At 42.0% G+C, this 72089-nt stretch overlaps 2 protein-coding genes and 1 pseudogene across 3 annotated transcripts in view; 2 read left to right on the forward strand and 1 right to left on the reverse strand.

Annotated features, from left to right (window-relative positions):
* The first annotated feature begins 21739 nt into the window (after positions 1-21739).
* On the forward strand, positions 21740-27433 carry LOC148094572 (protein NLRC3-like; annotated as a pseudogene). The gene is made up of 4 exons (XR_015718467.1): positions 21740-21788; positions 23111-23189; positions 25249-25450; positions 25602-27433. The product of XR_015718467.1 is annotated as a protein NLRC3-like (transcript).
* Positions 27434-32545: 5112 nt separating this feature from the next.
* Positions 32546-41785, forward strand: LOC148094573 (stonustoxin subunit alpha-like). The gene is made up of 4 exons (XM_087837541.1): positions 32546-32607; positions 33471-33644; positions 40696-40742; positions 40891-41785. The coding sequence occupies exons 1-4, from the start codon at positions 32546-32548 to the stop codon at positions 41418-41420; spliced, it is 813 nt and encodes a 270-aa protein (XP_087693667.1). The 3' UTR covers positions 41421-41785.
* Positions 41786-69134: 27349 nt separating this feature from the next.
* The window catches only part of LOC148094574 (uncharacterized), a 3627-nt gene continuing 672 nt past the window's right edge, over positions 69135-72089 (reverse strand). The window contains exons 2-4 of the mRNA XM_087837563.1: positions 71480-71999; positions 70781-70839; positions 69135-69766 (exon numbers count right to left, since the gene is read on the reverse strand). Of these exons, the coding sequence (XP_087693689.1) occupies positions 69135-69766; positions 70781-70839; positions 71480-71999 (1211 nt within the window). The remainder of the gene's footprint in view (positions 69767-70780; positions 70840-71479; positions 72000-72089) is intronic.

Genomic DNA, 72089 nt, shown 5'->3' on the forward strand with positions numbered 1-72089 from the left:
AGCTGCATTTAAAGAGAAAAGACAGCGTGATGTCCTGTATGGACAGGTGGAAGGAACCAAGTCCTCAGCTGAAACACTCGTGTTTGTCCACAGACAGGAAACACAGCAGGAAACTTTCTCACAGAAGTGCAGCTCATCGATAACACACTTCCTGTCAGTCAGAATGAGGCTGGAGCCAAACACAGAAAGGTGTTTTTGTCCAGATGAGCCCAGAGAAGAAACACGAGTGTTCACAGACATCAGAAGCTCAGAGAGGTGAAACATGAGGTTGGAGTCCTCGTCAGCATTCAGAAGAGCTGCTGTGAAACCCTGAGTACTCATGACAGACTCTGATGGCACAAACACATCATGATTCAAACAGAAAGACAAACATGGAGCTCCTGATCCTCCTGCATGAGAACAAGCTGACATGAGCGCTGTGTCTGAGAGTGTCTCCCTGTCACAGTGACAATAACACAGCTGCTGCTCACAGTCATTAAACTGACCTGAGGTCAGCTGCTAGGATGTCTCTGTGCTCCTTACATATGAACCATGTGACCTCACATCAGTGCTGTGGATGACTGTAGTCATAGAAAAGTAGAGCTGTAGCAGGTGGTGTGAGGAGGAGGAGGAGGTGGTGTATTCTAGTTAACGCAGTACTGAAACACTCCAGCAGAGGGCGCTGTTAAGTCCTTATTGTAATACAGTTACTGTGTGCAGTTATACTTCATACATAATCTGCACTTATTTCCATCAGACATGCTGTCAGTAAATGATTGGTTTCTATTGATTCTACTTCCTGTTGACTAGTTTGATGACAGTGAAACAATCACAGCTGATTGTGTGATGATGTAAACTGTCACTGTTACATTCAGTGTGTGTGACATAATGTTAGTGCAGGGCTGATAACAGCCTGGTTCTGTTAGAAACACATGAACGTGTCCATAGATCAGTGTGTGTTTAACATGAGAGCTTCAGCCCTGCTGATGTGTTCAATAAAGACATGTAGGAAAACTGATGAGACTCTGAAATAACTCTTTATATTTATAATGTAACTCTGCATCAAAAGAACAACAAAGGATCCCAGACAGGTTTATGTGAACAAAGACGATTCTGATGTTTCTGTGTTTCTAACAGTTTGACATTATTAGTAAACAGACTGCAGTGAACAGGATTTATAAAGAGCTTCTATATAAAGATATGACAGCTGTTTGACAAGTTTATCACTGTGTGTTTGGACCTGATCAGTCCAGCTGTTTACTTGAAATATGTTCATTTACCTGTTCTGTTATATTTATGTTCTTGTCTCTGTTGAAAAACACATTTTAACGTCCCTCAGATTTTTCTCCCAGATGAATAAATATAAAAATGACACAAACTGACTGCAGCTACTTTTTGTCCTTTCTGTCAAAAACCTTCATGTGACTCATGAGAGACACGTTTCAGCTGTTTGTGACAGATCAGAGGCCAACAAGTCATTTATAACACTTTCCATCATTGTTTAGCACAAACACATGTTGACACAGCAGCGGGGCCGCAGTGAGAGTCAGAGCGAGGAGATAAAAACTCCTGTTTGACCACAGCCTCAGTTTGTTCCTGCACTTCAAACACTTCCTGTTGTTGACTGGGTGGAGTCAGGAAGCCAGCGAGGCCCTGCAGGACTGAGACTGCAGACTGGGACGTGCTCTGTGATGGAGATCAACAGCATCACTGACTGTTTCTGTGAGGACACCATCATCCCAGCAGGGCTGTTTCCCAACAACAAGCCCTGGACCATCAGAGACCTGAAGCTGCTGCTGAATGAAAGAAGAGGATCTTCAGGTCTGGAACAAGGACGAGCTGAGAGTGTTAATAACGTTACTAATGTTCAGCTACACTTTACTAGGTCACATCTGTGACACACGTCACTTAAATAAAGAAGGAAATATTGGCTCTGTTTTATCTGCTGGGCCCAAAAGTGACTCCCCGTATTTAAACTGCTATGAATAACTTGTTGGTCTATAATATGTGAAACATGTGTCAAATGTGTCCATCATGAAAGATATCAGGTCATCTTGAGCCACAAAAACATTCCTATCATGAGGTAGAAGCTGGAATCAGTTTGTTGCAGACGTTTATATATCCGATATTTATCCAGTTAAAAGTTGAAATTCAAAAACGTCTTTTCAAGAGTCGTCTGTCCAAGAGGAGCAGAAACTGCAACAAATATAACAACAGTTATTTAAGGCTGTTTTAAATGGCCACAAAGGAGCAGATTGGTTATAATGCAGCTGCTTCAGAGGAATAAAGATGAAACACTGTTTTTATTTCATGTGTAACACCTTTCAATGATGTGTTGACTAAAGTCTATTGACCAGTATAAGTAAAAGACATCACACACACACATGGAAACACTAAAACCTGTTTTTGGTGCAGCAGCGGTCCCAGCTGCTCGCCTTTATCTAGACTGGGTCGGCTGCTTATCTCAATATAATCAATGTTTAAAGTTTTGTTCTCAGTGTTTCTGTGTTGCTTCGTATAGGATCTCCCAGCATCATCACTGTGCTGTCCAATCATTGTGTTCTAGGTTACCCTTACAGTGCAATGTGTGTTTGCACAAAGAGAAGCATGTGTGTCAAATATAAATAAGCACAGAACAGAAAAAACTGCTCGTTTCTTCTATTTAGAGTCAAGTTAGTGTTTTGTGTCTTTGTTTGAGGCCTAATGTCAAGCAGAGGTGTGTGTAACTGGACTGGTCTGTTATATGTGTGAAATGTGTGCTTCTCTTCAGCATCATCTTTGTCACTGCTGATTCTTTTGTGTCATCATTTGTTGAGAAGAGAGAACAGTTATAACGGAGGAGCAAAAGGAAGCCCTGAAATCTGCATCCAACAAGGAAGTGTTGGCTCACCAGTGATCCCAGCAGAGGCCACTGGTTTGGCTCCAGTTGTTATAGATTCAATGATGTTGTTGCTACAGATACATGTTAGCATCTTTATTGTAGTAAAGTCTTGTAATGTGAAGATAGAAACAAGGCAGGAAACAGCTCCATGATCTGATCTTAATGATGTTGTTTTTATTTCTGTCTTTCAGAACTGGATTGGAAACTATCAAAGGTCTAAAAACAGCCTCAACCCTCCCAAAGAGCAAACTTTACACACGTCATCTTTCAGGTACAATCTTTGTTGCAGGGATCTTCTGCCAAACAAGGCTGAGAGAAGATTTCTTACAGCTGTCATGTTGATGCTGTTTCAATCTTTGGGCAAACACACTCATATATTAGGGCTGATATCAGGGCTGCACAAGTTCTTTGTATTTGTGATCATGAATAATAGAAGTGTGCCTGTTGAAGATCATGTTTGCTACATTATTATATGTCCTGTTATTGTTCTGTATTATATTCAGCTTTCAACATCCTTTCCCAGCCCCCTGTTACACCATCCATACAAAGCCAATCTGACTGTGAGCCAATGTGTTTGATAGTTTGTGTTGGATCAATAGATTTGACAGACTTGGTTCATCCAGAGGGAAACAGTCCAAATTCAGATCTAATGAAATGATGGAGGCTGTTTCCTACCACGGTGCTAATGTGTGACTAACAAGGCTCATGGTCTCCAGCAGACAAGCGCCTGGAATGAGGTGAGCTGAGTGTTGCTTTGGTGGGTCTATGCCCATGTCATGCCATCAGGATTCATATTGGCAATATTTCATATCTCTGTTCTTTAGCCTTCATCACAAAGCTGTGAAGGAAAAACAATCCAAACATCTAACAGGATTTGATGGATGCAAAGTCCACTGAGCTCTTTGTCATTTACAAACTTGTCCAACCAACAAGAGCACAGATGAAAAACACAGTGACAGTTAAAGGATTTTGCCATATATGAGCATAGATTACTTTCATATAGATTTTCAATGCAGGCTTTTGGTGAGCCGCTGGGTTCTGTCTAATAATCATCTCAGCATTTTACAATAGAATAGCTCTTTATTAGCTCTTCAATTATTGTTATTGGACATGAAACAAGGAAGCTGTGTTTCTCATTTGATGTTAGTTTCATGTTCATCAGGATGATTTTCTAAAGAGCTGATATTTAGACCATTTACTGCACTGGCTGCACATCCTCTCTACATTTCTCTGTATGTGCTGTGTTTGTCTGTTCATATTTCTCCATATTGACACAAACAGTGAACAGCAGTAGATCTACTCTTCATCTGTTTGTAGGCCCAGTGAAAGATATGAAGCAGAAATGGTGTCATTAGGAGAAGAAGAGAAGAACAAGTCCGGCGAGGAGGCAGCAGCTCTTAAAGATGAAACACAGCAACTTAGCCCTGAGCTCAGAGAGCTTCACATGAAAAAGCTCCTCAAGCAGATCATGTCAGAGGTTTGTCATCAACAGGAGGAACTGTTAATATCATAGGATGAAGGATGCTTGTCAGCTGGATGAAGAAGGTTATTTAATGGCAAACGTTCACATTGAAGTCAAATTGTTGTCGTGTTGAACAGATTCATGTACTGATGTTCTCCAGAATGTTAGAAGAGCTTCAATGAATCATTAGAAACAACTTACAGCTGCACAGTTGTGTCAAACCAATCTTTGTGTCATTGTGGGATTGTTGTGTTTCTACATGTGACACACGTCTAAAACATGCACACAATCTGAACACAAACAGGGACTCATTTGTTACCACAGCCAGATGCTGAGAGCCATTTCCTTGTAGTGCTGTGTCTATATATATGTACCATTAGATGTTATTGGAATGATTTTCAGCTTTGATAGTTTCATGTATGTTTAGCTGGACGGCTGTTTGATCCTCAACATGTTTAAAGGTGTCCAGTCCTGAGACACTGGGGGTGGAAACAGCTGTGATGTCATTGGACTGTCACAAAGACAGAAGTGCATGAAGTGAGCAGCCGAGGAGCCGCTGATGTTTTGGATTCAACAGCATTTAAAAGGTTGACACAGACACATTTGCACATAGAAAGCTGAATTTGTCATATGCCACAGTGAACTCACTGTTCAGTGTTTTTCAGGAAGCTTCTTAACTGCCTCTGCTGCCAAACAAGCAGCTGATGTCCTTGAGAAGAAGCTGAAGAAGTCTTCAACAACAAATACAGGAAGTGGACTTTCAAATACTAGATTCACTTTAGACTCACAGAGAAATGACTCAACTAGCTGTGTTTGAGTCTGTGCACAGACTGTTGTGTTGGACTATTATTCATTTGTGTGCTGAATGTTTTCAAATGTCTGCATCTCAGTGTAGATGAGGCTGGGGGTCATGGGAGGCCACCATAGCAGTCTCTTCAAAATCATGACATCATCATAAATGCTGCTGGACTGTCTGATGGGCTGATGGTGAAAAAGGCCTCTGCAAGGAAACAGAAGACATTTCAGTGGCTGCAGGCAGATTTCTTTGATTTGGGGCCTTTTTCAGCTTTATTGGACAGAGCAGTGAAGATAAGTGACAGCAAAGCAGAGGGAGAGAGAAAGGGGGCGTGGTCAGCTGCTCTCCACCTCGTGGCACATGGTCACCTGCTCATCCTAGTGAGCTCCACCAGCAGCCCTTTCACACAGTTTACACTGTCAAACACTGTGTGTGGACCTCAGCTAACAATAGGCTACATTTAAGTCTGGACTACATGCTTTTATATTGAGGAGATTTTCACTGTTTTTATTCCATCAGCAGCTCAACATCATGAGCAGCTTTGACATAAAGACATCAAACTCAAGCTGACTTTAAACTGGATCTACTTTTAATACAGGGGCTCAAAAACAACTAACATCTTTATTATATATCAGGACAGAAAGTATTTTCATCTCAAATGAAAATAGCTTTATTTGGAATAACCAGCACTATCAACTGGTTTGGGATCTCCACCAGTTTCATGTCTTTACAGCTTCTCCAACAAAGTTCCTGTAAAATCAGCATTTATGTCTTTATTGGTTTGATAGTGATTGATTATTCAGTCCCAATCTGCTGTCATCTAAAGAACAAAATGATGTTTCTATGAGTCAAAAAGCTCCAGATGTTGTTCACAAAGAAAACAAAGATTAGGAACTTAAACACAAAGTGTTTGGAGCCAAAATGTTAGCAAGCTGCTCTTTTTGAAATGGCAGAGGTACAGTGGTGTCTAACAGCACACTGTGGAAGGCAAACATGTTATTGTTGGATGAAACTTCATGAATCCTTTGTAGATTTGAGCTTTTGGAGCCTTTCTTTTCTCTTCAGGTGTACAGATGCTGAGGAGGCAGGTGAAGCAGGTGGAGCTGTTGTAATGCTGGCAGAGGGTGTGTCTTAGTAACTCTGTGAGGTAGAACTGGATCCAACATTGTGGATGTGTTGATGTTGGAGCCATTAAGATTCTCTGGCCACACTGTAGGATTTCCCTTTGATTCACTGCGGGGGCATTTTGGAGTCTGTCAATGAAACTCTTCATATTTGTGTTTGACTCCAGTTTATAGAAACACAGAAATGTGTCATGCTTTTGTTCGGCCTCCACAAATACACACATTTGTTCATTGGTTGGACTTTTTGGAAGGAGACACATTGAAAACCATGTTAATAAGATCTTGTTGTTTCCTGTGGATCCGACACAGAGAGTGGACTTCAGACAGAAACCGTGGAAGAGATTTTAGAGGCCGTGTGAGGCAACAGGAAGTTTCTGTATGTTTGCTGATCTTACATGTGGAAAACAACACGTGATGTTTGTGAAGTTCTACAATGATCATTGTTCTCACAGCATTTTGAGTGGGAACAGTTCAAACTGACAGTAGTGGGAGTTATTTACTGATTGAAACAAGCTGAATGTTTCTGTGCACGATGAAGATCAGCAGCAGCAGCTCAGCTGATCAATGAATTGACATCTATCAGTCGTTTCATGAGATGAAGTCATTAGCAGACATTTGTTCTAACTGTGTGATAAATGTCAGAACGTCAGGGCTCTGCTTTAGTTACTACTTGATGATCATTGGCTCATTGTTGAATCCAGTGGCCCAGTCTGACCTCTGACCCTTTGCTGCAGGTCTTCTGTGTTATCTCCACTTTCATGTCTGATCTTCTGCTGTATCGTCCAAAATAAACATCTGAATCATTTCCAACACTTCAGCAGATCTTTAGTTTGGGCAGTACAGTACAAAATAACACATATTGTACTATACTGCCCACTTCCTGATCCTTTTGGATCTGTGTGTGAGGTTGGTGAAGGAAACACATGTTTACTGAGTGAATCGCTGCCATTAGGAACTAGTTGTTATATCACAGCCTTGAAATCACACAGGACCATTTCTGCAAGTGAAAAGTCGTCATTGGAGGAAAATAATTGTATAGTTTGTGCGACTGTTGTTTGTAAATGAAGAATTGTCCCAACTACATGTGCTGCTGACCTTTGACCTTTTCTTTAGGTGCACAGAGGAGTCTGTGGAAACATCCAGAACTGAGGCAGTACTACAGATGTCTTCTAATAAAGTGGTGTATTATCCATGTTTTCTATGGATCACATCCAATATCCTGATCTAACAAGCCCCCTTTTTGTGGATTTTAGAGCCTCTTACTTTTGCTGCGTCTGCGTCTCATTTCAAGCACAAGAGCAAGAAGTGGATGAAGAAATGGGGCGAGTGGGGTCAGTGTAGTGCATGTCAGCTGTGCTCACACATGCTTTCACAAAGAACATGTGTATTCATTGGCAGCATTAAGGTGCACTTTAGTCTTCATAATAATAAAGTATTCTGACTTTATTCTTCTGAATCCTCACAGTCATGTTGCAGCTCTGCTTTGCTTTAAGAAAATGTTCTACCAGGATGTTACTTTCCTAAACGTGTTCTCCAAATGTTCCCAAAGACTTTGTTCTAAGTAGTTCTACATGATGAAACATTCACACTAAGTTTAAGAAGGACACACAAACACCATCTGTCCTTTCATCATGTGTACAAACGTGTTCAGATGTCAAATGTACCGTGAATGGATGCAAATGTGGATCGTTCCAATAAAATGAGACAGTTTTGTAAGTGGATCACAGTTTGAAGTTCATTGAAACCTATAAGAACATGTTGTTCAAACCAACTTTATCCAACAGGAAGAAGCATCAGGGGAACAGGAAACATTCAAACATGTTTACTGTAAGAACTGCACAAAGGAAGGAAACACAATCCTACACACGACCACTTTAAAATGGACATTTAGCTTTTCAAACATCAGGGAGTGCTGCAATAACAACACTGTGCCCATTCTGATCAGACTGAAAGATTTATAGAGATTTATCCATGTGCTGGAAAAGGATTTGATATCAACATATATGCAGATTAGTAGGAGCATTTTCTTCATATTGATTTAGAGTTCATTACTAGGAATATGTAGAATTAACATCTGTGTGCATGACGAGTGATGAAAATCAAAGTCAGGCTTTCAAAGGACGTCAGAATTGGAGTTTCTATCTGTGACTGTCCCAGAGGAACCTACCTGAGGGATTATTAAAGATCTGTCTATCTAGAAAGACTTGCATTGATTCACAGTGTACAATTCTTTCTAATCTGTTAACATCTTCCTCCAAATCCTGTTTCTGCTGCATCAGAAGGGCTCAAACCTCCTGCTGTTTCTACTGGACCATCAATTATACTTTATGATGATCTTCAAAGATAAAAACGTGAGTTTATTTTTGAACTCTGTGAAATGCGTCTGATGTTTAGTTTGAACCAATCCTGTGTCAGCTGCAGCCACATCATTGCCACGCATACAAATGGGTGCGTTCCTGTTCAGACCTGCTGGCTGTCAATGGGCTTCATTCCATGTCAGACTGCCGGTGGTCGGCTGTAAACTCAACATGGCTCCTGTGTTAGAAGAGACGATGATTTTAAAGTTTGCACATTGAATAGTTTCTTTCCAACACTGTGGAGCTACCAGCCCAGTATATGTAGCCCACAGTAGATGGAGTTATCAAGCTGCACTGACAAACATCAGGACTCATGTAATCCCTACATGTGGACCTTTCACAGATGATCCAAGTGCAGATTCAACTCTGCATTACATTTGACTTCAGCTGTTACACACTTTCATTTTCTAGCTGTGTCACTTCCTGCTTTTTGGATCAGATAGTTTATCCAAGTCCACAAATGTTTGGCTGCATATTTGTATCATCTATATTTCCAGTCTTCATACAGCCGATATTTCATGTGAACTCCAATCTGCCAGCTTCGTTCAGTGTTGAAATGTAGGACAAGCAGCAGCACATGTTCTCTAAATGTTTGCAGTCATTTTAAATGAAGCTGATACTACATGAGACATTTTCCACATTTATTGTCTTTGAACAGAGAATAATAAAGCCATCAAACATATACAGGCTGTGCAAATACAAACTTCTGTGGTGCATTTGATGACCTGCAGAGGAGAACAAGTCGGGGTTTTCAGCCCTAACACAACCTCTATGTTCTCAATACTACAAAACTTTCAAAGGCTGATATGCAAGTTTGCATGAATCACCAACACAGTTGTGTTTGTTTCTAGTATAGTTATAAATAAGCTGATCAAATATCTGCTGACTGATTAGATCCAGTATCTATTACAGATGAACTGGATATCACAGCATGTTGTTAATCCGTCATATCAAACTAAACCGTGTTGCTGGTGTAAATATCCTCCAATAAAGTCAGATGAGGGCTTCTGTTGCCAGGTAACGATGATGTCACACTGGATCTTCTGATCTTTAGCATCGTAGCGCTCGGAGTCTGATGTTGGCTCATGTGTTGTCACCAACATGACGTTCTACTAGTCAAGGCCTCACCTTAACCCACTGATACTGATCACACAGACCCACTAATAGAACTGTTTTATCAGGTTTATGCAGCGTCATCATTAATGTCACATTTAATCAGACCACATTTACATTACAAGCCCACTACAACCATTATAAACATTTTACATTACATTATACATCTGCACTGATTTAAAGTATTTTAACCTGATTCATTTTTCCACCTTAACAGTTCATTCCTCAAATCAAACAAAATATTTTACCCTCAAAAAATGTACCAACAAATAATTTTGCAATAAAATATTTATTTTTCAACTTTTACACATGAAATCAAACAAGTGTATTTAACAGTGAAACCAGAGTGGAAGCTGCTCATATAGAGTCCAACACAGGCTAAAGTAAGTTGAGTAGAGCAGCATCATCAAAGTGTCGGCTCTCTGAACACGGTGCAAGATCGCCATCTGCAGGACTAAACTAGTTTTTCTCGCCCTCCTCGTAAACGTCAAGATGACGTCATCGTACAGCAAAACATGCAGATCAGGTGACATGACTGTCTGAGAGGCGGAGTTAAACTGTGGCAGGTAAGCATGTGGAGGAGGAGCAACAACATGACGCTGGAACATCATCATTGCATTATACAGTTTCCCCTCTAACTGGATGCTGCTGTGAACAAGAACAGCTGTGGAACCAGGGTCCTGAGTGTCATCTATGGATGAATGCAGGTCAGTGTGTTGCTGGTGATGAATCACAGCGTCCATCTCACGTTGGAGTCACAGCTTTTCTTCAGCTGCTCTGTTCTTCAAATGTAAGGCATCCACGGCTCTCCTTTTCAGCTCTGTTTTTCAGTTTTTAGTTTTATTTGTCATATGCAAGTTATCACAGGGTCAACATTGCAATGAAATGTATTTGACAAGCAGAAGACAGTCACTCAGCAGAATGGTACAGTAGAAAAAAAAGAAATGATAAAAAAAAACTAAAAATAAAGTAAAGAGCGAAATATTAGTAAGATGTAGTAAAAGAAAAAAAGATTTTCAGTTAACTGACTAAATATATATATTTATATATAAATACACACTAGTGATTAAATAAAGAGAATTTTAAATAGGAATGTGACAGGGGGCAAATCTAAAACATCCTCAAAGTTAGACTCTTTTTCTCCAATCGATCTTTCTGAGTTAACTTCAATAATTACTTCCTCCAAACCATCAACGTGTCTTTTAGACCCCATTCCTACAAAACTGCTCAAAGAAGTCCTGCCATTGATTAATTCTTCGATCTTATATATGATCAACCTATCTCTAATAATCGGCTATGTACCACAGGCCTTCAAGGTGGCTGCAGTTAAACCTTTACTCAAAAAGCCATCTCTAGACCCAGCAGTCTTAGCTAATTATAGGCCAATATCCAACCTTCCTTTCATATCAAAAATCCTTGAAAGAGTAGTTGTCAAACAGCTAACAGATAATCTGCAGAGGGATGGTTTATTTGAAGAGTTTCAGTCAGGTTTCAGAGCTCATCACAGCACAGAAACAGCTTTAGTGAAGGTTACAAATAATCTTCTTATGGCCTCTGACAGTGGACTCATCTCTGTGCTTGTCCTTCTTGACCTTAGTGCAGCATTCGATACTGTTGACCATAATATCCTATTAGAGCGATTAGAACATGCTGTAGGTATTACAGGTATTGCACTGCAGTGGTTTGTATCATATCTATCTAATAGACTCCAATTTGTGCATGTAAATTGAGAGTCCTCTTCACACACTGAGGTTAATTATGGAGTTCCACAGGGTTCCGTGCTAGGACCAATTCTGTTTACATTATACATGCTTCCCCTAGGCAGCATCATTAGAAGACATAGCATACATTTTCACTGCTATGCAGATGACACCCAGCTCTATCTGTCCATGAAGCCAGATAACACACACCAATGAGTTAAACTGCAGGAATGTCTTAAAGACATAAAGACTTGGATGGCCGCTAACTTTCTGCTTCTTAACTCAGATAAAACTGAGGTCATTGTACTCGGCGCTGAAAAGCTTAGAAATATGGTATCTAACCAGATTCTTACTCTGGATGGCATTACCTTGGCCTCCAGTAACACTGTGAGGAACCTTGGAGTCATTTTTGACCAGGATATGTCCTTCAACGCACATATTAAACAAATATGTAAGACTGCGTTCTTCCATTTGTGCAACATCTCTAAAATTAGAAATATCCTGTCTCAGAGTGATGCTGAAAAACTAGTTCATGCATTTATTACTTCCAGGCTGGACTACTGCAATTCATTATTATCAGGATGTCCAAAAAACTCACTGAAAAGCCTTCAGTTAATCCAAAATGCTGCAGCAAGAGTACTGACAGGGACTAGAAAGAGAGAGCAGATTTCTCCTGTTTTGGCTTCCCTTCATTGGCTTCCTGTTAAATCCAGAATTGAATTCAAAATCCTGCTCCTCACATACAAGGTCTTAAATAATCAGGCCCCATCTTATCTTAATGACCATGTAGTACCATATTACCCTATTAGAGCACTTCGCTCCCACTCTGCAGGCCTACTTGTTGTTCCTAGAGTATTTAAAAGTAGAATGGGAGGGAGAGCCTTCAGTTTTCAGGCCCCTCTTCTGTGGAACCAGCTTCCAGTTTGGATTCGGGACACAGACACTATCTCTACTTTTAAGATTAGGCTTAAAACTTTCCTTTTTGCTAAAGCATATAGTTAGGGCTGGACCAGGTGACCCTGAATCCTCCCTTAGTTATGCTGCAATAGATGTAGGCTGCCGGGGGATTCCCATGATGCATTGAGTTTTTCCTTTCCAGTCACCTTTCTCACTCACTATGTATTAACAGACCTCTCTGTATTGAATCATATCTGTTATTAATCTCTGTCTCTTTTCCACAGCATGTCTTTTATCCTGTCTTCCTTCTCTCACCCCAACCGGTCGCAGCAGATGGCCCCGCCCCTCCCTGAGCCTGGTTCTGCCGGAGGTTTCTTCCTGTTAAAAGGGAGTTTTTCCTTCCCACTGTCGCCAAAGTGCTTGCTCATAGGGGGTCATATGATTGTTGGGCTTTTCTCTGTATCTATGAAGCGCCTTGAGGCGACATTTGTTGTGATTTGGCGCTATATAAATAAAATTGAATTGAATTGAATTGAAAACATCCTCACCCTCCTCCTGCTCCACACCACACATCCATGGTCCTGGGCTGAAGTGGTCGTCCCCAGTCAGAAGAAGGACTCAGAGCTGTTTCTGAAACACAGCACATGTTTGCAGTCTCCTTAGCCTCAGCACCTGGCTCCAGATACAGAGCTGCTAACACAGGTTTTATTGACACTTTTAATCTGTTTGTGAAATCATTCCTCTCTTTTGGAAACCAACAGAGTGCACCCCAACTGCTTAAGAAGCCAAATCCTAACAGCTTTTGTGTGTTGACTTGTTTTTGCATTAGATAATATGCAATGCAAAGATATTAGTGTGACTGAGCACTGTTTTATGTCTGTCTGTTGTCCCAGACAACAAGGAATGAGCCCAAACCTACATACACATGTACTTTTAACTACTCCAGTGCAGCTGAACTCACAGTGAGTATCCAGAACCACCGTCACTTGGACTCCTTCAACACAATGGGAGCCATGTTCGCTCTAAGCTGCACGCGTGTGTAATCGCACAACACTGGCACGGTCTCTGCACACAGAAAATCTGTGTTACGCACAAAAAAAAAATCTAACCTGAATTGAAATTAAAATAAATACGTTAACAATTGAATCTGTTTTGCAGTGTGAGTCAGTAAGTGAGCGGTGACTGGCTGCTCCAGCCAATGATGCGATTCACATTCGTGTATACGCAGCTAATCAACGTGGCTGACAGGCTATGACAGCGTCCTTATGTGCTGACACCGGTGTTTTAGCAAAGCAGCTGATGTGGTGTGAAGCCACGTTAATGACAACGTGTACAACCATTGGAGATGTGAGCAGGACAGACGGAACAACTGACGGACAAAGTGTGGACTTTATACCAGTTTTTAAATTGTGTTGATCGGCCACGTAAAACCAGAGTTATGATAAAATATCTGCAATGTTTGTTTTTCTTCCTGAATACTGTCGTTGTTTATATTTACTGCGGGAAGAAACGGTAAAAACAGCGTTTTATAAGGAAAACGCTCGAAAGCCTGTGAGCAAAAACAACACCAAAACACCCCCCACCCTTTCCTATTGGTGGAAAAATGCACCATGTCGACCAATCAAAAAATGATATGGCAACATTGCATTTAGTTGTTTAGGAAGGGGGAAGTTTTAGGAGGGGTGGTCCCTGGGGGGGCAGTGGCGTGTCTAGAAAATTTTTGTTGGGCGGGCCAGATAGGGGCACAGATTTGGAGAAGGGTGGCAGATGTAATTGAAAAATAATGTTAAAAAAAAATTCTACCAACCGTTAACCATAATTCAATAACCCTATAAACCTAACAACCGAATGCACTTTTAACTCTTATTAGAATGAGATTTTAACCACTACACAGCAACGTTTCTAGATACGGTGTTGATAAAGTACAAGAGATACAGTGGGGCAAAAAAGTATTTAGTCAGCCACCGATTGTGCAAGTTCCCCCACTTAAAATGATGACAGAGGTCAGTAATTTGCACCAGAGGTACACTTCAACTGTGAGAGACAGAATGTGAAAAAAAAATCCATGAATTCACATGGTAGGATTTGTAAAGAATTTATTCGTAAATCAGGGTGGAAAATAAGTATTTGGTCACCTCAAACAAGGAAAATCCCTGGCTCTCGCAGACCTGTAACGTCTTCTGTAAGAAGCTTTTCTGTCCCCCACTCGTTACCTGTATGAATGGCACCTGTTTGACCTCATCATCTGTATAAAAGACACCTGTCCACAGCCTCAACCAGTCAGACTCCAAACTCCGCCATGGCCAAGACCAAAGAGCTTTCGAAGGACACCAGGAAAAGAATTGTAGACCTGCACCAGAATGGGAAGAGTGAATCTACAATAGGCAAGCAGCTTGGTGTGAAAAAATCAACTGTGGGAGCAATCATCAGAAAATGGAAGACATACAAGACCACTGATAATCTCCCTCGATCTGGGGCTCCACGCAAGATCTCATCCCGTGGGGTCAAAATGATCATGAGAACGGTGAGCAAAGATCCCAGAACCACACGGGGGGACCTGGTGAATGACCTGCAGAGAGCTGGGACCAAAGTAACAAAGGTCACCATCAGTAACACACTACAACGGCAGGGAATCAAATCCCGCAGTGCCAGACGTGTTCCGCTGCTGAAGCCAGTGCATGTCCAGGCCCGTCTGAAGTTTGCCAGAGAGCACATGGATGATACAGCAGAGGATTGGGAGAATGTCATGTGGTCAGATGAAACCAAAGTAGAACTTTTTGGTATAAACTCAATTCGTCGTGTTTGGAGGAAGAAGAATACTGAGTTGCATCCCAAGAACACCATACCTACTGTGAAGCATGGGGGTGGAAACATCATGCTATGGGGCTGTTTTTCTGCCAAGGGGACAGGACGACTGATCCGTATTAAGGACAGAATGAATGGGGCCAAGTATCGTGAGATTTTGAGCCAAAACCTCCTTCCATCAGTGAGAACTTTGAAGATGAAACGAGGCTGGGTCTTCCAACATGACAATGATCCAAAACACACCGCCCGGGCAACAAAGGAGTGGCTCCGTAAGAAGCATTTGAAAGTCCTGGAGTGGCCTAGCCAGTCTCCAGACCTCAACCCCATAGAAAATCTGTGGCGGGAGTTGAAAGTCCGTGTTGCTCGGCGACAGCCCCAAAACATCACTGCTCTTGAGAAGATCTGCATGGAGGAATGGGCCAAAATACCAGCTACTGTGTGTGCAAACCTGGTAAAGACCTATAGTAAACGTTTGACCTCTGTTATTGCCAACAAAGGTTATGTTACAAAGTATTGAGTTGTATTTTTGTTATTGACCAAATACTTAGTTTCCACCCTGATTTACGAATAAATTCGTTACAAATCCTACCATGTGAATTCATGGATTTTTTTTTTTCACATTCTGTCTCTCACAGTTGAAGTGTACCTCTGGTGCAAATTACTGACCTCTGTCATCATTTTAAGTGGGGGAACTTGCACAATCGGTGGCTGACTAAATACTTTTTTGCCCCACTGTACAATCAGTCAGTGTTTATTCAGCATTCAAGGACAGCAATATTTGCATAGTATTTTTACTGACATATAGTGCACATATGTTTTGGGCAAAAACATTTTTGAATATTAATTTGAATATGAACATTTTTAACATACAGTTGGAAAATTAGCCAATGCCAATGCAAAACTTTATCTGCCTATTAAAAAAAGAAGATAATCTTCTCACAAGCTGGTGTTTGATTTTGAAACAGGAAAAAAGTGGGGAAACAAAGAAAAGACTAACATTTGAATGAAACCTGAAAGCAAGTAAATACTTTCTATGCTGCCTTATACATCTTACATCAGATAAAAACTTTGTTTGCAAGATTCAGATAATTATTTATTAAAAGCGAGACATTTTAAATGAGAATAAGAAAGAAAAGTCTTTTTTGTGCCCCCCTTTTGCTGTTAATGCCCTACCTGGCCCCCCTGGCAAAACTTTGCTAGACCCGCCCTGCACAGTTACCAGCTGTCAGCTACTTAGAAAAGGATCCTGGTGTTATTTGTGTCTCAGAAACAGTTCATAACTTCCCTTCAAGATAAACAAACAAGAGAGACGATCAGCTGATCATTGATCAGTTTCATGATTGAAGTAGCAGCAGGAGAGGGAGAGAATGAGAGAAGAAACAGCTGTGCAGCAAAGACAGAATAAATCCAGCTTTGTGTCTTTTTCCATTCTAGCTAAACTCCGGGACAAACTGCGTCCCTTCTCAGCTCAATACAAAACACCTAATATTTTCTCTGAATTAGGGACCATTCCATTTTTTAAGGAGCCGTTGGCACCTCTACTAACTAACCTTATGAATAAAATAAAGTTCACTATCAGTAACATCATAGCACCCACTCAGCTGTATATAAACTCCGTCATGCTAGCTAGTACGCAGTAACTTACTGTCAGATTGTAACTGACGGTAAAAAGTCAGCACAACGAAAAATAAACTCCACCTAAACTTGGTTTATATCTGACCCAGGTAGACTGCAGGTAGGCTCATAGTGCAGAAGCCAATGCTGCATTCACTTACACTCGGATATCTGAGCTGCACTGTGAAAACATAATCGTACATTTGATATTTGATTGAATTTTATTGTTTTAGCTTCGGGTTTGCACTATGGGCAGAAATCTGTGCCATCAGAAACTGAATTTGAATAACTTAAATTTGAATTTGAATTGCTCAGATTGAATCTGAATTGTAACCTGAATAAATGCTTTTAAAAACTGAATTTGAATTAGCCTAATTTGAAATTTAATTTATGGTTTGAAAATGATGAGGGCCTCCAGCTCGCACTGGAGCGGTTCGCAGCCGAGTGTGACGCAGCGGGAATGAGGATCAGCACCTCCAAATCTGAGGCCATGGTTCTCAGCCGGAAAAGGGTGGAGTGCCCACTCCGGGTCGGGGATGAGGTCCTGCCCCAAGTGGAGGAGTTCAAGTATCTCGGGGTCTTGTTCGCGAGTGATGGGAGAAGGGAGCCGGAGATCGACAGACGGATTGGGGCTGCAGCTGCAGTAATGCAGACGCTGCACCGGTCCGTCGTGGTGAAGAGGGAGCTGAGTGTAAAAGCGAAGCTCTCAATTTACCGGTCGATCTACGTCCCTACCCTCACCTATGGCCACGAGCTGTGGGTAGTGACCGAAAGGACGAGATCGCGGATACAAGCGGCGGAAATGAGCTTCCTCCGAAGGGTGGCTGGCATCTCCCTTAGAGATAGGGTGAGAAGTTCGGCCATCCGGGAGGGGCTCAGAGTAGAGCCGCTGCTGCTCCACATCGAAAGGAGCCAGCTGAGGTGGTTTGGGCATCTGGTAAGGATGCCCCCTGGGCGCCTCCTGGGTGAGGTGTTCCAGGCATGTCCCACCGGGAGGAGGCCCCGAGGCAGACCCAGGACACGCTGGAGAGATTATATCTCTCGGCTGGCCTGGGAACGCCTTGGTGTTCCCCCGGATGACCTGGAGGAGGTGGCTGGGGAGAGGGAGGTCTGGGCCTCTTTGCTTAGGCTGCTGCCCCCGCGACCCGGCCCTGGATAAAGCGGATGAAGATGGATGGATGGATGGATGGTTTGAAAATGATCATCACTAAATTGAAATTGAATTTTATATTTTGAAAATGTATTGATTTGCTTTGAAACTGCATTTTATCCTTTAAAAATTCAGCTCTCGAATAATTTCAGTTTCACTTCTCACCTTTCAGTTTCAGTTCCAAAATTCAGTTTTTTGGAACTTACATCCAGTTCCGGTTCAAGAGCAGATTAATAGAACTATGTTTTACTAGCGGACCGAAAGTGTTACTGACGGGAATCTACAGCATCTTGAGCTGAATTAAGACTTCAGAAGTCATTCGTCATGTCGAATGAGCAGCGGATAAACTCTCAGGTTGGTGATAAATGTATTACATGTATAAGAACAAGCGCCATGTTAACAAATGATAGCCATACAGTAACTTTTATGCTTATTGTAGCTGCTAGCTAAAAATGCTAATTTGCCATCACCAGTGTGGATTCAGCTTTGACAAACAAATATGATCGACTGTTTCTAGTAGAATTGCAAAGTTGTCATCTTGGACCCTGTCAGAGTACCCCCTCTGTATGCTTGCAGAGACCCCTACAGTAGGGAAACATGCAAAACGGTGTCCAAACCTTTGTATTTTAGCTTTATTTATGTCTTACACAGCATCCCAACTCTTTAGCTAACTTAATAACTTTAGCTAAACTGAATAGTTAGTCTCATTCATTAGTGCAGCATTACTGGATCACCTCTGTTTGAAGTGATATAATATGATATACAACTATCACTGTGTTTAACTACCATAATAATTCTTAGGGTACTGAGTGCATGCTTAATTCGATTTTTTTTTTTTTAAAACATACTGCTCCATTGCTATGTTTGACAGGCTGAAGTTGTCGGGTCACCTCCTAAATCGACCATCTCTTACAGGTGTTTTGTGCCAGAAATGGAGCGTCCACTGAAGACTGAAGATACTGAATCTCTACACCTTGCCATTGACCCCTCTTGTGCCTTCATCTAGACAAGAGACATTAACTTAACCACTCTCACATGCTCTGTACCTGCATCACCTTCCCTGACAATCGTAGCTTGGCTCATCTGAGGGTGAAATTATAAGAATGTGTTATTTTGCAAAGTGCTCTCTAGGGTTCTTAAATAAAATATGGCATTGAGGTCATTTCTTTTGAATTAATCCCTTCTTCTGAAATATAAGAGCCTCTCCTGGTTTTAATGGCACTTTGGATTTCCTTACTTTCTGTTCCACTCCCAACCCCAAATAGATGCTGACAAGCTGACACAGTAACATGGAAGAGGGAAAGAAGCTGGAAAGGACTACTGCAAATAAACCTAATACCTAACAATGAAAAATGTAAAATAAGAACAATAATAATAATAAAGATAAAAGATGAAGTAACAAGTTTTTTGTTTTTTGTTTATTCCAAATGATCATCCGGATGTCTGTGACATGTGATGACAAACACCATAATGGAAGACCTTAGTCATCACATGCTTAAACTCATTTTATATTTTTGCATATGCTGAACAGGCAGTCAGACATGCTGTAACTGTGGGGTAGAAAACAGCATGAACACCATACGGCAGGGGTCTCAAACTACAGTCCTCGAGGGCATGGAAAAGTTGCATGACATTGGCCCTTGAGGACTGGAGTTTGAGACCCCTGTCATACGGAATATGACAGGTGTGGTTGAACTGCATGAAGAAGTTTCTCTTCTCTTCTGGCAGGACAGGAATGTGGCCTTGTGCTGTGAGCCACTGTAAGGATGTACTTAGAGTAGAACTGGACCGTCACCGGCCTCAGGCTCTTCACCTTTTCAAAGACAAAGCAGTCATTTAGATAAAATATTAGATATTGTTGACCTGTAAATGCACAAAGTAAATTTATAAATGTAATTACTGTCAAGAGTGAACAAGCACTGATAGTGTAATCTACAGCTGTGGCCAAACGTTTAGAGAATGAGAAGTGTTGTTTGTTTATTTACAAAGTTTGCTGTTTCAGTGATAGTTGTATATCACATTATATCACTTCAAACAGAGGTGATCCAGTAATGCTGCACTAATGAATTAGACTAACTATTCAGTTTAGCTAAAGTTATTAAGTTAGCTAAAGAGTTGGGATGCTGTGTAAGACATAAATAAAGCTAAAATACAAAGGTTTGGACACCGTTTTGCATGTTTCCCTACTGTAGGGGTCTCTACAAGCATTCTGAGAGGGTACAAGATGACAACTTTGGAATTCTACTAGAAGTAGAACTAGTCAAGCGCTGGACACGCCACTGCTCCCGAGTGTCCTCAAACGCCTCTCTGGGTGTTTTCTACGTGCTCAGTTTACTTTCACTTCCTGAGCTCCGTGGAGTGGAGCTTGTTGTTGGTTTGTGAAGAAACTGTAAGTTTGCTTTGTTTCCTCCTTTAACAGTTTGTCTTTAGGAACTTTACTGTTTGTTCAGCTCATGTTTGATTTCTTCACACAACAAACTGTGTGTGTTTGTATTTCCGGTCTCTCCATTAAAGTCAGTGTGTAATGTTTCCTGGCTAACATCAGCTGTGTGCAGCTTAGTTCCAGCACAAATCTGCCGCTCCATAGTTCACGGTAACGGACTCACAGCTGGACCAACGAGGCCGAGTGTGTCCGCCACTCTGAGCTACGTTCGTGTTTGTGTACTTGTAGTTTGTACTTTGTGAGTTCACTCAGAGCCCACAGAGGACGCAGTGTACGTGATGACGTCACAGCTCAGCTGCAGTGTTTTTCTCACCTTTACCTCCTTCATTGTCACTGTGATTAATATTTACACACGACACACCTGCAGAGCTCTGACGCTAAGCTAGTCAGACAGCATGCTAACGCTAAGCTAACGCTAAGAGCTCTTAAAGACACGAGTTAAATTGAGCACTTTGTGAATGAGAGCAGCAGCAGCAGCACAGAGTTAGTTGATGGTCAGATGGTTACAGAAAGAGCAGCAGACTTTGCAAATGATCATTTATTCCAGATGTAACTCAGACATGATGTGTAAACAGACTGTTGGCTCTCCTCAAACAGGAAGTGATGCTTCACTTTCAGCCTTCTGTGGATTTTCTTCAGTAAAAGCTGAAGTCAAACTGTCAACATGTCAGCACACAAGCTCACACATGACTGCTTCATCAACATGGAGCTCTGAGTGTTTATTAAAGGATCATTGTGTGAAAGAGGCTCTAACACAGCTGACTGCAGCCTTTAGCTGTGAGCACACAGTGTCTCACATTTACATTCACTTTACTGTCAAACACACTCAGTAACTTTAAACAGCTGCTGTTATCAAGTGAAAACAGCAAAGATTTCAGGGCTGAGCTCCAGTGTTTCTACATCCTAGTAACACCTCAGAGAGTCACAACTCATCAGAGCTTCTCATCATCATCAGGACAGATTTAGGTCAATATCATTTCACATTTCTGTGTCATCATCCATCAAATGTTGACACGTAGTGGGTTTGTCATTCTCTCAGCTGACACTGAGATAAAGCAGGAAAGAAGCAGCTGATATTTGGACAGCACACATGATGGAAAGGAGGATTTCAGTTGATGTACACATGAATGATTTGTGTTTCCTCTGCAGGTGAAGGTAGAAAGTGTGTGTGAGCTGATGTGAATTGAGCAGCATGGATCAGTGTGAGGACAGAGAGGAGGGAGTCCCTCCCTCTAAAACCACTCTGTGTGGGGAACATGAGAGCCAGACCAAAGCTCAGAGGTGAGATGACCATCTCTAACTGTCCATGACTCTTCTCCATGTCACAGCTCAGCACTCACATCACTGCTCCATCATTATTCACAGGAACCCACCTGGACCTCCACCCAGCTCTGTGTCCTTACAGAGTGACGGGTCTAAAGAGGCTATCATTTACTTTAAATCAGGCGTGTGTCGTCCTGCAGAGAGGTAATGTGTGTGTAAATGTTGTTGTGTGTTTGTGAATAAATCCTCCATCATGTTTAATGTCAGCTCTGTTTCACACACATGTTCATATGTGCAGCGCTGTGTGTTGTTTCCACAAACACAGCAGATACTCAGAGATTATTTTTAGGAAGGGGAGATGTTCTCAAACTGTCTGTCCTGAAACTCTTCACTCAGTCTGATCCCCACTTCCTGCTCCTCAGCAGTGCTGCCATCTTCATCAACCAGGACAGAAATGAACTGAACTGTTGTTTCCTCATCAGCTTCTTTCTGTCTGCTGAATCTGTAGTGAATCAAAGTGAAACGTGTGTGAAAATGCAGCTGTTAATGATCCAGTTTGTTAGATGAACGTGTGAATGTTGCAGTGTGCTGTTAAACAGTAACATAGTAACTGTGACGTGTCCTGATCTGGCAGTAGATCATGTTTGTGTTCTTGGTCACATGACACAGGTCAGCTGTTCACACAGAGTTCATCTTTATAGGCTGGACCAGTTTGGAATAATAATGGGAGTAATGGTTCTTATATGGAGCTTTTCTCCTCTGAGCACTTTGATACTCATTCACACATGGAAAGCAGTGCAAATAAATGCAAACACGGTTTTCCTGCACTCATCTTTTATCAGGATGGATGTCAGTGTGAGCTGTTTCTATCACATTTAACCTGACACTGAATTTTGCATCATTTCTATACAAAACTGAACACAAGTATGAAAAAAGTGTTTCACAGTTTTACTTTGAAAAACAAACAAACTGTGCTGCAGGTAAACAGTTTGATGGTTGGAATGAACAAACAAACAGACTCAGCAGCGCACAGACGTCCGAGCTTCATATATCGTTGTTAAACTTAACGTTGGAATCACAAACATTCAGAGATGAACTTACACACTTGGCTTTATACGTACTTTGAGTTGAAACGTACTTGATCTGTGAATGATAACGTTTCACAAGTACATTTACTGAGAAACTGCCTTTAACTTTAGAATCAAAGTTCAGTTAGAAAAACATTGAAGTCATTCAGGGAATTATGATCTTTGTGTTTTTACAGAGTTTAAAACACAACAAAGAAGTGTCAGTGATCAGGATAACAGTGGAAGGACTCTGGAGTATCATTTGTATTATTGATCATTTTGATCTCTGACAGAGAAACTACAAATACAGATGCAACAAGGGAAGCAGCAAAAGTGACTGAACACAGCTTTTAGAGGCTAAATTCACATTTCAATAATCAAAGTGGCCTCGTGTGTGTGTGTGTGTGTGTGTGTGTGTGTGTGTGTGTGTGTGTGTGTGTGTCCATGGTTCCTCCACAGAGTGGAGCAGCAGAGCTCAGAGGTTCCCAGTGGTCAGTCTGCCCAGCAGCATCAAACACAGCTGGACTCCATATTTATGGTCTGTACATGTACAACAACTACTTTATTATTATTAATAATACATTTATTTATAGGTCCCTTTCAGAACACCAAGGACTCTGTGGACTAAATGTCCAAAAGAAACAAACTTTGACTGCTGGCTCGGTCTCTGTGCACAGAAAATCTGCATTGCACACAAAAAAAATCCACCTGAATTGAAATTAAAGTAAATAGGTTAACAATTCAGTTTTGCAGTGTTAGTCAGTGACTGGCTGCTCCCGTATGGGATCAGAACGATTCCACCTTATCCCATAGTCCAGCCAATGATGCGATTCACATTCGTATATACGCAGCGAATCAACGTCGCTGACAGGCTATGACAGCGTCCTTATGTGCCGACACCGGTGTTTCAGCAAAGCGGCTGATGTGGAGTGAAGCCACGTTAATGACAACGTGTACAACCTTTGGAGTTGGTTTGGTTGTTTGGTTTTCTTCCTGAATACTGTCGTTGTTTATATTTACTGCGGGAAGAAACGGTAAAAACAGCATTTCATAACGAAAACGCTCGAAAGCCTATGAGCAAAGATGAAACCAAAACACCCACCCTTTCCTATTGGTCGAAAAAAGTACCATGCCGACCAATCAAAAAATGATATGGCAACATGGTATTTAGTTGTTTAGGGAGGGGGAAGTTTTAGGAGTGACGGCGTGTTTGAGATGTGAGAGATTTGTGACGTTTAGCACAAATCTTGTGTAGTTAGTGTGGAGTTAGTGTGGAGTTAGTGTGTAGTTAGTGTGTAGTGTAGTCAATAGTGTTGTTGTGTGTGTCAGAACAATGAGGCGACTGCTGAATGTTACAGGTGTTACAGCAGTGACACATCTGCTGCTGTCAGGCCTGCAGGTATCAGGCTGTTGTTCTCCTTCATCTCATAGTGGACAGAAATTATTTTCGGAGTGGCACAAATAATTTGTGTGGCATCAGATTTGATGCAGAACAGCTGATTGTTCTGTAAATAGTTTGAAATGTTTATTTAAAAAAAAACGCCTTGGCTGCATTTTTAGGTAAACAGCTGCAAAAAACTTTGTTTTACCTTTTTGAAGAAGTAACTATATAATTAATTGCCCAACATTGGTCATTATTTACTGTATTTTGCATCCAGAGTTACAGACTCTCTCCCAGACCACAGACTCAGACTCATCATACAGTCAGAGCTTAATAATAAATAAAAAATTAAATGAAGTTGTGTTTTCAAAATTGGAGTTCAAGTTATTTTTTACTTCCAATAGTGTTAACATACTACACAGGTCATGAACAAGGTTGTTTTTAATTTTCATTGTAAGTGGGCTAAAGCAGTTAATTAAAAGTCGTCTAACATAAATGCTGTAATTAGATTATTTTAATAAACATGTAACTTGGATGGATTCGATGCTGGCGTGACCACAGTGCACACGTCTGCAGTTGCTCACAGTGGTCCAAGGGACACTCAGGGAGTTTGTGTGTTCAGTCACATGAAAAATTAGAGGCAACACTGATCACAGGGAAACATTTTAAACATCGAGGCTTTAAACAGAAACCAAAGTGAAACAGTTTGTAGTCGAGATCAGTGGGAATGAAGCTGAATAACTGTTTCTTCAATAACTTTGAGCAATAAATGACAAATATGATGGAAATTAGGAGCATTAACACTTACTAATGATGTGAGTTGACACTCGGCTATATTGAGACGACCACATTAGGTGGTCCTCAACTGTAATGGAAACCAGTGGATCCAGTCCAGTCGTGGCGACCTGTGGTGAGTCGATCTGAGCAGCTACTAATGGAAACGGAGCCATAGATTTTTTTTGTGCTTAATAACAATGAATCACAGGATTTTTACATTACTGTTAAAATCTCATGTTGTTTGTTAAAGTGTTGTTAAAGATGATGACAGATGTACCCTTAGGCCCCTCCTCCATTCAGAGATGGTCTTTCCCTTTTCACATAAATGGCCTCCTTGACTCCGCCCACAAACCAGCGTTCACATTTTCTCAGGACCTTCTTGATGTTGTGTAGACTGAAGTTCAGAGTGGTGGCTCATTCATAAAATATCCTGTTCCAGCTGCTGGAGGACAACATCATCACTTTTGTGAAGAACGAGCTGAAGAAGATCCAGAAGGCTCTGAATCCAAATAAGCCCCAGTGCTTGGAGTTTCAGAGGGAGGATGATGAGCAGAGGAGCAGCAGAGAGGCATTTGTGAAGATCGCAGTGGACTTCCTGAGGAGAATGAAGCAGGAGGAGCTGGCTGACCGTCTGCAGAGACGTAAGAGGATTTCTATAAAGATTTAAGCTGCTGGATAAATGAGAGACTTGTGACACCAGTGTGTTCGGTCATTTCTCAGTGGGTCAGAAATTGTCATCAGCATTTTGTAAAATAGGATTGTTAAAGTTGTATTTTTATTATTATTATTCAGAACTTCCAGCTGCTGTTTGTCATCGTAACCTTAAATCTGCACTGAAGAAGAAGTTCCAGTATGTGTTTGAGGGCATCGCTAAAGCAGGAAACCCAACCCTCCTGAATCAGATCTACACAGAGCTCTACATCACAGAGGGAGGGACTGCAGAGGTCAATGATGAACATGAGGTCAGACAGATTGAAACAGCATCCAGGAAACCAGACAGACCAGAAACAAGAATCAGACAAGAAGACATCTTTAAAGCCTCACCTGGAAGAGATGAACCAATCCGAACAATGCTGACAAAGGGAGTGGCTGGCATTGGGAAAACAGTCTTAACACAGAAATACACCCTGGACTGGGCTGAAGACAAAGCCAACCAGGACATCCAGTTCATGTTTCCATTTACTTTCAGAGAGCTGAATGTGCTGAAAGAGGAAGAGTTCAGCTTGGTGGGACTTGTTCATCACTTCTTTACTGAAACCAAAGAAGCAGGAATCTGCAGCTTTGAAGACTTCCAGGTTGTGTTCATCTTTGATGGTCTGGATGAGTGTCGACTTCCTCTGGACTTCCACAAAACTACAATCCTGACTGACCCTAGAAAGTCCACCTCAGTGGATGTGCTGCTGATAAACCTCATCAGGGGGAAACTGCTTCCCTCTGCTCGCCTCTGGATAACCACACGACCGGCAGCAGCCAATCTGATCCCTCCTGACTGTGTTGGCATGGTGACAGAGGTCAGAGGGTTCACTGACCCACAGAAGGAGGAGTACTTCACGAAGAGATTCAGAGATGAGGAGCAGGCCAGAAGGATCATCTCCCACATCAAGACATCACGAAGCCTCCACATCATGTGCCACATCCCAGTCTTCTGCTGGATCACTGCTACAGTTCTGGAAGATGTGCTGGAAACCAGAGAGGGAGGACAGCTGCCCAAGACCCTGACTGAGATGTACATCCACTTCCTGGTGGTTCAGGCCAAAGTGAAGAAGGTCAAGTATGATAGAGGAGCTGAGACAGATGCACACTGGAGTCCAGAGAGCAGGAAGATGATGGAGTCTCTGGGAAAACTGGCTTTTGATCAGCTGCAGAAAGGAAACCTGATCTTCTATGAATCAGACCTGTCAGAGTGTGGCATCGATATCAGAGCAGCCTCAGTGTACTCAGGAGTGTTCACACAGATCTTTAAAGAGGAGAAACAACTGTACCAGGACAAGGTGTTCTGCTTCATCCATCTGAGTGTTCAGGAGTTTCTGGCTGCTCTTCATGTCCATCTGACCTTCATCAACTCTGGAAAAAATCTGCTTGAACAGAAACAAATAACCTCCAAGAGTTTTAGCTTTTTAAACCAAAAAGAATCTTTTCACCAGAGTGCTGTGGACAAGGCCTTACAGAGTCCAAATGGAAACCTGGACTTGTTCCTCCGCTTTCTCCTGGGTCTTTCACTGCAGACCAATCAGACTCTCCTACGAGGTCTGCTGACACAGACAGGAAGTAACTCACAGACCAATCAGGAAACAGTCCAGTACATTAAGAAGAAGCTCAGTGAGAATCTCTCTGCAGAGAAAAGCATCAATCTGATCCACTGTCTGATTGAACTGAATGATTGTTCTCTAGTGGAGGAGATCCAACAATACAGGACTTCAGGAAGTCTCTCCACAGGTAAACTGTCTCCTGCTCAGTGCTCAGCTCTGACCTAAATGTTACTGTCATCAGAAGAAGATCTGGATGAGTTTGACTTTAAAAAATACTCTACTTCAGAGGAGGCTCTTCTGAGAATGCTGCCAGTGGTCAAAGCCTCCAACAAAGCTCTGTATGTAAACATGAACTCATTGCTTAAAATCTTATAATCTTATAATCTTATTAATCTTATAATCTTATAAATCTTATAATCGATACAAATCTTAAAACCATGGGAAATAAATCAATAATGCTGAGTTCAAAGAACAGTTAAAAAACATAAAAATAGTGACTTAAATGATCATCAGTCACTCAGTAAATATTTTTTCAGTCCAGCAGGACGTGTCAGTATTTCTGACACATTTTTGTCTGTAACTCTTATCAAAGTACAATCCAGGCCCAGCCAATAAGAACCTGAGCTCTGATCCTTCAGCCCCTCTGAGAGGTTTATTATCCTCAGCTTGTTCATGTCTCCAACTCCAGCAGTTTGTTTTCTAACTCACTTTCAGTGCACACTCTCCCTTTCATATTATAAATCTGTGCTGTGACTGTCCTGTTTTCATCCAGGATGGAGGGAGAACTTGGGCTTAATCATTGAAATTGCCACTCAGGTCCTGTTTCTTGACAGTATTCATATCTAACTGTAAGGCTTTCATAACCAGTGTTCCCAAAGAATTACAGTGGGTTCACTCTGGGTCCTCTACAGTTTCATCCCACTGTCCACAGACATGCAGTTAGCTTACCTGGTGATCTAAACTTCATGCAGGTGTGAGTGAGAGTGGTTGTCTCTACATCTGTGGGCTTAGTGGAAGAGACTGGATGGATCTCTGCTTTGTCTTTGATATATCCTGACAGCAAATATTCTCCATGAAGTCTGCATTTCAGCTCATCTCCTTTATACACACCTTTAACAGGAAGAATTTTATACAGCTAGTGTTTAAAATCCAGTGTTACTCACAGTTAATTAGCATAACAATTACTGAATTAGTAAAATTTTCTAAAATAATTGTTGTAGTTAATATTGTATGATAGTATACACAGAATTATTAGCTCAGTAGGTAGAGTGGTCGCCCCATGATCGTAAGGTCGGGGGTCGAATCCACCGAACAGCTACCCTGAGGTTCCCCTGAGCAAGGTACCATCAAGGAATCAATTGTGGGCACTGGACTGGTAGCACTCCTAGTCTCATAGGTTTAAAAAAAAAAAAAAAAAAAAGGTTCAACATATAAACAAATTTCATTTGATCACATATGTTGTTTTGTTTTGTTTTTTCATTCTCTCTCAGACTGAGCAGCTGTAACGTCTCAGAGGAAGGCTGTGAAGTTTTTTTGTCAGTGGTCAGCTCCCAGTCCTGTAGTCTGAGAGAACTGGACCTGAGTACCAACAGCCTGACAGCTTCAGCAGTAAAGCTTCTGTCCACTGCAGTGGAAAGTCCACACACCAAACTAAATATTCTGAGGTCAGATCAATTTGTATTCTGTTTAGTTCTGTTTGTTTATGTGTTTGATGTTTGTTTTTGTTTATATCTTTATCCAGTTATCCTTGTTTCATAGCATTTATATTCATTTCTAAGTTAAAGTACTTATACTAACCTGCTCAGCACAAGAAAATAAGCTATTGCACCCTGGTTACACTTTAACAACAATCTTTATTCATGTTTTTATCTTCAGACTTAACATCTGTGAACTCTCAAAGGAAAGCTGTGAAGCTCTGTCCTCAGTTCTCAGCTCACAGTCCTCTAGTCTGACAGAGCTGTACCTGAGTATCAGAAAGCTGCAGGATTCAGGAGTGAAGCTTCTGTCTACTGGACTACAACGTTTAAACTGTAAACTGAATACTCTGAGGTTAGATCAGAAAACATTTTGTTTTTAGAATTATTAATTAAAGTTCATACATATGATGTGTTTCTTAGTATGTTAATGTTTCCTTTAAAAATAGAAAGTCAAGATTTAATGTTGTGAAATGTATTAACAAACTCTACATGAGTATTTGTTGTATAGACTGTCTTTTATTTTTCAGACTGAGTGGCTGTAACCTGTCAGAGAGAAGCTGTGAAGCTCTTTCCTCAGTCCTCAGCTCCCAGTCCTCCAGTCTGAGAGAGCTGGACCTGAGTAACTCTGACCTGCAAGATTCAGGAGTGAAGCTTCTGTCTGCTGGACTAAAGAGTTCAAAGTGTGCAGTGGAAACTCTCAGGTCAGGATTCAAACTTTTCCACAGATAATCATTTGAAATGTGATTTATATTATTGTATAAACAGGTAACTTTTATACAGCTGTCAAGTAAACTTTTATTCACATTTGAGTGGATAATTGGACTCTGAATTACTAAAAGTTGTTATAGTCATGTCTTTGTTTATTTAAAAAAAATACTTCATGTACTGCCTAATTTAAAGATTTAGGCTCCTTTGGGCCAATAATATATATATTTGATTTCTTTAGGAATAAAATTAGGAGGATATTGGCGACTACTGATTGGTTCGCTGTTTGTTTTTATTCACAGTACTTACTTAATTTCAAAGGCTGATTTCTCAAAATGAGATGTTTATCTTTTCTTCTACAACACTTGGAGCCACCAAATCTTCTTGCTTGATTTATTCATTACAGTTTGATTTAAAGAATATTAGACTCGTAACATAATAAATATATTTATTTCACTTCTTCTTGAGAGAAAGAAAGGGACGACTGAGTGAGCTCCAGTGGTTCATCCCAGCAGAGAGAGCGGCACACTGGGCTGCAAATGATCACAGTAGTAATGGCCATAGTTTGATAAAACAGGCAGTCTTACCCTGTAGATAATACAGGGTTCTGGTGCCGATGTCGGGGAGGGGACTCGCCTGGTACTAACTACATACTACTAACTACCTCATCCAGATGTCTTCCCTACTAACCCTGATAAGAAGTAACTGCAGTAGCCTTATAGGTCAAATCAGTTTCACCTGTTAAAGGTAGCTCCACTATTAATGGTCTCACTTTTTTCTCACAATTTCTGGGATGAGTTTAGTAGCCTGAACAGTTGCTTAAAGGAAACGTTATTTTTATTATTATTATTTAATTATTAAGTCCGGGGTAACCTGCAAGAGCTGTTTGCACAAAGAATAATACTCAGACTTTTAGGTTTTATCATTTTACACAAGGTTTAAAAATGAATGTCCACAATTGAATTGCAGAAATTGTTATTGAGCTAATACTGATGTAGTTGTTATCTTTGGTAAGGAGAGGTTGGAGGAAGAATGAGCACAGTCAGGCCTAAAGATACTCTTAATAATAATAATGGATTGCATTTATATAGCGCTTTTCGAGACCCTCAAAGACCCTTTACAATCCCACTATTCATTCACTCTCACATTCACACACTGGTGGAGGTAAGCTACAGTTGTAGCCCCAGCTGCCCTGGGGCAGACTGACAGAAGCGAGGCTGCCATATCGCGCCATCGGCCCTTCTGGTCATCACCAGTAAGCGGTAGGTGAAGTGTCTTTCCCAAGGACAAAACGACCAAAACAGAGAGAGCTGGCTCATCAGACAGACAAGCTCATCTTGTAACCTACTGGTTCGCTGGTCAGTACACCAGCTGACTAGCAGATCAGCTAACGGCAGCGTAGTGGAGATATCAGGGATGACACTGGTGTGTCCGATTCACTCTTTAGCACTCCAGTCACTCTGGTGTGTCAGCCAGAACACCACTGAAGGCCAAATGTTCCCAGCGTGTGGAATAAGGAGCTTAAGATTTGGATTGAGGCACTTTATTCTTTCACTGATTGATTCTTGCGGCTGTGATCACGTGTGTGGTTTCTTACAAAAAGGAAGTACACAATACAAATACATGATAAATAAGATGAATAGATAAGTTAGGGCTGCTCAATTAATCGAATTTTAATCACGATTACGATGTGGGCTTTCAACGATCATTAAAAATGACTGAGCCGATTATTAGCCCCTCCCTCGTGCTTTACTCTCGCGCTGCTCCGTGTGGCAAATCGAGCGCACCTCTCTGCATTTCGAACACGTGTCACAACAAATTTAGAGCAGCGGTCCCCAACCTTTATTGCGCCACAGACCGGTTTATGCCCGACAATATTTTCACGGACCGGCCTTTAAGGTGTCACGGATAAATACAACAAAATAAAACTAGTACCGGTACCGAAAAAAGAAGATTTATTCATAACACACGTAAAAAACCCAGGAAAACCGAGTAAACGATAAAAACGATAACAAAATAACGCTGAAAATCGATAAAAACCCTGAAAACTATACATTTCACACCTGAGCCTCAACTCTCGCGGCCCGGTACCAAACGACTCACGGACCGGTACCGGTCCGAGGCCCGGGGGTTGGGAACCGCTGATTAAGAGGACCCGAGGGAAGCTCGGATAGCTAAGCAGAAGTTATTTGGAGAGGAGAGTGACTGCCGTTGATTAAAAAGAGAGGTAAAAAAAACTTCAGTGGTGTGGAAACATTATGGGCTCGCGGAGTCAGATCAAGTAGACATAGTGTGTAAACTTTGCTACGGTGTCGTAGCTGCACCACAGAGCAACACTGCAAAGTTCACTAAACATAGATGTTTACATTTTTTATTTATTTTTTATATTGCAAACATTTGCACTGTTATCAGTATTTGCACACTATTTTATATTATTTTTTGACAATCTTTAAAGTCATTATTCAATACATTGTTATTGTTAAATATATATCGTCAAATAATCGAGATCTCAATTTCAGTGAAAATAATTGTGATTATCATTTTTGCCATAATCGAGCAGCCCTAAGATAAGTTACATATCCAGTTATATGCATACGTCAGTATAGCAAACATAGCCATATATAAGGACAAAGATCACAGTACTATAATGCAGTAATGTTAAACACAAAGGTGTATATCTACATAAATCTATCCTATCAGTGATCAGGGTACTGTAGTATACTTCTACTACTTACACTATAGAAATTAAACGACATTAGTGTGACTTTAAGTTACCATCAGTACAGACGAACTGATGGTAGTTGTACAAAATAAAGGCTTTGCAATTATTGTGAAGGGCTTCCGGTTAAAGTAAGATCAGCTGATTACCTCATAACAAATTGTTTGCTATAGAACGCAGCTCCCACTCTTCATTAATATCATGTACTGTAACTCCCAAGTTACCATGGTTACCCAGCCACGCCCAGTAGTCTCCAGAGAGACCAACAGCAGGTTCATGTTGTAACGCTGTGGCGTTCGTAGTCTCTCCTTTTTCTACAGCTCATGTGTTCTTCTTGTGATGGTGCGTCTTGAGGGAGGCTCATACATGCCGTCATTTGTTGATCCTAAGAACGTTCCTCAAACCGACTTCTTCAACAACAATAATCGGTCTGAAGTTTGTAGCTACTCACTTCACTGTGGCGTTTGTTAGCTTGTCTTTCTTTGGTTTATCTAGACTCCTCCCACAAGCTGATCCTACGTAGTCTGCCCAAGCCTCCCACCGCTGTTTATTTGGGTGGTTTGTTTGCTGCCATCAACAGCGTGTAATGCATTTAAGTGATACTTCAGACTTGAAGTACTCCGACAATAAAAAACTCAACTTTGCTTGCAGATAGCTTTAGTTGTATCAACACTGCCCTCTGGAATAATTAGACTTTGGTGACAAACTGATGTGATCTCCATGTTTCCTTTGTTGGACTGTGGGCGAGTGTCAGAACTGAATGTACTGCGTAACATGTAGAGTTTAAATATGTGTCAGTACCAGTTTTAGAGCTCTAAAGTGCAGCTATCATGTTAGGAATATGTTAGGAATAGACAGTAACACTGAGCACACTGAGTTCAAATCTTTATTTATCCAGTTCATCTGTAGGCCGAGCTCAGTCCATCCATTTAGTGAAGTGACGTTTAAAGGTCTCCTTGTTCTGTGAGCGTGCACAGATCCTGAAGCAGAAAGCCTGGGTTAACAGAGAAATGATCGTCACTGTGATGATGCTCATCATCTCTGACTGGGATTTGAGGTTAAATCAAAGCAACAAACACAAAGAAAGCCTGGCTATGTTGGACTGGGTGTGGAAGCAGCTCCCAGTTTGAGTTCAGGAGACAGACACCCTGTCTACTTTGAAGATCAGCTTCAAACGTTCCTTTTTGATAAAGCTTATAGTTAGAGCTGGATCAGGTGACCCTGAACCATCCCTTAGTTATGCTGCCATAGAGATGGATAACAGACAGATTGTTGTTTTGTGTGTCTGCAGCCTGTTAGGCTGTCTGATTACAGAGCAAGGCTGTACTTCTCTGGCCTCAGCTCTGAGCTCCAACCCCTCCCATCTGAGAGAGCTGGACCTGAGCTACAATCATCCTGGTGACTCAGGAATGCAGCGGCTGTCGGCTGGACTGAAGGATCCAGGCTGGAGAATGGACACTCTCAGGTATGGAGATAATGTCTGATAGAGGAGGAAGAGCTGAAAACATTTCCTGTGTCCTTCACTCACTTCCTGTTTGTTTTCTGCAGATGAGAACAATCACACATGCAGGAATATTTTCAGGGACAGACACACTAGTCTAGCTGGATAGTACATGGATATTTATGTAGGGGGTCTCCAAGGAGTCTGTTTGCAGGAACATTAATGATAAGTGATAAGTCATGTTGAGAGTTTCATTAAAAGCAGACCTACAGTTAGGTCCATAAATATTTGGACAGAGACAACATGAGATACCTGAGATAGTGGGCACTGTGTACCTAATAAAGTGTCAGCCATGTGTATGTTTCCCATGCTGTATGTCCACAGTCACTGTGACACTGACAGAAGGATGAAACAAGGCTGTGAATCATTTGTGTGTGTGTGACAAAGGAGCAGCTAACATTTGGAAATGGAAGCTTAAATAATGACAAACTCTACATTCACAGCTGAATTCACAATAAATTTGTTCTCAAGTGCACATTTAGCAGCTAATGCTAATACTGTTTTCCCTTTGCTTTCTACAACTTGAGCAGCTATTCCTAAGTAGGCCACTTTCTCTGCTAAGGATTTGTGCGACTATGATGGAAACGCTGATAAGCTAATGCTGCTAAGCTAATGCTACTAAGCTAATGCTGTTTATGGGCCTTGTTAGAATCAATATTTCATTCTCATTCTGTTGTTTGAGAACAATATTAACATTTCACATCATTATAACACAAGAGAAAAGGGTATTAGCGTTAGCTACTAATGCTTATTCACCTCAAATTAGCTTTAGCTGCTAATGGGAGCCTACTTAGCATAAACCCTTCACATCGTTATAATGCAAGGGAAAAGAGTCACTTATGGCAGCCTATTTAGCATTAATGTCACATCATTATAACACAATAGAAAAGGGTATTAGCATTAGCTACCAGTGCTTATTCACTTCAAATTACCTTTAGCTGCTAATGGCAGCCTACTTGGCATTAACTCCTCACTTCGTTGTTACCCAACGGAAAAGAGTATTGGTATTAGCTACTATCATTTTTAATAAGTAAGAGAAAACAGTGTTAGCATTATTGGATCATGCTAACTCACATTAAATTAGCATTAGCTATTTACAACAGCGTACTTAGAATTAGCCGCTCACATTGTTAAAAAGTAAGGGAAAACAGTATTAGCAGTAGCGCATAATGCTAATTCACGTCAACGTAGTATTAGTTAATAAGGGCAGCCTGCTTAGCATTAACTGCTCACTAATATAATGCTAATTCACATCAAATTAGCATTAGCTGCTCAAGTTGTTATAAGGAAAGAGAAAACGGTATTAGCATTAGCTGCTAATAATTATTCACCCCAAATTAGAGTTAGCCCCTAAAGGCAGCCTAATGCTAATTCACATCAAATTAGCATTAGTTAATAATGGTAGACTTTGTATCATTAGCTGCTGTCATTCTTACAAAGCAAACAGAATGAGCATTAGCCACTAATGGCGTATTGTTAAAAAGTAAGAAAAAACATTGTTAGTATAGGCGGATAATGCTAATTCACCTCAAATTAGTATTAGCTAATAACGGCACCTGCTTAGCATTAGCTGGTCACATTGTTATAAGGCAAGAAAATACGGAATTAGCATTAGCTGCCAATTTCTATTTATCTAAAATTAGCATTAGCCACTAATGGCAATCTACTTAACATTAACTCCTCACTAATACAATGCTAATTCACATCAAATTAGCATTAGCTGCTAACATCAGCCTATTTAGCACTAGCTGCTCACATTATTAAAAGGGAAGGGAAAAGTGTTAGCATTATCGGGTAATGCTAACTCACATCAAATTAGCATTACCTAATATCAGCAGCCTTCTTAGCATTAGCTGCTCACATTGTTATAATGCAAGGGAAAGTAGTTAGCATTATTTGATAATGCTAATTCACATCAAATTAGCAATAGTTATTAACGGTAACATACATCACATTGTTAAAATGTAAGAAAAAACATTAGCTAATAACGGCAACCTAATTAGCATTAGCTGCTCACATTGTTAGAAATCAAGAGAATATGGTATTTGAATTAGTTGCCAATGCTTATTCACCTAAAATTAGCATTAGCCACTAATGGTAGCCTATTACGCATAAACTTAGCCTTCCTAGCACTAGCTGCTCACATTGTTAAAAGGGAAGAGAAAACGATATTAGCATTAGCTGGTAATAATTATTCACCCCTAATTAGAATAAGCCGCTAATGGCAGCATACTTAGCATTAACTCCTCATATCGTTATAATGCAAATGATGCTAACTTGCATTAAATTAGACTGCTGTTATTAGCTAATGCTATTTAGCAGTAGCTGCTCACATTGTTATAAAGCAAAGGAAAACGATATGAGCATTAGGTTCTAATGCATATTTGCCTTAAATTAGATGTAGGTACTAATGGCGGCCTACGTAGCATTAGCAGCTCAGATGTTGTAATGCTAGGGAAAAGAGTGTTAGCATTAGCCGTTCACATTGTTATAAAGTTAAGGGAAATAGTGTTAGCATTAGCTACTCACATTGTTAAAAAGTGAGTGTTAGCATTAGTGCATAATGCTAATTCACATCAAATTAGCATTAGTTAATAACGGCAGCCTATTTAGCATTAGCAGATAATGTTGACCGTGGCCCACTGGAAAAGTTAAGAACTAAAGATTTAGGAGTGTTTCTCGATAGCTCTTTCTCATTTGAGAAACAAATAAATTCTGTTATTAAAACCAGCTGTAAGGTTTATATTGTTGATTGTCATTTATATTTACTCATATATGCTTAGAGTTTTATAATTGATTGCATAATGATAGAGGTTTGATCCTTAGTAGTCTGTAAAGACTCTGTGTGCCTTCCAGAGTGCTCTGGCATGCACACACCACTTGGGGCCATGAGAGAGGTCGTACCCTCTCTTACTGATTTATGGTGTATGACAGGGGTCTCAAACTCAATTTAGCTGGGTGCCGCTGCAGGCAGAGTCTGGGTGAGGCTGGGCCGCATTAGGTTTTCCACAAGAAAGGCATGGTTAAAAAATTCCAATCTTCTCAAATCTCTTTATTTCAGTGAACTTATGTGTTTTTTTTTCAGTCTTCTATATCTGCTGTATTTAGATTGAAATGTCTGTATTAACAGTTCTATAACCTTCTTCTGAACATGAGTGGAACACTGTAGAAAATGAACTGTTCTTCTGAACATGGCTTCTCTTGCCTACTCCTTGCTGCTAGAGACCTGGCAGCGTTTCCTCTCGCATAGCCGAGCCAGATTTGGCCTGAGGGAGGAAGCAGTTGCTACCCTCAGTATGTCTTGAAGATGATCATCCGTAAGTCTGGACCTGTACTTGGACTTATTGAAGTTCAAAGTGGAGAAGAGCTTTTCGCACAAGTATGTGCTACCAAAAAGGCACATGGTCCGCTTGAACATTCGGGAAAGCCGAGGGAAACTAGGGCTCAATTCTCTCAAAAATTGTCCAAGCTTGTCTGCTTTTCCACTCACCTCCCTGAACTTTGCTTTGAGTTCAGAGTTGCACTGCAGCTCAATGAGCTCCATTTGAAGCACAGAAGGGGCATCTTGCACATCAAAGGAGAAGGGGTCCGCAAAAATTTGAAAGGTGGCTCTGTGTGTCTTGAAGTCAGCAAATCTGTGATCAAATTCCTCCTGTAGCCTCAAAATGACAACATACTTGTCAGCACTGAATGGTGTGCCTGCATCCACGAGTGCCTTGCATGCTGGGAAATGGCAAAGGTTTGTCTGAGAGAGCTGAGCTTTCCAGAGCGCAAGTTTTGTGGAGAATGCTCTCACGTTGTCATAGGCAGCACTGACAAGTTGCCCCTGGCCTTCTAACGTCTTGTTCAGTACATTAAGCTCATGTGTTATATCAACAAGAAAAGCTAAGTCCATGAGCCATTTGGGATCAGTTAGCACAGGAACACTAACTCCATCCTTCTCCATGAAGGCTTCACTTCTGCTCTCAACTCAAAAAGTCTCTTTAATACATTTCCCAAGTCAACGTACCTCAGTGAAGTCGAGCACATCCCCATATTCTGACTCCATTTCCTCTAAAAAAGCACAGAACCTTCGGTGCTTTAAGCCCCTGGATCTGAATTGGTTGATGCATTTCACAACAATAGTCATCACATTGTCAAACTTCAGGCATTTGCTGCAAAGGACCTGCTGATGGATAATGCAGTGCAGAGCAATGGCCTCCTCCACGCCTTCCTCTTCCAGTTTTTTTTTGAACAAGTGCCACCAGTCCATTTTTCCTCCCTGTCATTGATGGCGCTCCATCTGTTGTTATTCCAACAAACCTCTTCCATGGCAAACCAACATTCTCAATGGCATCACACAGCTTGTAAATATCTGCTGAGCGGTGGTCTGGCCATGCATTGGAATTACTGTGAGCAGCTCCTCCATCACTTCAAAACTGTCATCAACACCACGGACATACATTGGGAGCTGGGCAGTGTCGGTGATGTCTGTGGTCTCATCAAGAGCGACTGAGTATCCACTGAAACATTTGGCTTTCTCACACAGTTGGTCATAAATGTCACTTGACAGGTCAGAAATGCGATCTGCTGCGGTGTTGGCAGAAAGGCTGATGTTGCTAAACTGACCTTTCTTTCCCGGACAGACTATATTTGCAGCCTGCAATATGCACTTTCAGACAAATTCACCTTCTGTGAATGGCTTCCCTGCTTTAGCAATCATCTCACTAACCACGTGGCTCCGACTGCTGCATTATTCTCTTTGGTTGCTTTCTTGAAGAAATCTTGCTGCCTCAGTAGATCTGTTTTAAGACTGGCAACCCGGTTCGCTCTCTCATCTCCCTGGTATTTTGCATCCACCTCAGCATGTCTAGTTGTGTAATGACGTTTCAAATTGTATTCCTTGTGCAGCGCAACTTTCTCTGTGCAAATAAGACAGGTCGGGGTGCCCCTGTGCTCAACAAAGAAATATTGCATTTCCCACTTTTCCTGAAATTGTCGGTGCTCATCACCAACCTTTCTCTTCACCGCAGGCTTTGAAAAAGACATGTTTGGGGCTATGTAACATTTATAATTCTACTTGGTGTCACTGTCGCATTGAAGTTTCAATCAAGCGTTTAGCCGACGGACGGGGAACGTCTCAACGCGTAGAGAATGTCATTTCTGCTTCTTTTTCTTGCAACCGTAGCACGGCGATCGGCAGATAAAAAGCCGGTAGCAGTCTCCTTTGTTTTTACGCTCGATGTTCATGTCTTTCATGATGACACGAACACCGTGGCGTTTGCAGATGGTACAAAGTATAGGGATGGCGAGCGCAAAAAAGGCGACTGCTCACGGCGCCGGGCTGTTGTTACAGGAGAAAGAAGCGGAAATGACACCGTGACATATAACAAATAACATCACCTGTTTCTGATGTTAGTTGTTTTGACTACTTTTACATTATATTGAAATATATGTAATGTTCATGTATGCTGCAATGCAAACGGAGTGATGCAAATAAAAAACATCGACCCACAAATTACGGTGCGACCCTATAATTAGTCCGGGTTACCGGGGACTGTTATTGCCGATGAACAGGTGTCGCTATGTGACTGCAGACTAAATTGGGCTGCATTGAGTTCATTACTTTTCTTTTATCCCGCTGCCTACGCATCACTTTGAGAGTTAATATGAGATCTCTCTCTGTGAAAAAATAACTAAGAATCCCACTGACGTGTGTATAAATCTATATACGTATAATGTCCCGCTGGGCAGCAACTTAAAAAATCCAACTTTTCTTGAAGTGTTGTGAACGCAGCGCGCTGGGGCGAATGTCCGCGTTTGCCCAATAGAAAGGTGGAAGCCAGCCAGGCACAGAAAAGAAAGAAACACTCCAGGGCAACGCTGCTGTAACTTTTACGCATTGAGAAATGTTTCCCTGCTTGCATCAAGCCCGGCTGGTGTCCCCTGAGATTCATATCCCACCCTGATTGGTGGGTAAATTCAGCTCCGCACACAACACTGTAAAGTGTCATACATTATCAAACTAACATTAAATTTTCATATTAAGGTGGGGGCCAAAAACTATCGTCCTGCGGGCTGCAATTGGCCCGCGGGCCGCAAGTTTGAGACCCCTGGTGTAGGAGGACACCTACTCTGTGTCTGGTTAAGTATAAGAGCCCTTTGTTAGGGGGACCACTGGACTCTTAGCACCAGCTTTGGGGTCACAGGGTCACATCTGGAACACACACAAACACACACACACACACACACACACACACACACACACACACACATACCTACACTATGCACAGACTGGTACTCTTTGTTCATACCTGTGTAAGACTTCATATGTTAATGAACTTATGCATATTCATGTAACCTCAGTAAAGAGCAGTGTTACGAGGGAGCAGACGAGAGCGACTGAGGTCAAGTGAAGGAACGGCGCTGTCACAGTTCTCTCCCTCATGAATTTGTCTGGTTCCAGCGGTGGGTCTGTGCTAGACGACCCATCACCAGCTTTTTCCAGCTTTTTCCACTGGTTACCAGTACGTGGTAGAATCCACTTCCAGATCTTGTTGTTTGTCTTTAAATCTCTGAATGGATTGGCTCCATCTTATCTCTCTTTAACAAAATAATCCAAGTAGAGCCCTCAGGTCTGCAGATAAGTAGCTTCTGACCAGAACTAGACGTAAAAACAGAGGTGAGCTTTATCGATCGCTGCAGCCAAACTCTGGAACAGTCGCCCTTCACATCAGGTCGTCACCAACACTCGACATTTTTAAAACCCGGTTGGAAACACATTTGTACTCTGTAGCTTTCAATTCTGACGAGTCTTTATAGTAATTACTGTGTATGTTTCCTATTTTCTCTCTACTCTGTGCAGCACTTTGGCTCAACCTGTTTTTAAATGTGCTGATAAATAAATGTAGATTTCTTTGAATAAAACAGTGGAGCCGAGCTTTGAGCTCAGTGTGTAACAGTGTGTGTATGAGAGCCATGTAATGTCCATGTGTGCATGCTGACTGTGCTGCTCTGACCCCCCTCCTCCTTTCAGGGTGGAGCCTGCTGGAGTCCGATGGTTGAGACCAGGTCTGAGGAAGTGTAAGTGTGTTTTTAATGGGATTCATGAAAACAAAGCAGCACACATTCAGCCATCTTCATCATGTCAGGAGTCATCATCAAAGTGTCAATCAATGAACAGATGATGGATCAATAACTGCAGCTGGATTGTGTTTGTTCTCTCCATCAGATTCCTGTCAACTCACAATTGACACAAACGCAGTGAACACAGAGCTCCAACTGTCTGACAACAACAGGAAGGTGACACATGTGAAGGAGGTTCAGTCATATCCTGATCATCCAGACAGATTTGATGTTTACTGGCAGCTGCTGTGTAGAAATGGTCTGACTGGTCGCTGTTACTGGGAGGTCGAGTGGAGAGGAGGCGTTTCTATATCAGTGAGTTACAGAAGCATCAGAAGGAAAGGAGGCAGTTATGACTGTTTGTTTGGATACAATGATCAGTCCTGGAGTCTGAGCTGCTCTGATGGTGGTCCTCACTCTGTCTGGCACAATAACAGAGTAACATCCATCTCCTCCTCCTCCTCCTCTGTCTCTAACAGAGCAGCAGTGTATGTGGACTGTCCTGCTGGCACTCTGTCCTTCTACAGAGTCTCCTCTGACACTCTGATCCACCTCCACACCTTCAACACCACATTCACTCAAACTCTTTATCCTGGGTTTTATGTCTGTCCTAGTTCCTCAGTGTCCCTGTGCTGAGTGGGGTGTAAAGAGTGTCTCCTGTTACAGAAACACTCTGACTGTTGAACAGATAGTTCAGTCTGTACATGTCTGTCTCTTTCACTCACAAACACGTTTTCAGATTCATGGATTCAATCAGTTGATGTTTGAAACTCTTCTAAATGATTCCTTGTAAACGTCTTCCTCTTCAGTCACAAACAAACAGGAAGTGATGTCACATGTGTTCCTGTCCACACAGCAGAATGAGTCTATTGCTGACAGTGATGTACAAACAGAGTGAGCATTTCTGAGGCCCAAAATAAACTGAGTAGTTCACTGAATGAACAATGGACTGTGAGCTCAGTTCCTTCATCATTAGTATGGATTATATATGTATATGTATTATATTAGTATCATATATATCAGGTGCTGCTGGTTTCAGTCATTGTGCAAATGTGCTGTTTGTAAGGTTGTAAAGCTGCAGTCAGCTGAGACTGAAGAAGTCACCTGATCTGTGAGCAAACGTTTCTGAAAACGTCCAGATGAACAGAATCAACCTTTTGGGATCAGCCAGCAATGCAGCATCATTGTTGTTCAGGTTCAGAGGTTTGCAGGAATGAACTGATGACCAGAAACAGCTGCAAAGTCCAATAAAATACCAGCTGGAGTTCAGCTGCATTTGAAGAAGTCAAAGAAAAGTAAGGATGGCAAAGGGCGATGTTTTCTTCCAAAGAACTGAAAACATGGTCGACGCCTCATTAGAAGAATAATCTGGACATTTGTGAGGAACTCTAACCAAGAAAGCAACACAAGAAAGCAACGTCAAACACATCCAACAGACAGTTTCATGACTGGAAGTGTTCAGTGTAAAAATGCTACATTGCATTATTGCATCCTCTCACCACAGGAGGTGCTGTTGGCACCACTGATTGCTGATCAGCTGTTCTCTGATGATCTGATTGATCCTGTGAATAACGGGACTCACTGAACTCTGTGACACAGTGAAGATTACAGAGTTTAACTTCAACATCTGACTGACGTCACACAGACAGAAGGATGAACCAGTGAGGCACAGAATACAGTTACTGGAGATACTGGATCAGCTCCATGTGAACCTCTGATGGAAAAGCTGCTGACCCAGAGAAACATCAGGACATGACGGGCAGCTGCACTTATCTAACAACATGTAGCAGAGCTGATCTATGTTAGAGGATCTATCACAGCAGCTGAAGCCAAAGTCCAACACTGGATACCAGCTGAGCCTGTGCTGAGTGTAGTGTTACAGGAAAAGGGCAGAAACACTGACACTGGTAGCTCACAGTGATGCTGACTGGGGCACAGAGCTGAATGATGCAGCATCAGGACACTGTTTCAGTCTGACTGACAGAGAAACCTGTAGCTGTATCTACATGTGAGGCAGAGGCTACACAAGCAGCTTTCTATGTTTCACAGTGACTGAGATCTTCAGTGTGGCAGCAATTTTTCACACCAGTCTATTAATTAATGAAAGACCAAGACCAAGACAGACTTTTAATTCATTTGAAAGCCTGATGCTTAACATTGTCCACCCCAGCTGTGAAACTCAGAAACCAGTCTTACTTGTTATCATCTATCGTCCACCTGGGCCTTACACAGAGTTTCTGTCTGATTTCTCAGACTTTATATCTAATTTAGTTCTGAGCTCAGATAAAATAATTATTGTGGGTGATTTTAACATCCATGTTGATGCTAAAAATGACAGCCTCAACATGGCATTTAATCTGTTGTTAGACTCAATTGGTTTCTCTCAAAATGTAAAAGAACCCACCCACCACTTTAATCACACTCTAGATCTTGTTTTAACATATGGCATAGAAACTGAACATTTAACAGTGTTTCCTGAAAACCCTCTCCTGTCTGATCATTTCTAGAGATGGACCGATCCGATATTACGTATCGGTATCGGTCCGATACTGACCCAAATTCCTGGATCGGATATCGGCGAGAAATAAAAAATGTAATCCGATCCATTAAATATCAAAAAAGCACCTCACAAAACTTGCTACACGGCGTAACTCGGCTCATAACCTTAGCACGTCGCAGCAGTGTGGTCACGTGATAGAGCAACTGTGTGTATTTGGAGCCTCGCTACCAAACCAGCATTTCATCTCCGATGAAGTTTTCCCAGAGAGAAGTAAAGCAAGTGTGTAAGTTCATCTCTGAATGTTTGTAAAGCATTCCAGCGTTAAGCTTAACAACCGATATATGGAGCAACTGCCCCTCTCTCTCTCTCTCTCTCCTGCTCCCACTTCAAACATGAAACTGATCAATGATCAGCTGATCGGCATTTCTGTTTCGAGTCCGTCTCTCTTGTTTGTTTTTGATCCACTTTGCACCAGAAAGAGGAAACCAGCGGCTGAACAACAGCAGCACGTTTAAGCTTGATAAGCTGTTGTTAGAATTTATTTAATATTACTTTCTACACCAGGATCTTTTTCTACGTAGCTGACGTAACTGTGCAGGGGCGGATCTAAGAAAGTTTAGCCAGGGGGGCCGATAGGGCATGAACAGGGAAAAGGGGGCACAAAGACATACTTTTCTTTCTTATTCTCATTTAAAATGTCTAGCTTTTAATAAATAATTATCTGACTCTTACACCCAAAGTTTTAATCTGATGTAAAATATATATATAAGTCCATTACTGTATATAGTAACTGTTAATTCTAATATACCCTAGTAAGCTATAGTACTTTTTCCTTTGGGAAGGTACCATCTGTGCAGTCTGCAATTTTGTTGAAGAAAGATGTTGAATCTATTTAATTATTCTTGAAAAATAATTTATTTCTGTGCATTTTCCTCCCTTCATCAAATTAAATTTGATTACATCGATTAAGCATCATGAGGTGGAGGGTGGTTCCCTATTTTTGCTGGGAGTTTGCAACCCTGTTAGTTTGGTTGCTTAATATTTCTGCTAAGTACTCTTTAAAATACCAGAATAGGGAGGATGGAGCAGGTTTAAGTTTATTAGATTGATCAGTTGCTGAACTATGAAATATTTTGGGCGCAGTGTATTTTTTACATACAGGTATAACAGAATAGCTTTAGTGCTGTTATTTATTTAAACTTGAGTATAAACTTATAGAAAATGCAGCAATATATAAAAAAAAACGGTTTTATTGATTAAAAGACACACTATATCGGATTCATATCGATATCGGCAGATATCCAAATTTATGATATCGGTATCGGTATCGGACATAAAAAAGTGGTATCGTGCCATCTCTAATCATTTCTTGATAACATTTACATTTACAATAATTGATTACGCAGCAGTGGAGAGTGGACTTTATCAAAGTAGATGTCTTTCTGAAAGCGCTGTAACTAAGTTTAAGAATATAATCCAGCCACTGTTATCATCGTCAATGCCCTGTACCAACACAGAGCAGAGCAGCTATCTCAACGCTACCCCAACAGAGGTCGATTATCTTGTTAATAATTTCACCTCCTCACTACGTACGACTCTGGATACTGTAGCTCCAGTGAAAACTAAGGTCTCTAATCAGAAGTACCTGACCCCGTGGTATAATTCTCAAACACGTACCCTAAAGCAGATGACTCGTAATCTGGAGAGGAAATGGCGTGTCACAAATTTAGAGGATCATCATTTAGCCTGGAGAAATAGTTTGTTGCTTTATAAGAAAGCCCTCCGCAAAGCCAGAACAGCTTACTACTCATCACTGATTGAAGAAAATAAGAACAACCCCAGGTTTCTCTTCAGCACTGTAGCCAGGCTGACAAAAAGTCAGAGCTCTTTTGAGCCAACCATCCCTTTAACGTTAACTAGTGATGACTTCATGAACTTCTTCACAGATAAAATTTTTATCATTAGAGAAAAAATTACCAATAATCATCCCACAGATGTAATATTATCTACAGCTACTCTTAGTACCATTGATGTTAAGTTAGACTCTTTTTCTCCAATCGATCTTTCTGAGTTAACTTCAATAATTACTTCCTCCAAACCATCAACGTGTCTTTTAGACCCCATTCCTACAAAACTGCTCAAAGACGTCCTGCCATTGATTAATTCTTCGATCTTATATATGATCAACCTATCTTTAATAATCGGCTATGTACCACAGGCCTTCAAGGTGGCTGCAGTTAAACCTTTACTCAAAAAGCCATCTCTAGACCCAGCAGTCTTAGCTAATTATAGGCCAATCTCCAACCTTCCTTTCATATCAAAAATCCTTGAAAGAGTAGTTGTCAAACAGCTAACAGATCATCTGCAGAGGAATGGTTTATTTGAAGAGTTTCAGTCAGGTTTCAGAGTTCATCACAGCACAGAAACAGCTTTAGTGAAGGTTACAAATGATCTTCTTATGGCCTCTGACAGTGGACTCATCTCTGTGCTTGTCCTTCTTGACCTTAGTGCAGCATTCGATACTGTTGACCATAATATCCTATTAGAGCGATTAGAACATGCTGTAGGTATTACAGGTATTGCACTGCAGTGGTTTGTATCATATCTATCTAATAGACTCCAATTTGTGCATGTAAATGGAGAATCCTCTTCACACACTGAGGTTAATTATGGAGTTCCACAGGGTTCAGTGCTAGGACCAATTCTGTTTACATTATACATGCTTCCCCTAGGCAGCATCATTAGAAGACATAGCATACATTTTCACTGCTATGCAGATGACACCCAGCTCTATCTGTCCATGAAGCCAGATAACACACACCAATTAGTTAAACTGCAGGAATGTCTTAAAGACATAAAGACTTGGATGGCCACTAACTTTCTGCTTCTTAACTCAGATAAAACTGAGGTCATTGTACTCGGCGCTGAAAAGCTTAGAAATATGGTATCTAACCAGATTCTTACTCTGGATGGCATTACCTTGGCCTCCAGTAACACTGTGAGGAACCTTGGAGTCATTTTTGACCAGGATATGTCCTTCAACGCACATATTAAACAAATATGTAAGACTGCGTTCTTCCATTTGCGCAACATCTCTAAAATTAGAAATATCCTGTCTCAGAGTGACGCTGAAAAACTAGTTCATGCATTTATTACTTCCAGGCTGGACTACTGCAATTCATTATTATCAGGATGTCCAAAAAACTCACTGAAAAGCCTTCAGCTAATCCAAAATGCTGCAGCAAGAGTACTGACAGGGACTAGAAAGAGAGAGCATATTTCTCCTGTTTTGGCTTCCCTTCATTGGCTTCCTGTTAAATCCAGAATTGAATTCAAAATCCTGCTCCTCACATACAAGGTCTTAAATAATCAGGCCCCATCTTATCTTAATGACCTTGTAGTACCATATTACCCTATTAGAGCACTTCGCTCCCACTCTGCAGGCCTACTTGTTGTTCCTAGAGTATTTAAAAGTAGAATGGGAGGGAGAGCCTTCAGTTTTCAGGCCCCTCTTCTTTGCAACCAGCTTCCAGTTTGGATTCGGGAGACAGACACTATCTCTACTTTTAAGATTAGGCTTAAAACTTTCCTTTTTGCTAAAGCATATAGTTAGGGCTGGACCAGGTGACCCTGAATCCTCCCTTAGTTATGCTGCAATAGATGTAGGCTGCCGGGGGATTCCCATGATGCATTGAGTTTTTCCTTTCCAGTCACCTTTCTCACTCACTATGTGTTAATAGACCTCTCTGTATTGAATCATATCTGTTATTAATCTCTGTCTCTCTTCCACAGCATGTCTTTTATCCTGTCTTCCTTCTCTCACCCCAACCGGTCGCAGCAGATGGCCGCCCCTCCCTGAGCCTGGTTCTGCCGGAGGTTTCTTCCTGTTAAAAGGGAGTTTTTCCTTCCCACTGTCGCCAAAGTGCTTGCTCATAGGGGGTCATATGATTGTTGGGCTTTTCTCTGTATCTATGAAGCGCCTTGAGGCAACATTTGTTGTGATTTGGCGCTATATAAATAAAATTGAATTTAATTGAATTCAGTGGGGTTGGACATGCTCCTGTACAGACCTCTGAGGAGAACCAAGGTGCAGTCAAAGAGTCCAGTCTGTCCTCACAGATGTGAACATGTGGTTTCATCAGGTCTGCTGTCAGCTAGCAGGCTCACATCAGAATCACTGTTCCTGAAAAACACAGTCTGTGTGACATCATCAGTCAGCTGATCGTCCCAGATCTGAATGGTTTCTGTCTCTACTGAGGAAGTCAGAGAATATCACTGAGGTGTGGATCAGGTCTGAGTGAGCTGTGGAGGGACAGCTTTAAACAGTCCACAGGTCTCACGTCGTGCTCAGTCTGGTAGCAGATACCTCGTATTGTTCCAGATGTGCTGACATCACCAGCAGCAGCAGCACAGCTGTGTGATACGATGAATCTCAGTTATTGATCCAACACACAGTAAATACAAAGATCAGGATTTATGAGAGTAATCATTATGAGTCTGAACACATGATCACTGAATGTTAGTCTCCACAATAATAAGCTAACACAACCAAACACAGCTTTCAGCTCTTATTTTGAAACTGGCTTATTTAGAGAGCTGTGATGTGAGCGTGCCTGGCTCTGAGGCACTTGGGTCAGCCTCTGTTGTTTAGAAGTGTTACAGACTGTGAATGACACAGACCTGTCAGTTTTCATGTTTGTCTGTAACACAGCTCAGGGGCTCCATGCTGAACGCATCCATCCAGTGTTATTGATCCAGTACTAATACCAGCATTGGGATCAATACTACAATACACAATCACATGTGTCCATGTGATGTATTTGACCAGCTTTGTTCATTAATGATCAATCAACTTATTTACTGCATCTGAGTCCAGCTTCATTTAAATGATCAACCCATGAAAATGACATCAGTCCTACAGAAGCACTTAATGCTAACAGGAAGTCATTTATTAAGGTGGAATAACACAGAGACACAACCACTCACAGTTAACCTGACCCCACTAACTGCATGTGTTTGGACTGTGGGAGGAAGCCGGAGTACCGGAGAGGACGCACACAACCACGGGAGAACATGAAGCTCAGCACTGAAACAAAGATGGTGGATTTGACCTCAGGACCAGGCGCGTAATTTCCAGGGGGGTTACGGGGGTCACGACCCCCCAATAATCAGATCCAGTCAATATAATTTCATCATTCCAGTTTATAAAATTAAGATTTATCTTGCATAAATAGCTTGTCGAGTTTCTTTCATAATTTCAATTATTGCCAGCAAAATAGTTCCATGTTTAATCATCTAGAAATGTAACCCCGCCTCCTCCGCCGCGTACTTGGTATTACCCAAACGGCTTTCTCTATCAAACCTTCACTGTTTGCTGTGTTTGTTAGCGCACTCGCTGGTGCCAGAGACTGCAGTGACTTCAGTCTGAGGGTTTGAAGTTTCCATGTCTGTGTGATGTGTGGTGTGAAGGCTGCTGGTTAAACTGGGACTCACTGTTTAAAGCACTGAGTGCTCATAGAGAGATGCTCCATGAGTCCCAGTACAGACTACAAACATGGTGGAAACTTAGCTTTGATATCCACACACTCTGCACGTCTGTGAGTAACTGTGATGAAGATGTGCAGAGATCTGTGTACAAACAGGAGAAAGACTGTAAAGACTCTGTGCTTCTAACAGCCTCTGTTAACATATGTGAGGCTGTTTGTTGTTGTTGCCATGGAGCTTTTCACTGTTTGGGTCAGCAGGTCATGTGATCAGGTTTGTTCTGTGAAAGCTGGACGATGGTTCAGTGTCAGGGTTTGTTTGCATTCATCAATAAATATCTAAATAAATCAAAGACTCCATGTTTTTTCTTTCATCATGTGACCTCTGCTCATCCATCTCTGTGTGTATCAGGAAACATTTAGTTCATAATACACAGAAAAATCAGAGTTATTACCTGTAATAAATGTGAAAGTAAAGATTCCTGCAGTGATAACCAGGCAGGACTGAAACACATCCAAGCTGTCACCACGGTAACAGCACCGTCCATCCACAGGTGAGGGGAGGAGCAAAAAGAGGGACTTTCACCATTTTACACTAAAAACACTCAACTAATGTTTCTAATATGAAACAAATAAGCCCACATTAATGTGAGCATTTATTAAACAATAATAATAATGATTTCCTCCTGATCTCATTTCCATAGCAGAGAAAACTGTGGTGTATATTGAGGTGGAGGGTGTGGTCTATGGCTCAAGTGTAGAGTGAGGGTGGGGTGCACCACAGCAGCATGCTGGGACTGCTGAGGGTGGAGGAGGGAGTGATGATGACATCAGAGCTGCAGCAAAGCAGTCAGCAGCACAGAGACCAGTGAATACACAGTCTGTTCATCTTTGCATAGATACAATATATAGCACAATATTGAATGACAGAGACACGCTGTGTGAGCTTCCACAGATACACTGACGTCAGTATCCAGAGTCCTCCTGCTGCTCCCCCCTCAGAGCCCCGTGATCAGCACCAACACATTCAGTTAGATGACAGAGTCCAGCTGCAGCTAGAATCAGCTCCCCTCTGTGAACAACAGCACAGCGTCAGTGTTTCACACTCAGTGAAAGGAGGAAACAGCAGAAGAACACCATGTGTGCTACGTTTCCCAGGACACACTACAAACTGCACAAATACAGAGCAGCACGTGGAAGGACCTGGAGCTGCATTTAAAGAGAAAAGACAGCGTGATGTCCTGTATGGACAGGTGGAAGGAACCAAGTCCTCAGCTGAAACACTCGTGTTTGTCCACAGACAGGAAACACAGCAGGAAACTTTCTCACAGAAGTGCAGCTCATGGATAACACACTTCCTGTCAGTCAGAATGAGGCTGGAGCCAAACACAGAAAGGTGTTTTTGTCCAGATGAGCCCAGAGAAGAAACACGAGTGTTCACAGACATCAGAAGCTCAGAGAGGTGAAACATGAGGTTGGAGTCCTCGTCAGCATTCAGAAGAGCTGCTGTGAAACCCTGAGTACTCATGACAGACTCTGATGGCACAAACACATCATGATTCAAACAGAAAGACAAACATGGAGCTCCTGATCCTCCTGCATGAGAACAAGCTGACATGAGCGCTGTGTCTGAGAGTGTCTCCCTGTCACAGTGACAATAACACAGCTGCTGCTCACAGTCATTAAACTGACCTGAGGTCAACTGCTAGGACGTCTCTGTGCTCCTTACATATGAACCATGTGACCTCACATCAGTGCTGTGGATGACTGTAGTCATAGAAGAGTAGAGCTGTAGCAGGTGGTGTGAGGAGGAGGAGGAGGAGGTGGTGTATTCTAGTTAACGCAGTACTGAAACACTCCAGCAGAGGGCGCTGTTAAGTCCTTATTGTAATACAGTTACTGTGTGCAGTTATACTTCATACATAATCTGCACTTATTTCCATCAGACATGCTGTCAGTAAATGATTGATTTCTATTTATTCTACTTCCTTTTGACTAGTTTTATTAAAGTGAAACATTAAAGCTGATGGTGTGACTGGATGTACACTGGTGCTGGAGTTCACCTCCATGTGTCCGCACACTGTGTCTTATAAGGATGTGCGGAAGTGCTTCAGGAAGGTGAACGGACGCAAAGCTACTGGATTCCCGGCCACGTCAGGAGGATTGGAGAGGCTCCTGACGGAGCTGCTGTCAGATGCCAGAACTGGAGGAAACTCATTCACCCTCACAGAAGGCCTTCAAAATAAATTTACACAGAGGCTGTTATATCAAAAGCTGCAAAATTGGCCATAAACTAAATTAAAATGTGAGCAGTGAGAGGTTACAGTTTTCTCAGTCAAACTGCAAAATGCATCAGTACATTACAGTACATTTGGTGCATCCTAATCCATCATGAAAGATATCAGGTCATCTTGAGCCACAAAAACATTCCTATCATGAGGTAGAAGCTGGAATCACTTTGTTGCAGACGTTTATATATCCGATATTTATCCAGTTAAACGTTGAAATTCAAAAATGTCTTTTCAAGAGTCGTCTGTCCAAGAGGAGCAGAAACTGCAAAAAAGTATAACAACAGTTATTTAAGGCTGTTTTAAAGTTTTGTTCTCAGTGTTTCTGTGTTGCTTCTCTTCAGCATCATCTTTGTCACTGCTGATTCCTTTGTGTCATCATTTGTTGAGAAGAGAGAACAGTTATAACGGAGGAGCAAAAGGAAGCCCTGAAATCTGCATCCAACAAGGAAGTGTTGGCTCACCAGTGATCCCAGCAGAGGCCACTGGTTTGGCTCCAGTTGTTATAGATTCAATGATGTTGTTGCTACAGATACATGTTAGCATCTTTATTGTAGTAAAGTCTTGTAATGTGAAGATAGAAACAAGGCAGGAAACAGCTCCATGATCTGATCTTAATGATGTTGTTTTTATTTCTGTCTTTCAGAACTGGATTGGAAACTATCAAAGGTCTAAAAACAGCCTCAACCCTCCCAAAGAGCAAACTTTATGTGGCAGCACGAGGTGAGAATAAAGTAAATACTCTTCAGTTTTAAAAGACAACGCCACTCTGGGAATTTCACCCAGAGAATAATCAGTAACACTAATCACCACGAAGGCAGTTAGGTTTGTTATACTCAGTACAGAGACGAGGTTCAATGTTAAAACAAATTGACAATTTATTAACAATTATCTAAAACACAGTATAAAAACACAGTCATAAAAATCCATGTACAAATATGCTTAAAATATATTCAGAGCTGAGGCTTACCAGTGGAGGGGCAGGGATGCCACGCACAAACTCAAAAAAAGAAAACACACCAAGACACAAGTGCAACACAAAAATCACACACTCACACTAATAAACTTAAACAAGGCAGGTGTGTACACTCAAGGGATCCCACCACCAAGGCACCCTGGTCTCCTCCACGTCGGCACTCCGCATCTGAATAAAAGAAACAAAGAAAAATTTAATAGATAACAAAATTAATGTAGCGCTGGGGGATAACCCTACTGTAGGACCACACTGGTGATCTGAAGCTATAAAAAGGGCCTCCCACCAGTGGTGTAACAAAAATCCAAACTACAAATCAAAAACATACAATCTGGATAAAACTTTAAAATCTGGAGCAAACGGGATCGCCGTATTACTCCAACTAGCCGTCCGCCCGACTATAAATTAATCATACGCTCATCAATATGTACGCCAGCTGACTCCCATAACCGGCGTGCATATGGCCGCTGTCCACGCCGACGTCCACGTTAAAAAGCGGACAGCAGCAGGAAAAGAAACTTTGCAACGGGAACAGACGGTAAAAGCCAAGCAAAGCAAAGCAGCAGCACCTCAGTTAGTGTGGCGTTGCGTAAAACCAAGGCCCACACTTCCTGCAAAGCATAATAAATAATTACTATAAAACAAACAATAAAAGGCAAGGATCGAGACGAAATTGAATTACGTACCGAATAACCCCGCGTCATGAAACATGAGCAGGGGCTCATAGGAGGCTTCCACAGCTATGCCCTAAAAACCAATATCCGTTTACCATCAAGTAAGGTAATGCACACACTACGATGGGTAAACACCTACCAGCCGCGATGGAGGCTTCAGAATAATCTCTGCCACACCAAGGGGAAGTCAGGTGACCACCAAGGAGATCTCAGGTAAGCGATCCAGGAATGCTCACAGGGCCACTATTTATACTAGCGCCCCCTAATGCGCCAGGCTGAAAGTGGGTGGAACCAAAGAATAACATTCATCCTGCCACAATCTACCCCTCCTTTTTGCATCGTCGCCCCGACGATGGATTACAAGGACACCCAGGTTAATCCCAAGGCCTAAACAATGCAGAGACAGCATGCACCCTAAGCTCAGAAATAGAGTTTGCAGCCCCTGGTGCCACCTCCCCTGTTGGTCTTGGGAGATGATGGATGTTTGAATGCTGGCCAGCCGTGGACCGTGTTGTTCTTCGCATGGATGGAACTGGTGCTGCACTCGGGGTCGCTGTACAAATGGCTGGAACGGAGGAAAGCCGGTCTTCTGGTGAGAGCAAATACTCAGAGCTACTTGGAAGCACTGCCACTGGGCTATAAGATGGTAGAACATTTACTTGAGGGGCTCCTACGCTCAGGAATAGCAGGTCACTGTCACTTGATGAGTCATGTTCTGAGGATGGTATTTCTGGGCCATGTGGGCTACTGCTCGGAGCAGGCCCTTCTGATGGTATAGCTGCTATCACCACAGCCTTTAACAACGTTCGATGAACATGCTTCACACTGCTAGGATCATCGGCACGTGCAATGGTATATACTGCCCCACCTGCTTTAGGTGCCTTCAGGATCCTATATACCGCTGGTTTCCATCGATCCTGGATCTTACATCTCCCTCTTCCGCTCAAATCGCGCAGGAACACCAACTGCCCGTCATTCAATGGTGCCTCTTTCACCTTTTTATCATGGTGCCTCTTCCTGCGGTCGGCAGCCAGTTGCAGTCGCTCCTTGGCTCCTTCATGTACAACCTGTAGCCGGGCTTTATGCTCCTGAATCCACTCGTGCACATCTCCACTGATTGGATCCGGTACTCTGCCCAACAGAAAGTCCACTGGCAACCTGGGTTCTTGTCCAAACATCAATAAGAATGGAGTTTCCCCAGTAGCCTGATGGGGAGTGGTGTTATAACAATAAAGTAACTGGGGCAAACATACATTCCAGTCCCTTTTCCTGGATACTGGCAGGGTCCGCAACAAATTATGCAAAGTCCTATTAAAGCGTTCGCACTGACCATTTCCAGCCGGATGATAAGGAGTAGTATGGGACTTCTCAATACCATAAAACTTGCAGAGCTGCTGGATCAGGGAGCTTTCAAAGTTACGACCCTGATCAGAATGAATACGCGCCGGTACACCAAACTTTGAGAACCACTCTGTTACGAGAACCTGGGCCACTGTAGCAGCACATTGGTCACGAGTGGGGACAGCCAATGTATACTTGCTAAAAACATCAGTCATTACCAAGACGTTCTCCAGCCCATTCCGGGAAGGTTCAAGCAGGGTGTAATCAATGGCCAAGATTTCATTTGGTCGAGAAGCCAACAAATGTCCCATGAAACTTTGAGCTGCTGGTTGGGTGTCTTTTGCAACTTGGCAACGTTCACATCTCTGACACCAGCGAGCTACCTCAGCAGACATACCTGGCCAGTAGCACCGTGAGCGGAGAAGCGCTAGGGTCCGTTCCACACCTTGATGGCCGTGGTCCTGATGAAGATGGGTCAGCACCTGCTCAATTAGTGCACTAGGCAGCAAAAGCTGAAGTACCACCTCGGCACCGTCAGGGCGATGAACCTGACGATACAGAACTCCATCCCTTTCAATCAGACGATCCCATTGTCGTAGCAGCACCAGAACAGGTGAGGCAAGTTGCTGCCGCTCCTCGAAGCTAGGTCGCTGCTTCCGTCTCCAGAACACCAGGATCTCTTTTATCACTGGATCGACCTGTTGGAGGGCATGAAGATCAGGAGTAGTGAGATGGGGCAGAACTGTAATGGCAGCTTGGGATACCTCAGCTGATCCCAGCTGCAAGGCTTGTTGAAGAGGTTCAGGCAAGGCTGTACCAGGAACCATGGCTTTAATTTCCTGAGGATCGGGCGGATGCTGGCGAGATAAAGCGTCTGCATTCTTATTACTCCTTCCTGACCTGTACTTTAAGTCGAAGTCGAACGAAGCGAGCTGAGCTGCCCAGCGCTGTTCAGTAGCCCCAAGTTTAGCAGAAGACAAATGACTAAGAGGATTGTTGTCAGTGTAAACAATACACTTGTGGCCCAACAAGTACTCTCTAAACTTCTCAGTCATGGCCCACTTAAGTGCCAAAAACTCCAGCTTCATTGAGCTATAATTTAGCATATTGCGCTCAGTAGGCCTCAAACCCCGACTGGCATAGGCTATTGGCCTCACCTTACCTCCCTGCTCCTGGGAGAGCACTGCCCCTAGGCCGCCATGACTGGCATCCACCTCTAAAATGAAAGGCAAAGTGAAATCTGCATAAGCCAGCACTGGTGCTGTTGTCAGTTTAGTCTTTAATGCCTCAAAACTTTGAGCACACTCTGCAGTCCAGTTCTCCATTACACCATGCTCTGACCTCTTCTTTGATTTTCTGCCTCCCCACTCTGCCACCAGTCTATGCAGAGGTGCCGCCAGCTTGGCAAAACCCTCTACAAAACGGCGATAATAGCTGGCAAACCCAAGAAAGGCCCAAGTAGCAAACCTCCCGCTGGAAAAAGGCACATTTGGCAAGCTTTGCTTTCAAACCCTCCTGCTGAAGCCGACCTAGCACCACATCCAGCCACTCAAGATGTTGCTGTACTGTTGATGAGAAGATTACAATGTCATCAAGATAGAGAAGCAGAGACTGGCACTGTTGATCACCGAAAAGGCGTTGCATTAGTCTCTGGAAGGTGCTAGGGGCATTACAGAGCCCAAATGGCATTCGGTTCCACTCAAATAGGCCAAAAGGAGTACAGAAGGCAGTCTTGGGCCTATCCTCTTCCGTAACTGGGACCTGATTGTAGCCACTGGCTAAATCCATGGTGGAAAACCAACGGGCACCAGTCAGCGCATCTAGGGATTCCTCAATGCGCGGCAGGGGGAATGCATCTTTCCTTGTCTTGTTGTTCAGTTGCCGATAATCCACACACATGCGTGGGCTGCCATCCTTTTTCTTAACGAGCACCATGGGAGAAGCATAGGGGCTGCTACTCTCTCTAATCACCTTAGCGCCTAGTAACTGGTTAATATGCTCTTTCACAACCTCATACTCTGAAGGGGGGATGCGCCTATAACGCTGCCGCACGGGGATATCATCTAAGAGCGGAATGTCATGGGAGATCAAGTTAGTGCAACCCAAATCAGTGTCGTGAGCAGAAAAGACCGAGCTGTATTTCTTAAGGAGAGACCTCACCTGTCCCTGTTCCTCTGCTGACAGTTTAGACAAATCAATCCCTTCCATCTGATCTTGCACAGTAGGAGTGGCGGTGTGAGATGCAATGGTTGCTATGTTATGGGGTATCTCTGTCACACCAGCAGGCAAACTGACAACGTGAACATCCTCCAGGGTCCCCATAATGGTCCTGGGATGTAGCAAAACCGCTGTGGTCCCTACATTAACAACTGGTATGTATGCAGTACCTCTAACCACTCGAACCAATGCAGGGGACGCTAAAAGTCCAGCAGGCAAATTAACATCATTGGGTTCAAATAACACTGTGGCACCTGAATATTGCTCAGAACAGGTGGCGGCCACTATTTTCATTACACCACCTGGAATGCAACATACTCGCTTACCTCTCACTCTCACATGGCCAGACCAGTCCGGTGGGGCTCTTGTACTAATATCATGACACTTTTGCAGCGCATGCACAAGGGATTTAGGGGCCTCTGTGACAGAGCCCAAACTAAACAGTGCTTCACCATGTTGCCCAAAAAGCTCGTGGTAACACTTCCGAATCACATTCATCCCCAATACACCTGGAACCATAGAAGGTCCTGCACCTGGCGGATCCTTAACGATCAACACGCCACACTGTGGAATAAACTTACCACAGAGCTCTACACCTAGCTCTATATAGCCAAGGTAGGGAATAGACAAACCATTAGCCGCTTTAAGCTGCAACCAATGACAAGCTTGGAGATGTTCTTGACCCCAGGACTCAAAGTGCTGGCGGAAAAAGCTTTCAGTAATGGTAGACACCATGGACCCTGTATCAACCAAACAAGGTACTTTTATACCGCCCATGTCCACATCTATATGCGGACAGGATGAAACTAATTTGGAGACTGCCTCTGGACCATTGGAAACAACCCTTGAGCCAATAGACACCCCACCCGAACTGTGGCTCAGCAGTACGGAGGGTGCTAGTTTTCCGAAGCCGTATTTAAAGGTGAGTGCCTGCGATTATGCGGAGGGGCCTGCGAAGGAGGCCGGGAACGAGGAACACGTTCCCCATCACACTCCCGAGCCAAATGTCCAGGTTGCTGACAACGTCTGCATATAATGGAATCACTCCGTCCCGAGCGAGACATTCGATGGGGGCCCTGCAATCGAGCAATGCTCTGAGTGAGCTGATTAAGTTGCTCCTGCTGGCATTTTAACAATTCCTTCATCTCACTCATCTCAGACAGATGGGTGGACTGGGCTATTCCTGAAGGACCGCTATGGACCCCATACTGAATGCCATAGACAGAAGGGACAGAACTACTTCTATGTCTAACGCCACTAGGCAACCCTTCACGTTCCCACCTAATAGCTTCCCCTCTAATCTCTAACAATGTCAGGGTTGGCTGCCTCCTTACTAGCTGCTTTAACTCCCGCCGCAATGTACTGTCTAAGACCTGTTCAACAAATTGATCTCTTAGTAAAACATCAGCATTGGGCATGCCATTAGGGGCACTCGATTTAACTTTTTCCATAAGACCCAAGAGGGCAAGGGAAAACTCTTGCAGTGTCTCACCTTCCTGCTGTTTTCTAGAGAAGAAAGCTTCCTGCAATGCTACATAGGAGTCTGAACAGCCATAAAGTTCTTGCAATATAGTGATTATCTTAGTGGGATCAGTCCTCTCTGCACTAGAGCGATATTTGATCTCCTCACGTGCTTCCCCTTCCAGGTGGTCAAACAGGAAAAATGCTTTATCAGCCAAAGACAAATGACGTGCCCTAGCACAACCTTCTATTTCCTCCAACCATTCATTCAACCCTATACCTGATTTTCCTCTAAACATGGGGCATTTTCTGTCACGGGGCACAAAAACTAGTCTCTCTGCTACAGAGACACTAGCAGTTGGGGGGTTAACAGATGATGCAGTTGAAGTAGAAGGTGTAGCACTTGTACCTGACCCAACAGCCCCCTCCTGACGCAGCCTCTCATTGTCTGCTTTTAGCTGCGCAATCAAGTCCCTGAGTTCCTGTAATTCTTCCTCCATCTCTATAACACAGCTGTGGAATCCAACACCAAAGTAGCTGCTGCTTTGCTTTTATCCTGTACAAAATGAATTAAAAACAGTTTACGTTACAACAGATAATAAAAAAAAAATAAAAAGGAACACACGTCTCTGTTTTTAAAAGAGTATATCCTGTCGACAACGCCAAGTTTGTGGCAGCACGAGGTGAGAATAAAGTAAATACTCTTCAGTTTTAAAAGACAACGCCACTCTGGGAATTTCACCCAGAGAATAATCAGTAACACTAATCACCACGAAGGCAGTTAGGTTTGTTATACTCAGTACAGAGACGAGGTTCAATGTTAAAACAAATTGACAATTTATTAACAATTATCTAAAACACAGTATAAAAACACAGTCATAAAAATCCATGTACAAATATGCTTAAAATATATTCAGAGCTGAGGCTTACCAGTGGAGGGGCAGGGATGCCACGCACAAACTCAAAAAAAGAAAACACACCAAGACACAAGTGCAACACAAAAATCACACACTCACACTAATAAACTTAAACAAGGCAGGTGTGTACACTCAAGGGATCCCACCACCAAGGCACCCTGGTCTCCTCCACGTCGGCACTCCGCATCTGAATAAAAGAAACAAAGAAAAATTTAATAGATAACAAAATTAATGTAGCGCTGGGGGATAACCCTACTGTAGGACCACACTGGTGATCTGCAGCTATAAAAAGGGCCTCCCACCAGTGGTGTAACAAAAATCCAAACTACAAATCAAAAACATACAATCTGGATAAAACTTTAAAATCTGGAGCAAACGGGATCGCCGTATTACTCCAACTAGCCGTCCGCCCGACTATAAATTAATCATACGCTCATCAATATGTACGCCAGCTGACTCCCATAACCGGCGTGCATATGGCCGCTGTCCACGCCGACGTCCACGTTAAAAAGCGGACAGCAGCAGGAAAAGAAACTTTGCAACGGGAACAGACGGTAAAAGCCAAGCAAAGCAAAGCAGCAGCACCTCAGTTAGTGTGGCGTTGCGTAAAACCAAGGCCCACACTTCCTGCAAAGCATAATAAATAATTACTATAAAACAAACAATAAAAGGCAAGGATCGAGACGAAATTGAATTACGTACCGAATAACCCCGCGTCATGAAACATGAGCAGGGGTTCATAGGAGGCTTCCACAGCTATGCCCTAAAAACCAATATCCGTTTACCATCAAGTAAGGTAATGCACACACTACGATGGGTAAACACCTACCAGCCGCGATGGAGGCTTCAGAATAATCTCTGCCACACCAAGGGGAAGTCAGGTGACCACCAAGGAGATCTCAGGTAAGCGATCCAGGAATGCTCACAGGGCCACTATTTATACTAGCGCCCCCTAATGCGCCAGGCTGAAAGTGGGTGGAACCAAAGAATAACATTCATCCTGCCACATTTACACACGTCATCTTTCAGCTACAATCTTTGTTGCAGGGATCTTCTGCCAAACAAGGCTGAGAGAAGATTTCTTACAGCTGGCATGTTGATGCTGTTTCAATCTTTGGGCAAACACACTCATATATTAGGGCTGATATCAGGGCTGCACAAGTTCTTTGTGTTTGTGATCATGAATAATAGAAGTGTGCCTGTTGAAGATCATGTTTGCTGCATTATTATATGTCCTGTTATTGTTCTGTATTATATTCAGCTTTCAGCATCCTTTCCCAGCCCCCTGTTACACCATCCATACAAAGCCCATCTGACTGTGAGCCAATGTGTTTGATAGTTTGTGTTGGATCAATAGATTTGACAGACTTGGTTCATCCAGAGGGAAACCGTCCAAATTCAGATCTAATGAAATGATGGAGGCTGTTTCCTACCACGGTGCTAATGTGTGACTAACAAGGCTCATGGTCTCCAGCAGACAAGCGCCTGGAATGAGGTGAGCTGAGTGTTGCTTTGGTGGGTCTATGCCCACGTCATGCCATCAGGATTCATATTGGCAATAGTTCATATCTCTGTTCTTTAGCCAGTTCTCGTTTGGCTCTCAGCGGAGGCGGTCGCACTTTTCTCCTCTCCTCCTTACCCTTATCTTCCCTGCTTAGCCTCTCTGTCCTTGTCTGTCTCATGTGCATTACTTTTTCCCTGGAACAGTCTCTCACTGTCGTTCTCTAAAACCTAAAAGAGAATTATGGATTTGATCAACTGGTCTCTGAATGCTATTGACACCCTCTTCTCAACGAGAAGTCTGGGCTCGGGAGAGCCCGAGTGCCCCGGAGGGACTTTCCCCACCGGTTACACGATGGACGGGTGGCAGAAATGGAGGCTCGTGTGCCTGGCGGGACTGTCGATCGAGGACGCTGAAGATATCTACCTATTCGGAACCATGATAACAGGGTTCTTGCTGATTGGAGCTGGCATGGCCCTGACTTATCGGAGAAATAAGAGAGCGGAACCGGCTGTTCAAACCCCCCCAAAGCTGCCCGCTGGAATTGAAGCGACGGGACGAGTCGCGACCTCTCACAACGAACGCAGCATGGTTAACACCTTGGAGACGCTTACGGCTTCTGTGAGGGCTCAAAACAACACCATTAAGCGTATGGTGGGATACATCAGAGAGGGCCCTGCTCAAAATGAGAACCTTGAGCGAAAGTTGGATCACATCACAGAACGGATCACTGCAGTTGTGAGGTCTCAGAATCAAAAGAATGATAACACCACGGATCAGAAGTTTGATACCATCATGGGGAGGCTCGCGGCTCTCCAACGGGAGATAGAGAGACCAGCATCAGAGTGTTAAAGATCAGCTTTGAAAATTCTCAATAAATCAACAAATTCGGCATCAAAATGCAGACACCACCACGGCGCCAGCTGCACAGGCCCAAGGCTGAAGCCGGACAAACACTCCCTGATAACGACTGTGTGATGACTATTCTCCCCATCCCATGCAAGGCCACCTGGATTGGCTGGAGGACTGTTTACTTAGCCTGATAGGGCGAAGGACACTGTCTCAGCTGAACTATGGACACGCACACACACACACTTACACTGATAAGCACTCACTCATCTCCCCTTCCCTTTCCAACGCCTTCGATGCTTGTTACCTCCTGGGAACACGAGGCGGGTCTGGGCCCGCGCTGGCGAATCGGCGCAGTGGCAGGATGTCTGCTGTGTTGCCTGGGATTACTCCTCATCCCCCTACCCCCACCCTGTGGCTTGTTATGTCTTCATAATGTTGTGCGGTGAACATTCATGTGCTTTTTTGTGCAGAGGAGTTTTTTTGTTTCCTGTTCTCGTGCTGTCCTACCATGGAAGCACAGCATGAGTAGGGGTCTCTTTTTTTCCTCTTGTACCTTCCCATTGTGTGTACTTTTCAGTGTTTTTTTTCCGTAACTGCCGATCTCCGACTTGTAACCCCCATGTAATGTCTGTGTTTTATGTGTAAGGTCGGGGGGGGGGGGGGGGGGGGGGGGGTCTCATTTTACTGCGGGGCAACCTGTATGTGACAAATAAATTCTGATTCTGATTCATCACACACACAAACACATGGAAACACTGAAACCTGTTTTTAGTGCAGCAGCGGTCCCGGCTGCTCGCCTTTATCTAGACTAGACCAAATCACAGTTTTTACAGTGTGTGCTGTGTTTGTCTTTGCATATTTCTCCATATTGACACAAACAGTGAACAGCAGTAGATCTACTCTTCATCTGTTTTAGGCCCAGTGAAAGATATGAAGCAGAAATGGTGTCATTAGGAGAAGAAGAGAAGAACAAGTCCGGCGAGGAGGCAGCAGCTCTTAAAGATGAAACACAGCAACTTAGCCCTGAGCTCAGAGAGCTTCACATGAAAAAGCTCCTCAAGCAGATCATGTCAGAGGTTTGTCATCAACAGGAGGAACTGTTAATATCATAGAATGAAGGATGCTGTCAGCTGGATGAAGAAGGTTATTTAATGGCAAACGTTCACATTGAAGTCAAATTGTTGTCGTGTTGGACAGATTCATGTACTGATCGTCTCCAGAATGTTAGAAGAGCTTCAATGAATCATTAGAAACAACTTACAGCTGCACAGTTGTGTCAAACCAATCTTTGTGTCATTGTAGGATTTTTGTGTTTCTACATGTGACACACGTCTAAAACATGCACACAATCTAAACACAAACAGGGACTCATTTGTTCCCACAGCCAGATGCTGAGAGCCATTTCCTTGTAGTCCTGTGTCTATATATATGTACCATTAGATGTTATTGGAATGATTGTCAGCTTTGATAGTTTCATGTATGTTTAGCTGGATGGCTGTTTGATCCTCGACATGTTTAAAGGTGTCCAGTCCTGAGACACTGGGGGTGGAAACAGCTGTGATGTCATTGGACTGTCACAAAGACAGAAGTGCATGAAGTGAGCAGCCAAGGAGCCGCTGATGTTTTGGATTCAACAGCATTTGAAAGGTTGACACAGACACATTTGCACATAGAAAGCTGAATTTGTCATATGCCACAGTGAACTCACTGTTCAGTGTTTTTCAGGAAGCTTCTTAACTGCCTCTGCTGCCAAACAAGCAGCTGATGTCCTTGAGAAGAAGCTGAAGAAGTCTTCAACAACAAATACAGGAAGTGGACTTTCAAATACTAGATTCACTTTAGACTCACAGAGAAATGACTCAACTAGCTGTGTTTGATTGACTCCTTGCTGAGGAGGCAGGTGAAGCAGGTGGAGCTGTTGTAATGCTGGCAGAGGGTGTGTCTTAGTAACTCTGTGAGGTAGAACTGGATCCAACATTGTGGATGTGTTGATGTTGGAGCCATTAAGATTCTCTGGCCACACTGTAGGATTTCCCTTTGATTCACTGCGGGGGCATTTTGGAGTCTGTCAATGAAACTCTTCATATTTGTGTTTGACACCAGTTTATAGAAACAGAGAAATGTGTCATGCTTTTGTTCGGCCTCCACAAATATACACATTTGTTCATTGGTTGAACTTTTTGTAAGGAGACACATTGAAAACCATGTTAAGATCTTATTGTTTCCTGTGGATCCGACACAGAGAGTGGACTTCAGACAGAAACCGTGGAAGAGATTTTAGAGGCCGTGTGTGGCAACAGGAAGTTTCTGTATGTTTGCTGATCTTACATGTGGAAAACAACACGTGATGTTTGTGAAGTTCTACAATGATCATTGTTCTCACAGCATTTTGAGTGGGAACAGTTCAAACTGAGAGTAGTGGGAGTTATTTACTGATTGAAACAAGCTGAATGTTTCTGTGCACGATGAAGATCAGCAGCAGCTCAGCTGATCAATGAATTGACATCTATCAGTCATTTCATGAGATGAAGTCATCAGCAGACATTTGTTCTAACTGTGTGATGAATGTCAGAACGTCAGGGCTCTGCTTTAGTCACTACTTGATGATCATTGGCTCATTGTTGAATCCAGTGGCCCAGTCTGACCTCTGACCCTTTGCTACAGGTCTTCTGTGTTATCTCCACTTTCATGTCTGATCTTCTGCTGTATCGTCCAAAATAAACATCTGAATCATTTCCAACACTTCAGCAGATCTTTAGTTTGGGCAGTACAGTACAAAATAACACATATTGTACTATACTGCCCACTTCCTGATCTTATTGGATCTGTGTGTGAGGTTGGTGAAGGAAACACATGTTTAATTTTCAATTCAATTCAATTTTATTTATATAGCGCCAAATCACAACAAAAGTTGCCTCAAGGCGCTTCATAGATACAGAGAAAAGCCCAACAATCATATGACCCCCTATGAGCAAGCACTTTGGCGACAGTGGGAAGGAAAAACTCCCTTTTAACAGGAAGAAACCTCCGGCAGAACCAGGCTCAGGGAGGGGCGGGGCCATCTGCTGCGACCGGTTGGGGTGAGAGAAGGAAGACAGGATAAAGACATGCTGTGGAAGAGAGACAGAGGTTAATAACAGATATGATTCAATGCAGAGAGGTCTATTAACACATAGTGAGTGAGAAAGGTGACTGGAAAGGAAAAACTCAATGCATCATGGGAATCCCCGGCAGCCTACGTCTATTGCAGCACAACTAAGGGAGGATTCAGGGTCACCTGGTCCAGCCCTAACTATATGCTTTAGCAAAAAGGAAAGTTTGAAGCCTAATCTTGAAAGTAGAGATAGTGTCTGTCTCCTGAATCCAAACTGGAAGCTGGTTCCACAGAAGAGGGGCCTGAAAACTGAAGGCTCTGCCTCCCATTCTACTTTTAAATACTCTAGGAACAACAAGTAGGCCTGCAGAGTGAGAGCGAAGTGCTCTAATAGGGTGATATGGTACTACAAGGTCATTAAGATAAGATGGGGCCTGATTATTTAAGACCTTGTATGTGAGGAGCAGGATTTTGAATTCAATTCTGGATTTAACAGGAAGCCAATGAAGGGAAGCCAAAACAGGAGAAATATGCTCTCTCTTTCTAGTCCCTGTCAGGACTCTTGCTGCAGCATTTTGGATTAGCTGAAGGCTTTTCAGTGAGTTTTTTATAATAAAAAGATGTAATAAAGAGAGCATTTGCAATTTTAAACAGAATTTGCAAAACACATGTGTTTAAAGAAAAAAGTACTTTATATTACGTTAATAAGAATTTAAAAAAAGAATTCAAGTGTAAATTGCAACTTCAAAGCTATCAGGTCCAAACCTTCCAACACAGACCTAAGTTACATCTTGGTCAAACAGCTCTACTTTTCAATAAAAATTTCTACAGCCTGCCATGAATTTTTTTGTATGAGCCTGTGGTGTCCTGCTCATGGATATTGTCCTTTACCTTCTTGTTAAGTCTTGTTAAGCCTAATTGTTGAATGTTGTCATTCTGTTTCATAAATTTGAAAACGTCTGAGTTCAATCTATAGGATCAAGACATTACTTTGTCTCTGCCATCTGTCTCTTCCCCTGTGTTGTTTGTTTGCATTGTTTTTTATTGCTAGAGTCAACCCTCTTTTAATGTACAATTGCCAAACTCTGTTGAACCTCCGACTAGTTGCCAGTGATCTTACCAGTGCAACTTATACTGGACATAAGACGTTACCTCCATTCCTATCTGGGATATCAGCTAACCTTTGTCGGACCCTGGCCCCAGCCTTACGGCGAAAGTGTTTCAGACACTGGGGCAAACGTAGCAGTCTGCTCGTGAAACTTAAGGCTCCTTAGAACGACCGTGGATCTGTGCGTCGTCATGTCTTTTTGCCGCGGTGGTGCCCGTTGTTGGCTCGGATCAGATTTTCCCGCATCTTCGTCGGCGCGTTGCAAACCTGCAGAACCTGCGGCCGCTGTGTTGGGTCTCGCAGTCAGCCACGAACACGCTGACCTCCACCAGGTTTGGTTTGGTGAACAGTAGATCGCTGAGTAATAAAACTTTTATTTTAAGGGATCTCTTACCAGATGACTGCTGCTTTTTAAACTCTCCTCGAATATCAGGCAGAGGAGGAGGACTAGCGGTTGTTTTTAAGAAGCAGTATAAATGTAAACCACTGCCGTTTTCAGCATCACGTAGTAGCTTTGAACTGAGTATGTTTGAGCTAGGTTGCTCTCACACAGTGCTCTGTTCTGTGGTTTACAGACCCCCAAAATACAATAAGGACTTCTTAAATGACTTTTCTGATCTGTTGGCTGAAATTATGCCAAAATATGATCATGTCCTTATTGTTGGGGACTTCAATATTCACGTGTGCTGCCCTGACAAGCCAATGGCAAAGGACTTTTTAAATCTTATTGACTCTTTTAATCTTGTGCAACCTGTGTCTGTGCCTACACAAAAATATGGGCACACGTTGGATCTTGTTTTAACTCACAATTTACCTGTCTCTAACTTAGAGGTTTGTGATATTGTATGGTCGGATCATAAGCCTGTCTTGTTTGAGGTTTCCCTTGTACCAAAGTTAATCTTCCTCCTGTTGTTGTGAGGTGCTGTCACATTTTTAACCCTTCCTCTGCTGGTCAGTTCTCTATTGTTTTTTTAATCAGAACTGCAGCCTTCCTGATTCCATATGTAATGATACAGAAGAGAGGTGGCCCCCTTTAAGCTTCGGCAAGTTAAAGCCAAATCTGAACCCTGGCTGAATGAAGACACCCGTGCTGCCAGAAGAAAGTGTAGGAGAGCTGAATGTAAATGGAAGAATGATCAAGTTCAGGTGTCATACCAAATATTACAAAATTACTGGAATTCCTACCAGAAAACTGTAAAAGATGCTAAGAGGAAACATTTTGCTGCTATTATTCAGGCAAATTGTCGTAAGCCTCATGTCTTATTTAAGACTATTGACATGGTCCTTCATGCTCCACAGACTGTTGGTGTCGAGTCCTCTCAGGAAATTTGTGAAAACTTCCTACACTTCTTTATTGATAAAGTGCTATCTGTGAAAGCGCAGATTTCCCAGTCCGTTCTCGACCCTTCTATCCCTGTCCCTCTGTTGCTCTGCTGTCTTTGACAGGTTTGAGCCAGTTTCTTTGCACTGCCTGCAGGAGTTGGTTGCTCACCTGAAGCCCTCAGGTTCCCCTTATGATGCTCTCCCTCCTCGATTTTTCAAAGAGGTTTTTGTCACTATAGCATCAGTTGTACAATCCATTGTAAATAGTAGTCTGTCCTCTGGTGTTGTACCTGTCAATCTTCAAATCAACACGGTATTTTAGAGGTTTTCCAATCTGGTTTTAAAGCTCTACATAGTACCAAATCTGCCCTTTTAAGAGTGTTTAATGATGTGTTTGTAGCAACTGACTCAGGTGACTGCGTTATTATCGTGCTGTTAGATTTAACTGCTGCTTTTGATACAGTGGATAATAATATTTTAATCTCCCGGTTAGAGCAGTTGGTGGGTGTTAGGAGTACTGCACTGGAGTGGTTCAGATCTTATTTGGCAGAGCAAACTTTCTCTGTGAAACTTGGTTAGTTTGTATCCTCTGCTGCTTCTCTGAAATTTTTGATCTATCAGTATTTGTGCCATTTCACATTTCTGCGCACTTTTCCAAATATAAACTACATTGTTACATGTAAATCCAAGCCCATTATGTATTGATGATTTGAATCCTGGGTTGTGTGAAATCTCAGAAATGCACCCTAGACAAAGTGAATCTGTGAACTAAGGTGTCGGTGTGTTAGATCATGTTGTGGTGATCCTTGGGTTGAGGGATGGCTGTTGGGTGGGATGAGTGCAAAATTAAAACCAATGGAAGATGGACAAGAAAAGTTCAAAGCCATCAGGTGCTTAGTTTAGAAAAAAGAGAAAAGAAGAGGAGGAGAAACGAGTAAAAGATGCAGGTAAGCAGATGTGTCATTGGATAATGGCAGGTCATCCTGAAACTATCAGAATCAGAATCAGAATACTTTATTAATCCCTAAGGAAATTATGTGCGTTACAGTTGCTCCAAGATGAAATGGTAAAAATAGTAACAGTAACAGACTAAACTCCAAACAATACATTATGTTACAGAATTTAATATTAATTAGTCGTTGTCAATTGTTGATTTGTCCTGTTCTCATTGTATGACGAATTATGATGGCTGTTTGGTAGCCGTTTGCATACTATGCATACTCTCTCTGTCTTCATATGTTTGTGTACAACAGCTTTATGTTAATGTACAATCCTTAATATGTTTTGTCTGTGTGTGTGTGTGTGTGGGGGGGCAGAGGGAGTGTTCGCCCAGGGCGCCAAACAGGCTAGGACCGCCACTGGATCCACTGAACATATAACAGCTGTTCTTAAATAGCTCCATTGGCTCCCAATTCACCTCCGTGTCAATTTCAAGATCCTGCTTCTCACTTTCAAAGCGCTTCATAACCTTGCTCCTCCATATCTATCCAATCTTCTCCATACATACTCGCCCCTTCGTACACTCCGCTCTTCTTCAGCTTCCCTTCTGTCAGTTCCACCTGCTCGCCTGACTACCATTGGACTCAGAGCCTTTAGTTGTTCTGCCCGAGACTTTGGAATGCACTCCCACTTGCTCTACGGACCACACACTGTCTCACCACTTTTAAATCACTACTCAAAACCCATCTATTTAGAATTGCATACACCTGATCTGTCTTAGGCCATTTTAACCTTGCTCAGTTTTTATACTTGCTTTTATACTTTTATGACTGTTTATGTCTAAATTTTATCTTACCATGTTTGCTATATATACATTTTTTCTTATGTTTTTTATGGTATTGCTTACGTGTTACTGTAAGGTGACCTTGAGGGCGCCTACAAATAAATTGTATTATTATTATTATTATTATTATTATTATTATTATATGTACTGATATATACATATAATAATTGTTGTATATATCTACAATTGGTTGTAGATATATACAATTGGTTGTAGATATATATACTACAACCAAAATGTATGATACATTTTGGTTGTTTTTCCTCTAACCCCTTGTCTTATTCAGCAATTCAATACAACCAATTGTACCAGAACACATTAACAGTGGCAGAAAAAAGTAGAAGACTGACCCAGACATTTCACTAATTTGAGTCAACAACATTTATTGTGGCTTAGTTTATTATTTGCTGCAGTGCTTTTTTGATCTCTTTGAACACTGCCTTGCATAAACATCATATGCAAAAAGATTAGCTATCAAATGTTATTTTACTGGTTGACATTTTTTCTCTATATAATATATGGTGCATTTATTAACAAGCTTACAGATTTAGTGCATGTATATATGTACATATATATCTTTTTTAAATCAGATTTGTACATTTCAAAAGGTTCTTTATGTTTGCCCAAAGGCATAAAAAACATATTCAGAGGCAAACAGTTGGCATGAAATTTGAGCATAAAACAGCATTAAAAAAAACATTACAGATAGCATATCATTAAATTATACAACAATAGTATGAACACCCAGCATTAGTATATTTCATTTATATTTACTACACTGCACAAACTGGTTCCAACTCGTCTCATGTAGACATTCACTTTATATTAGCTGCAGTTAACACAAACAGCAGCGTTGACCTGATAGTTCTTCGGTGGAAATAGGAAACATCGCTGGAAAATTCTTGATGAGTTCTGTGACTTGTTTAGAGTTGCTGGTGGTGTTCTTGAACACATGGTAACGATTGCTACAAGCGTCAATAATGTCCTTGAGGTGACTCCGTGTACTAATAAATTTATCTACACTGCCCTGCAAATCTTCTCCATGTGTAAACAGGATGATTGTGTTATTCCTGATCGTCCAGCCAAGCTTTTTCTCCAGCTTTGGTAATATTCCTCTCTCACCGTCTGTGAACCTGCCCAGCTGTATCACAAGTAATACCACGCAGTGCCGTGGCTGACAGTACTTCTTACACTCCAATACTTGTGCCTGGTTTACATGTTCCTCATCGTAAAAGAAGTCTGGGGTGTCGACCACTCTAAAATGTTTTCCAAAGATCTCTACTATTTTCTCCTCACACTTGGTGGTCACTGGTACTGGGCTTGGTTGAGATGTAAAATGCTGATTTGCATAACTGTTGTGTTTTCCAGCATTCACGATGGTGTTTGCTGAGGCACTCTTTCCAGTTCCAGTGCTACCCAGCAGAATGATGTTAAATATATCTTCACTTCCATCAGAGGCACTCTGAACTGGAATATAGTGTTAGAACAAATAATTAGTTATTTTATCTACAGTTACCAGCAGTTTCTCAAAACAGTGTCAGACATTACTGTATTTTCACGACCATAAGACGCACCGTACTAAAAGGCGCAGTCTCAGTTATGTGTGCCATTACTGTATTTAACACACACATAAGGTGCACCTGATTATAGGGCGCATACAAGTATGCGTATTTAAAAATAAAGCAGGAGCAAAACTGAGTTTAGTACTCACATCTATATTACTGGTAATTGTCATCAATCAAACCCATCGAAGTCCTCATCCTCTGTGTCTGAATTGAACAGCTGCGCTAAATCTCCATCAAACATTCCAGGTTCACTTTCTTCACCTTCAGAGTCACTTTCCATGCCGTGCGGCTCCTTGGAAATGATGGAGGAGCTATGGTGTCTGAGCTTTAAGCTACCTCTGAATTATTTTATTAATAAATGGATACTGCAAAAATTATATCATGGAATAATCCCATTTTCTTTCTCACTTCATTTTATAAATTTTCTAATTCACATATTTGTTACAGTTTATCATTTAAACAGCTTTATTTTATTAACTCTTTATTGTCCTTAAATGACTAACACTGATCCTGTCAAATATCCTTAAAGTTTCAGAATGTCTTAGATGCATATTTGCTAATGAACTTACTGGTCTTAAATTCACTTTTGAAGGGTTTTAAATTTAGTCACATCTGCAAAATGTTTCATCACACAATGTCACTGTAACATTTAAATTGTGCAATTGCAATGCAATTATGCATTCAATTCAGGTATTGCAACACTCCGGCATAAGGTTGTGCAAGTAGTTCTGCTCATTTGTCTATGACAACTAAAAGATCAAACTTTGATGACACGTGTCTTTAAGTATAGTAAATGGATTGTCTGGTTAACTTGGTGTATATATATTTTTTCACTTTTTTCTTGTTTGTAATTTCATATGTGAATAACCATAAAAAAGTGAGTCCCCCAACAGATATATATAAATAAGAAACTTACATTTGTTCTCATGGTTATACAGAGGGGACCTTTTGTTCCTGGCACATTTGTTATTAGCACTGTAAGTCCAAACAAATGACAACAAAGAAATTATAAAATATCACAAATATCACCCTCTCCACAATAAACAGAAACGCTATGGACAGGGAATTTTTGCAGGGAACATTTTTACATACCTTTATAGCAGTGAATAATAAATGTCATTACCAAAAGTGCACCTACCAGGATAATAAATCTTATATGCATATCCACACTTTCTCCCGATAAAACGCATCTGGTCAACAGTTTAATTGAATTCCCTAGAGGCCTTAAAAATTGGGCTTCACCTTCAAAGTTTTAATCTAAAGGGCTGAATTTGTTAATGCAATGTTAAGAAAAAACTACACAAATGTTCAAAAAATGTATTCTCACAATGTACCTAATGCTTCTTACAACTAACTTAAGAGCATGTGGGAACAAAAATGTGTTATGCAACTATTTGTGTAAAAAAAAAAAGCATAAATGCCACTTAGGAGCAATATTCAAGAACTGTAAAAACATATGGACAATGATCTTACTGCTTAGTGGAGTGCTTTTGTTCACGCAGACACAGTGACAGAGAACAAGGTGAAGCAAAGACATTGTGTTACTAGAGGTTAACAGACGCTTTTAGACAGAATTATTTGTGACACAAAGAAAGAAACAAAATACAATTTTTACCTTTTACGTTTCAGTTCAGCTTTCCTTCTGTCCACAACCTTTTTACTGTAGTCTGTGTCTTGAGACTGGAATGGTTCATGGCTTTCACATATGGAGTAACAATAATCAGCAAATTCGTTCATTTCTAGAGACAACTGATGGTTCTCCAAGCAAAGGATTATACTGGAGTTTTCGTTGTTTTCTATGATGGTTAGTAATTGTTGTTTGACTGGTTTATTAAAGAATTCTGTAAGCCTAGAGATCTGATGTCTTATTTCGTCGTGGTTTTCTGTTGCCACTATGAACAGATGAATTCCAGAATCAGAATGTGCCATGAGGTCAATAATCAGCTGGTCTGGATAGGGGCAATCATCTTTGAAGAAATCAGGAATGATGATGATTCTTAATAACTCATTCTCTCCAATGACCAAGTCGTTCTCCATTTCAACAAAATTATTGTTATTGAGGAATGCACATCCAATCTTGTTCATTAAGTCACGCTTTGTTCCAAACAGAGTGATAGTAAACTTCACAGGGTTTTCTGCAGAAATGAAGTTTCAAACTCTTAGTATTCTTAGGAATCATCAAGAATAATAAATGTGCCAAAGGACACTTACTCCCAAACACAGAT

The sequence above is a fragment of the Neolamprologus brichardi genome, unplaced genomic scaffold (genome assembly GCF_056152115.1).
Source record: "Neolamprologus brichardi isolate AB-2024 unplaced genomic scaffold, ASM5615211v1 NODE_ptg000036l+_length_2141236_cov_1, whole genome shotgun sequence".
Lineage (NCBI taxonomy): Eukaryota > Metazoa > Chordata > Actinopteri > Cichliformes > Cichlidae > Neolamprologus > Neolamprologus brichardi.

Excerpts from the sequence above, each read along its gene's own strand:
- LOC148094573 (XM_087837541.1), top strand. The coding sequence starts at position 32,546 with ATGCCGTCATTTGTTGATCCTAAGAACGTTCCTCAAACCGACTTCTTC. Across the intron at positions 32,608-33,470 it reads TTCTTCAACAACAATAATCG|CCTGTTAGGCTGTCTGATTA; the intron begins GTCTGAAGTTTG and ends GTGTGTCTGCAG. Across the intron at positions 40,743-40,890 it reads GAGACCAGGTCTGAGGAAGT|ATTCCTGTCAACTCACAATT; the intron begins GTAAGTGTGTTT and ends TCTCTCCATCAG.